The sequence below is a fragment of the Micromys minutus genome (genome assembly GCF_963924665.1).
Source record: "Micromys minutus genome assembly, chromosome: X".
Taxonomy (NCBI): Eukaryota; Metazoa; Chordata; class Mammalia; order Rodentia; family Muridae; genus Micromys; species Micromys minutus.
In genome coordinates this window covers 74,921,866-74,993,954 of record NC_137970.1, presented here as the reverse complement: position 1 = coordinate 74,993,954, position 72,089 = coordinate 74,921,866, and the positions used below count along the sequence as shown (strand labels likewise).

General features: G+C 40.2%; 3 protein-coding genes and 1 pseudogene across 4 annotated transcripts; all 4 read left to right on the top strand.

Moving 5' to 3' along the window:
* Positions 1 to 474: 474 nt before the first annotated feature.
* Positions 475 to 770, top strand: LOC308414706 (dynein light chain 2, cytoplasmic-like; the record flags this gene model as incomplete). Its single annotated transcript, XM_080909946.1, has 1 exon — positions 475 to 770. The coding sequence occupies one exon, from the start codon at positions 475 to 477 to the stop codon at positions 742 to 744; it is 270 nt and encodes an 89-aa protein (XP_080766072.1). The 3' UTR covers positions 745 to 770.
* A 12,542-nt stretch (positions 771 to 13,312) lies between these two features.
* Positions 13,313 to 13,904, top strand: LOC308415027 (large ribosomal subunit protein uL6-like; the record flags this gene model as incomplete). The annotated part of the gene is made up of 1 exon (XM_080910150.1): positions 13,313 to 13,904. Exon 1 carries the CDS (start codon positions 13,332 to 13,334, stop codon positions 13,902 to 13,904), a length of 573 nt encoding a protein of 190 aa, XP_080766276.1. The 5' UTR covers positions 13,313 to 13,331.
* A 351-nt stretch (positions 13,905 to 14,255) lies between these two features.
* LOC308414554 (small ribosomal subunit protein uS2-like) lies at positions 14,256 to 15,137 on the top strand (annotated as a pseudogene). The gene has a single exon. The product of its transcript is annotated as a small ribosomal subunit protein uS2-like (transcript).
* A 13,355-nt stretch (positions 15,138 to 28,492) lies between these two features.
* LOC308415026 (nuclear RNA export factor 3-like) lies at positions 28,493 to 71,454 on the top strand (the record flags this gene model as incomplete). The annotated part of the gene is made up of 20 exons (XM_080910149.1): positions 28,493 to 28,600; positions 29,012 to 29,183; positions 55,978 to 56,152; positions 56,339 to 56,492; positions 64,379 to 64,462; positions 64,569 to 64,679; positions 64,944 to 65,043; positions 65,140 to 65,228; positions 65,680 to 65,783; positions 68,042 to 68,078; positions 68,406 to 68,474; positions 68,545 to 68,600; positions 68,741 to 68,848; positions 68,976 to 69,034; positions 69,259 to 69,374; positions 69,481 to 69,523; positions 70,067 to 70,139; positions 70,681 to 70,854; positions 71,232 to 71,292; positions 71,401 to 71,454. 20 exons carry the CDS (start codon positions 28,493 to 28,495, stop codon positions 71,452 to 71,454), a joined length of 1,947 nt encoding a protein of 648 aa, XP_080766275.1.
* Positions 71,455 to 72,089: the final 635 nt, after the last annotated feature.

Genomic DNA, 72,089 nt, shown 5'->3' with positions numbered 1-72,089 from the left:
ACATGGTATGCACTCACTGATAATTGGATACTAGCCCCAGAAAGCTCTGAATACCCAAGAAACAACTCTCAGACCATATGAAGCTCAAAAAGAAGGAAGGCCTCGGTCCTTTTTAGAAAATGTAGAAGCCTCGGTCCTTTTTAGAAAGTGTGGAAGCCTCGGACCTTTTTAGAAAAAAAAGTCTATAGCACCCTCTCAGAGTGTGGTACACCTAGACCTTAAATCATTAATAATTCAAGAGGTAAGACTGCAGCCTTGTGTCAATCCTTGGTATTTAAAAATCATTATGCTTAATCTTTACACACCAAGAAAACTTTGACTATTTCCATATTATGTTTTGTTTTATATGTACTTTATGTTTATTGTAACTAGTAAGTTTTCAATGCATACTATCAAACCTTTAAAAAATCAAGTACTGAGGGCCGCGCATCGGCCGCGCTCAGCGGCGGGGTGGAGCGGACGGCGAGTGTCACGATGTCTGACCAGAAGGCAGTGATCAAGAACGCAGACATGTCTGAGGACATGCAACAGGATGCCATTGACTGCGCCACTCAGACCATGGAGAAGTACAACATAGAGAAGGACATCGCTGCCTATATCAAGAAGGAATTTGACAAGAAATATAACCCTACCTGGCATTGTATTGTGGGCCGAAATTTTGGCAGCTATGTCACACATGAGACAAAGCACTTCATTTATTTTTACTTGGGTCAAGTTGCAATCCTCCTCTTCAAGTCAGGCTAGGTGGCCGAGGCGAAGGTGTCAGTGGCGGCGGCAGCGATGGCAAGCAGGCGGCGTTGCTGGGACTGTTTTGCACTGGGACCAGCATCAGGAAGTCCTCTCCAATGGTTGTGCTACTGCATGGACTGTACTCGATTTCATGTGTGTCGCAGTAAAACAGAACCAAACTTCTTTCTGTTTAGTTGCCTGGGGAAGAAGGCTGCTTCGTGTTTATGTCTCAGATGTTAACGTTATTATTATTTTTTTTGGTTGTATTGCACTAGGAAATCTCTCTCCCACCCCCCTTTCTCTTTCCCTAGATGAAAATAAAAGGCCCTCAGAGAGAGAAGCCCTAAAGACTAGAAGGGGCAGGATAAGTGGCATCTCTGCATGTATGGGAGGTAGGGGGCAGTTAGTTCTAAGTGGGCTTTTATGTTACCTGTTGTGAGGGTGAGCACCAGTGGATATCAAACCATCCCCTTCCCCTCAATTCATCTTGATTAGACACTGCTTTGCCTGTGGCTGTTTGTTCCCTGGGAAAGTTTTTGGAAGGTCACCCAGAATAGGATGGCCATACTGCCATCTGTCCTGGAGTTGGATCTGGGGGGAGGGGGCACTCAGTGGCTGGTTTCTAGTGGGAAGTGAGAATGGAAGGAATGGGGGGAAGGGCTCCTTGGAACAGGTCTGAAGTACAGTATGACCTCTGGGAGTCCAGAGGTGGAGAAGGGCTGTGAATGGGAGGAGATTCCAGAAAGAAGTACAAGGGAAACCTTGTCGGTGACAGGATTGGGGTGGGTGGGGGTTATCATTGCCAATTGAGCTGCTGATTCTTAGGAATCACATTCAGAACTCCTGTAGGGTTGACACTGTAAGGGGTGGGGAAATCTAGCTATTATTTTCCCTAACCCATTCTTGGGGGTCAGGGGGAAGGCTGGAGAATGCTCCTTCCTCCTAAACCCTTAGTGTGTATTGAAGTTTTATTTTTCTTCAGTGCTGGCAGGGGAGGGTGGGAACTGGTGGTGACCAAGTTCAAACCTTTATTGGGCACAAGACTGAATGTCTGATTTTAGGTTTTGTTTTTCTTATGAATGTCCAGATCTGTGTTTCTCCCTGCCCTCCCAGACTCTGGCAAGTTGGAAGTGTCTTGTTTTTGTTCATCTCTCATTTCTGGTGCAGGGACTGAGACCCTGCCACTTCTATGCTCTGCATCTATGCCTCTTTTGGACATTAAAGGTTGATTGATGCAAAAAAAATCAAGTACTGACAAAAATATATTCATATAGTTTTATGCAAAAATGCTTTTAAAATCTATACATTTATCTGTTTTTGTTAAAATAAACTTGTTTAATTAACAAAAGACTAAGGGTATAATTCAGTGGCAAAGCACTTGCTTTTATCAGGAAAACCACATAGAGTTAACAAATGTTTAGACACAGAAGATATATATGTCTACATACATGTATGTATCACTATGATGTTGTATGTGTCGTGGTTTCTATATTTCAAATGTTATCAGTCCGTATACAAATACAGGCAAGGTTCAGTTCTTGTCTATATCTTAGAGATGAGTTGGGAATACTTTGGACTTAAGAGATTCTAAAAGTGATGGATACAGAGGGATTGCTGCTAGTGAGTAGAAAATTCCAGAAACCCCTATTGAAAACATTAGGCCACATTGTTATGGTCCTTTCACCATACATACTTGAATCCCCACTTGACACTTCTCCAGGCGTGATTGTAATTTTTGTTCCCATTTCTTAACAGTTAAGCTTCTAATTTGTTAATTAAGAAAGCGTGTATCATTCTGTGGAATAATTTACAAAATAGTATTAACAATAGAGCCAATCTTTTAAAATTTTTCTTTGAACATTAAAAAGGCAAACCTAAGATTCATTTGGTATTGACATCACATATTTTTGTTCACTGTTTTATCTGCTCTGTTCCCTTCTTCATACTGTTAGAGGATATGATTGCACTACAGAAATGTTCTCTCACAGAAAGCATTCCACAATGATGCCAAGATCTCCTGCCCCTGCCTGTCAAGGCTGTTTATACTTCTCTGTTCCTGCACCCCACCAATTTCCCCCACTGTATCTGCAGGGCATAGCTACACAGGCCATTTCCCCCAAATTGTGCTTTGAACTCAGAGGCAAGCTGTTGCATAGCAACCGAGGCTGAGAACCAAAAACTGTCTCTAGAAGGAAAAGTGGCCCCAGCTAATCTCACTGGTTTTGGCAAAGTGGATAAAAATTTTATCTCCAAAACACCCCAAGCATCTCATCTCCCTTTCTACTAATGTCCTCCCTCCCATCCACCTAAACCTATGTGCACAGCATTATCTGTTCTGAAAAAGCAACTTCACTTCTCACTGATTCCTCCATTTTGTGAGCAACCCAAGAGCTCATTCAATATAGGGGTTTCTTTTGCAAAGGTTTTGTGTTCCACACACAGAGTTCCATTCTTTAGGATTAACTTGTAAAAGAATGGAATCAATTTCACTTTCTTCACTGAACAAGAAAGTTTTCCCAAGATGGTGAGAAGGAAGTCTGCCTCTCTTTCAGGTGCATCTTGTCTTAATTCATGAGGAGGGCACACGAATGGGGTTCCACAAGCCTAGGTTCTAGTTTCAGCATCTCAAAACCTGGGAACAAAAGTATTCCCAGGCCAGAATCTCAGCCAGTGAACTGATGGTCCAGGTATTCATTTCCCAGTGTGTGGCTCTTGCTTTAAAAGCCATCTGCTGCCTGCCTTGTTGTATCTCCTGTCCTCCTCTCAGCTGTAGGAGACCGTCCTGTCAGTGAACTCTTAAAAATCAATCATATGTAGCCTTCAAAGGAGTCATCTTCCTCCCATTACCATCCTCAGCCTGCCTGTGTGAGGAAAGCTATTATCTCTCTATGTGCTGTCAGGAGCCAGGATGCTAAGCACACAGACATGATTACATCATTCTGATAGGGATTCCAGATAGCTCTGAGGGAAAATATGCCATCTTTATTGCTGGCCACCACTGTTATAATTGGCAGATTTGATTTTGGACCACAGGCAGGACATCACAAGACATGATGACACACACCTGTGATTCTATTCACTTGGGAGAATAAGGTAATATGACCACAAGTTTGAGGTCAACCTGGGAAAGCAATAAAATTCTGTCTCAATGTATACATGAAAAGGGGTTGAGGGAGTCATAGTTCCGTGTAGAAAAAAAGATACTCTCAACTGTTTCTGCCATTCATGAAAATTGGTGACAGAAACAAATACTAGGACCTTCATTTAAAAATGCATTTTGTATCTCTTTTGTTTACCTTTAGGTTAATCATCCTGTGGCAGGAAAACAGATTTGGAGGAAGCCACCTCAAGATTAGCACACAAAAGAAAGCCCTTCTGAGTTCCATTTAACAAACAGAGTATGTGCAAAAAGGTTAGCTTTCCATATAGATTGGGGAGTGCTGTGTAAATATCCCATAAAAGGACACATGGTCTCATAGTCCAGCGGATTACAAAGCTTATCCTCATTCTTGTGTTTTTCTTTCTTAATAAATAATCTCCATTTCTACTTCTAACTTTATGCCTCTGGTAGAATTCATTACCCTTGGAAACAGGAACGGATATTTCAGTAGGCACCCCAGATGCAGGTCCAGTACTATTATAACAGAAAAAAAAATGGTTTTCCTTCGAGTTCTTAAAATACAATAGAGGAACAAGACTGGTAAATCTTCAAGGTTAATGACCATCGGAGAATGCACTTTCAATTAGACAGCTAGGGGAAAATGTTATTGGATGAAATAATGTGTGTGTGTGTGTGTGTGTGTGTGTGTGTAGCGTGACCTTATTGTCTCCTGTTAGTAACTTTTAATAATGCGCTGTTGACTGGTCAAAGTAACTTAGGTGAGAAGACAATACTGTCAACTTCAGAAAATGTGATTTTTAATTTTAACTTTATGCTATGTTTCTCTTCTCATGCGTACACTACTGGTAGGTACTGCTAATTTGTTCAGACTTCGGAAAAGGAAGCCAGGGAATTTCAATCCCATTAATTCATTCGTGTATAAGATGCCATAGTCTGAACAAAGCTGAGTGGTGAAGATAGCTCAGTGAGGAAATTGCTCGCTGCCCAAGTGTGAGGACCTCAGTTCAAATCTCACCTAAAACCTAGAACCTGTAACACACAATCAGAACAAGGGTGAATGGAGATTCCAACTTTCTATAAGGGCCTTGTATGTCAGGCATGATGTGAGAGTTTGGCACTAAAGGCCAGATGCAGAACAGAAAGAGTTACAGATTTAAGATTAAGTTACAGAAATGGCACACTGAGGGTCAGGATTGGTTCAGCAGCTTAAATGAGCCAGGATAAACTATTCACATAATGAGTTCCCACTTCAGAATGATTGATAACCTTGTGAGTCAACCTCGAACAAAAGAAAAACGGGAAGGTCAGGCATTTTATGTGTTTTAGCATAAAAAAAGATGCCCAGCTTCAAGAATGAGTCGGCCTGCTCAACAACTCCCTGGATCAAACCGTGGTTTTGGCGCCGGCTGGGGAAACTGTGTTATGTTACTGTGTCCGGAGTGACCCCGGAAGGATGCTGCGAGATTCTCGGTGGCTGCGACCTTCGCAGAGGCCTCTGGGACTGAGCTGGTGCGACTACTGCCACCGCGCTGTTGCCTGCAACCGGAGGCTACCGGGCAGCGCCAGTCGGCTTGAGGGGAGAGGGTCAGCAGGGAAATCAGAAATCACAGCGCATTTTCCTGGCTAAAAGCCAGGGGAAAAGCGGAAGGGCAGGGATCCGGAAGGAGTAGGGACCACTGGTTGGGGGTCGGAGGTCGAGGGTCTGGGGGGACGACTTAAGAACAGGATCAAACTGCTGACGACCATTGATGACGTTCCAGGAAGGGGGCGGTTCTTGTTGATGCTTCCAGTGTGTTGAGAGCTGGATTGGTGGTCTTCTGGTCTTCAGGGGCAGGTGTGGGGCGGGCGCTAAGAGAGAAGGCCTGTAATTGGAGAGTAACATGCCAGAAAAAAAAAGTGTTGCCATGGCACTCATACATCACTGGCGCTGCGTCTTTTTTGGTGAATTTACTTGGGTCCCTAGTTTCAAATTCAAGTTCTGGTGGGATGACTGAATGGCATTGAAGATAACTGCCCCCTCCCCCGAGGATCGGGTGTAGAAAACGAATTAGACTTTATAATTTTATCCTTCACGCCCTGCCTGTTGCCATAGGTCCTGTAAACAGAGATGTTGACAGCTCTAGTTAGAGATACTACACTGAGAAAAGACTCAGCGACCAGCCCTTCCTGACGTGAGCCTTTCACGTCTTTTTTAGGAGGAAACAAAGGTGAAACTTTATTCTCTGTGCACCCCCCCTTCTTGTTCAGCAGCTATGTGGGAAGACGAATAGCACATAAGATCGAAAGTAGTGGTTTCTATAGAAAATCCAGAAACTATTCGGGAGAGACAGTATTACTCCTTGCCTGTGAAACTCTGTATATAACCTCCATTTTAAACAGCATGCATGGATTTCGCTGGTTTGAGTATTTGATAGGTACCTGTAACAATTCTTCACACCACCCCCCCAGCCAACATAATCCGCAGCAGATCAGACACTTATTAGAAAACATAAGTAAACATTAAAAAAAAACCCACTACTTTTTCTTCATTAGAAATTTTAAAGTGTGTAGGTATTTTGCCTGCAAGTACTTCTATCTGTATAATAAATCCAGACAGTGCACATAGTAGCCAAAAGAGGGCGTCGGATCTCCTGGGAATGAAGTTGCAGGTGGTTCTGAGGTGCAGTGTTGGTGTTGGGAATTAAATCTGAGTGTTCTGAGGCCATCTCTCCAGCCCCATTAAGCAAATGTAATACTTTGGAATCATTCAGCTTGTTGCTCTGATAATTCCAGAGACAGTGGTAGAGCAGGTAATTCAAGTCAGTAGTTTTCAGATTTCTGGGTTGAATCTATATAGTTTCAAGTTTTTTGTTTTTTTTTAAGTTATAGTGGGTTGAGTTTCAAATTTAGTGTCCTAACAAATGCCTGTGACATGTAAACAACCACTGGCCCTGGGAAGTGAGGGATTCTACACAGAGCAGACACAAACTGGATTTCTGTTTCCAATTACCAAGTGTAGCTTCTTCTGGATTGGCTCTGAAAACTTCCCCCTTTCCCCTCCCAGAATGTATTAACAAGAAAGAAAACATTTTACACGAATGTGAAACTGATTTGTTTTGATCAAAAGTAGAAAGAGAGAAACTCTCAAATCTATTTACACCTTGCTGGTAGCAATGTTACAATTTACAGAAAATATTAATATTTGGGAACATATCCCTGTAGGTAGAGCTATGGAGTCGTGTTAGCACAGTTGGGGAATAGGTCTCTCCAATGTCAGGTACCAGGGCTGTTGAGATGGTTCATTTTTATTCCTGACCTTTCCTGTAGGAATCCTAATTCCTAGGACTTCTTACTAAATTAGGAAAGTGGCAAGAAAATCTAGGCACATTCCCAAATGGATTCTGTTTACATATGGCACAGATAATATTTAGTTCAGTTTTATCAATAGTTTTTCTTGTGTATTGACAAATTTTCTGATTATAGGCTACAACAATGTTATATGTATGAATGTAGTACAGAATAACCAAGTAAAAATTAACATATATGTCACCCCAAATGGGTCACAGCATTGACCTGTTGTGTTTTGGTTTTGAGGCAAGGTTTCTCTATGAAGTCCTTGCTGTCATTTCCCTCTAAGCGAAGTCCTTTGTACATGGAGCAACTTGATTCTTGAGCTGGAAGCTGTTGGGCTTTCCCTTGCTACCCTGGCTGAGCTAAGAGACAATCAGTTGGTCAAACAGCCACCTTGTTTATTCTTATGCCAGCTGGCAGCAGTTTTAGAGTCAAAAGGGTAACTTGATGAGAAGATATGATTCAACCCGTTAACTCTGGCTCTCGAGGCACAGCCTCAGACAAAAGACTTGCTGAGCACTAAATGACTCTAAACCATTTCTACTCAGGCCAGAGTTAGAAATCCCTTAATGGCTGTGTAGAGACAGGGACAACTTGTGTTAAAAGGACAATGCTGGTGGGGTGGTGATGAAACACATCTTTGATCCCACACTTAGAAAGAGGCAAGTGGATCAGAGTTTGAAGTCAGCTTGTTCTACAGAATGAGTTCCAGGACAACCGAGGGATTACACAGCTCAGATGGGAGAAATCATCCCAATGGAAGGGCATCCTGACACTAGTGCCCAGAAATTGCACAGCTCGGAGGTGGTAAAATGTCTTAGATGTGAGAGCCCATGAGCCACACATCTCCAAGGAAGCCTCCCTAGAGGCTTTGCAAATCCAGCTGAGCTGAAGACCCCAGGACCATCAGCCCAGCTTCTTCAGTGTTACAGCCCGCACCCCAGCTGAGCTGAGGACCACCAGGAACATCAGCCCAGCTTCTTCAGTGTTACAGCTCGCACCCCAGCTGAGCTGAGGACCACCAGGAACATCGGCCCAGCTTCTTCAGTGTTACAGCTCGCACCCCAGCTGAGCCGAGGACCACCAGGAACATCGGCCCAGCTTCTTCAGTGTTACAGCTCGCACCCCAGCTGAGCTGAGGACCACCAGGAACATCGGCCCAGCTTCTTCAGTGTTACAGCTTCTGGAGTGGTGGTATCCTCCAGATGAGCAGAGACTGGCAGCTTCAACTCAGCAGCTCCCAGGGGAAGGGGTCCCCTACTGAGCTGAGAAACTCAGCAACCTCAGCCTAGCGCATTCCCTTCAGTGCTGCGGCTTCTGCAGGGGGTTATCCCCAGCTGAGCAAGCTCGGCATCCTCCGCTCAGCTTCTTCAGAGTTACAGCTTGCAGGGGTTGGGCAGTATGCCCCGGCTGGTTCCTTCTCTTCGCTTATCTTCATTTCTTCTCTTCACTGCTTCTTCTGATGGAATCATCCCGAAGTGGCTGCCGCTGCTCACGTAAGGAAGCCAACAGCGAGAAACCCACCAGCCACAGTCATTATATAGAGATTTGAGGGGGCAGGTCTTTCGAGGGCAGAGATTTCCAGGTTGAGGATTGGTAGGATTTCAAGTCCTGAGTTTGTGGAAGTTCGGGGATTGGTGGGCTTTCCTGCTCAGGGATTGGTGGTCTTTCCTGCTCAGGGATTGGTGGGTTTTCCTGCTCAGGGATTGGTGGGTTTTCCTGCTCAGGGATTGGTGGGTTTTCCTGCTCAGGGATTGGTGAGTTTTCCTGCTCAGGGATTGGTGGGTTTTCCTGCTCAGGGATTGGTGGGTTTTCCTGCTTAGGGATTGGTGGGTTTTCCTGCTCAGGGATTGGTGGGCTTTCCTGCTCAGGGATTGGTGGGTTTTCCTGCTCAGGGATTGGTGGGTTTTCCTGCTCAGGGATTGGTGGCTTTTGTTCAGACTTTTCATGTAAAAGTAGCATAACCTGGGTCAGGTTCTACTGAGAGCTGGAGATAAACGCTGTGAATGTTACAGGGGCTGGAAACAATTATGAGAGAGTTGGGGTGGTCTTGGGGAGGGGCCTGGTTGCTGGAGCTCCTCAGGTGCACCTGGCCACTTTCCTGCCTTGAAGGTTTACAAAGATTACAAAGAATATAAAGTTTACAAAGGGAGTTCATGGCTGCGAATGCTTTCTCCTCAATTTGAGTGGTGCGAATAGCCAAAAATATCCCTCATGAGATACCTTGGCCTTGAAGCATGAACCCACTCATTTGGCTCTTGGATCTTCAAATATCTTACTCCCAAGGGAGGTCAGTTTCCAGTGCTAGGCGGCCTCACCTTCAAATGAGCCCAAACACTTGCAGTCAGGACTTTTTCCTTTCCACCAGCTTACAACAGCTCCTTTCCTAAACTAGTCATGATAACCATTATGTGTAGGGAGCTGTGCTGTGCTGTGCTCCAAAGATGATGCCGACCTCTGCCCTCCACCTTCCCAATGGCGAGTGCTCCCTGTGATAAACAACTCCTTATTTGGACACACTTGCCTGGCTCCTTAACTTCCGCATGGTTACAACCTATCTGCATTGCCCACGTGGCAGCTTATGGTTTGACAGTCTAGAGTATTTAGCCTGCTCCCTTCCCTCCCCCGGGGGCAGAGACAGAGGCAGAAGCAGAAGCTTGTTCAAGGATCCTGAATAAACTGCTTGAAGAAGATCTTCCCTGGGTTGTGTGGTCGAGGTGGGGCGCGACAATTATGAAACCAGTTTCTAGGAGAATCAGGATGCACGCAGACTGTTCCCCAAACCTGAACTGCCTCCATACAACCATTTTTTCATTTCCCTTGTCTTTCACAGAAAGCAAACAACTTTAGCCTTCAAGCACCCCGAGAAAACATTAGAGATACCAGTCTGAGATGCAGGCAATTGGCAGACTTCGGCTCAGCCAGTTGGAAAAAAAGCACATTTGTGTTGTTAGCAATTTTGCTTTCAATAAATGTGACTTTTGGGAAATATTATTTACTGATACAAAAGAATGTCTCTTAAGACTCTTTGAACTAAACTAGCCCCTTTGAGGGGGAAACTACTGTACATGAGAGATGGCTCAGTAGTTAAGAGCACTGAGTGCTCTTCCAGAGGTCCTGAGTTCAAGTTCCAGCAACCACAAGGTGGCTTACAACCATCTGTAATGGGATCTTACCCTCTTCTGCTCTGTCTGTAGACAGTTATTTTTAAGTATTTGTGGAAGAAAGCAAACAGTCTGTCCTCAGTCACAAGCTGATAGACCAAAGGATTACAAAAAAGGAATCTAGCACTTATTTCATGGATAAAGGCCTAGAATAATAATATGGTCTCAGAGAAGGCAGAATCCTACTTGATTCAATCTTGATTTATCATCAAAAATGTATAAATAGAGATAGGTATATGTCTTAGTTAGGGTTTTACTACCGCGAGGCGACACCATGACCAATGCAAGTCTTATAAAGGACAACATTTAATTGGGGCTGGCTTACAAGTTTAGAGGTTCAGTCCATTATCATCAAGTCGGGAATGGCAGCATCCAGGCAGACATGGTGCAGGAGGAGCTGAGAGTTCTACATCTTCATCTGAAGGATGCTAGTGGAAGACTCCCTTCCAGGCAGCCAGGACAAGGATATTAAAGCCCACAACCATGGTGCCATGCCATGCCAATTTCAACAGGTTCATACCTTCTAAAAGTACCACTCCTTGGGCCAAGCATATACAAACCATCACAGTATACAATATAAAACCTCAGTCATGCTAGGTTTGCTTACACATTTTGGATGGAAAAAGAGAAGTGACCAAAGTTCAGACTCCTTTTCCCTTAAAAACTTGGTGACAACTAGCTGTTAGGTATACTTACTTTGCTTTACTCCACAGAACATGGTCTTAGCATGCTGCCCGCACCCCCGTGTGTGCTTATGTGTGTATGTACTTGGATGTGTAAGTACATTTTAAAAACCACCAATCTTTTCTGGTTTAACTTAGCTATGTTCCTTCTTTTCAAGGTACCCATTCTTGTTTCTAACTGAAATTGTATAGTAATTGAAACTTTGACTAAAGACTGAAAGCATTATGTTGACTTTATTCCCTATAGAGAGAACTGAAGATTGTAAATTAAATTTTCTGTCAAGTGGGATTCTTGTAAATAGTACCCAGAACTGGACAGTAGTGGATCAATGGGATGGTCACAAGACCTTAGACTTCATTGTCTAGCTATCTGGTGTCTATTGTCTGTATGTGCCCATGGTAAAGTGACTTTAAAAATATTTTTAAGCTTGGGCCAGGAAGCATAATTTCAAGGCGAGTTCTTTGGAAAATATTTGTCAAAGTGAATAAATAACACCTAGTTCTGATTGTACAATCACCAAACAACTTAGGAAAGACCTATCATCAGTTGCGAAAGCAGTTTTTGTTTTGTTTTGTTTTGTTTTAAGTCAAATGACTGCAGTAAAAATTTACCTTTAGAGGAGGTTGGAAATGTTTAAAATTTCAAGAGTTTGTGAATGACGACTTCTGAAGAAACTGTGTTTGCAGAGACCGATTGCCCAGGATTTCAGTACTGTGCAGACACTGGAATGTTGCAGGTTCAGAGGTTAATCGCCTTATCTTGGACTAGTTCTCATCCCCAGGAACACACATTCCTTGTCTACCTCTGTGTTGGAATTAATATCCCGTAACTAATAGAAATTGTTTGGAGTCTATTTATTAAGTAGACTGCTAGCTCTCACCAACCGGAAAGCCAAGAATGTCATCAGATAGCATCCTGGTCCTATAGGAAGGCATCCCTCATCTTGCCCTAACTGCCTCCCAAATGTACCCACAAACATGTTTTTAAACTTGTCTTGATTTATGACTTTCTGTGTTCTGTAAAACTATAGCTTCATGAAACCCTTTCCACATTGGAACATGGAATTTGGGGTACCCTAAATCTGTATTCTTTAGTCATGGTCACTCAAAATGACTACAGAATCATTTACTCACTTTCAGATGAGAGTAGGTTTTTGTATCAACAGTTAAAAAGCATGTATCATAAAATATTCCTTGGGAACTCGTCCAAGAAATTGAGTAGAGTTCAGAAACACATTCATATCTAAGCCAATAATAAACTACAGTTAACATTATGTGTAATCTATGGTGAGGCTTAGATAAAGGTTCGTCAAGGTCTTTGTGACCTGTACCCTGTTTAAGGGGCTGTGGTTAATGGGGCATAATGTTTAAGAGAAGTGCAGCTCCAGATTCATCAGTGTCTGGGTTTGACTTATCACAACCCTTCTAGGGGGCTACTGATGTCCTCTTGTCATAGATGTGTAAGGCTTCATAGATGCTACCTTCTCCTAAGCTCAGAGCTGGGTGGGGAGTATGGGTATTACTTGGATCCTGCCAGGGTTTTCCAGATTCCCCGAGAGCTTGAGTAGCTGGAATGTCTGGTGCAGACACTTCCTGCTGTCAGGGTTGATTTCTCGTTTCCTGTGTTTATTGCCTTACATTTCCAGCAGGGATGCAGGCTTGTGGTCACATTCACTTGTACCAGAGGGGGTTTCTGTCAGGGATGGCCAGAGGCAGAAATTTTCTGGAATCAGTGTTTCTTCTGTACTTTATGAAAAATTAAATTTGTGGAGGATGTTAGGCTGCTTGCACTTAGAAAAGAAGGCTCACAGCTGAGGGAAAAGAAGGGAAATATTTAGACAGAAATGAGGGAAGATGGGTGTCTACATATGGCTTTAGGAACAGAGACCTGAGCAGTGTTCCAATTTAATGCCATGGAGAGTCTCCACCATGATCAGCCAAGCCTGGGCTTCTAACCAAGAGGCAGACCTTCTGTGAATGAAAAGATGAAACCAAGTTTGGGGTCTTAAAGGCACAGGGTTTGCTATGGACAGCACCACTTCAACCTTAAACAATGAAGACATATAACAGATGATGGAAGAGTAGCCCTCAGAATATATCATATATTTCTACAGGGGACTACTTTAGCTAAGAAGACCTTTGAACATTTGTAACATTTCTTATCCAGTTACAATCTCTTTAGTTGTATGTATCTTAATTAACTAGAAGGAGAGGGCACCTGTGTTTTCAGATATGTACCGTGATTTATTTTCTTAATGTTATTAAAAAACATCGAAGAGCTCTTTGCCGCCATCTACTGCGAGAATGAAGATCATTCTCAGCAATCAGACGGTCATTCCAGATAATGTCGAAATCACTCTGAATGGGCACACAGTCATTGTGAAGGGCCCCAGGGGAACTCTGCGGAGGAACTTCAATCACATCAATGTAGAGCTGAGTCTTCTTGGGAAGAAAAAGAAGAGGCTCCGTGTTGACAAATCGTGGGGTAACAGAAAGGAGCTGGTCACTGTCAGAACCATCTGCAGTCCTGTTCAGAACATGATCAAGGGTGTTACACTGGGCTTCCGTTACAAGATGAGGTCTGTGGATGCTCGCTTCCCCATCAACGTTGTTATTCAGGAGAATGGGTCTCTGGTTGAAATCCGAAATTTCTTGGGTGAAAAATACATCCGCAGGGTTCGGATGAGGACAGGTGTTGCTTGTTTGGTCTCTCAAGCCCAGAAGGATGAATTAATCCTTGAAGGAAATGGTATTGAACTTGTTTCAAATTCAGCTGCTCTGATTCAGCAAGCCACAACAGTTAAAAAGAAGGCTATCAGAAAGTTTTTGGATGACATCTATGTGTCTGAGAAGGGAACCGTACAGCAGGCTGTCTAATGAGACCTCAGTTTCCCGGCTCCAGAAACAAGACCCTGATCACAAGTACAATTTGGGGGACAATAAAAAATTTAGATATTAAACAAAATCAAAGGATATTTTTTGCCTATCAGTTTAGTAATCGTAAATTAAATAAATTAAATAATAATTTCTATTATTTTTGGAGTGAATAACATAAGCTACTGTTTATACAATAATGTAAAAAAAATAAATTATTTTCAAGGTTATATTAATATAAAATATGCTGATATTCCCGTATTAAGAAATACAGAATCTTTCCGCACTACCCGGGGACCAGTCCATACGGGTTGTTTTTGGTTTCCATTGTAACTTAAAAGGGAAACTTACACAATGTCCGGAGCCCTTGACGTCCTGCAGATGAAGGAGGAGGATGTCCTCAAATTCCTTGCTGCAGGAACACACTTAGGTGGCACCAATCTTGACTCTCGGAGCAGTACATCTACAGAAGGAAAAGCGACGGTACCTACATCATAAATCTGAAGAGGACGCGGGAGAAGCTGTTGTTCGCAGCTCGCGCTACTGTTGCCATTGAGAACCCTGCTGACGTCAGCATCATTTCTTCCAGGAACACTGTCCAGCGAGCTGTGCTGACGTTTGTTGCTGCCACAGGAGCCACTCCAATTGCTGGCCGCTTCACACCTGGGACCGTCCCTAACCACATCCAAGCAGCCTTCAGGGAGCCACGGCTTCTAGTGGTGACTGATCCCAGGGCTGACCACTAGCCCCTCACCGAGCCTCTTATGTCAACCTGCCCACCATTGCTCTGTGTAACATAGACTCTCCCCTGCGCTATGTGGACATTGCCATCCCGTGCAACAACAAGGGAGCTCACTCAGTGGGTCTGATGTGGTGGATGCTGGCCCGGGAGGTATTCCGTATGCGAGGTACTATTTCCCGTGAGCACCCATGGGAGGTTATGCCTGATCTTAACTTCTACAGAGACCCAGAGGAGATTGAGAAGGAGGAACAGGCTGCTGCTGAGAAGGCTGTGACCAAGGAGGAATCCCAGGGTGAATGGACCGCACCAGCTCCTGAGTTCACTGCTGCTCAGCCTGAGGTGGCTGATTGGTCTGAGGGTGTGAGGTGTCCTCTGTGCCCATCCAGCAGTTACCCACAGAGGACTGGCGTGCGCAGCCAGCCACTGAGGACTGGTCAGCAGCTCCTACAGCGCAGGCCACTGAGTGGGTTGGAGCCACCACTGAGTGGTCCTGAGCTGCTCAGCAGACACCTGAGAAAAGGGGGGGAAAGGTGGAAGGAAAATAAAGTTTCTAAAAGAGGGAAAAAAAAGAAATACAGAATAAAGAAATATAATGTTTGCTTATATATAAGTAGGATTTACATAAGCTATTCTTTGTAATGTAAGCTATGGTAAGAGAATTAAATGCTTACCATTATAGTACTATTCATACAGTAAAACACTTTGACCATATACAAGTTAAAATTTGTTACAGGTTTGATGCGTCCGTTACATGAAAATATATTTACATGTATACCAGGTCACAAAGATGAAGGTTACATATTTGTTAATGTAAGTCTCCAGCCATTTATTCAGAACTCAAATAATGAAAAAACAGGCAGGAAGTTATTTAATAAACAAGTCTAAAAATGAAAAATAAAGTGTTGAAATGATTGTTCTTCTCACGTAAAAATTTTCAAGCAAAGAAACATGCTGAAAGTTATTTAATAACACCTACTATATACTCTGATATCCTGCATGTGCCCCGTTAACTACTCAGGATTCTAGAAAACTCTGTAAGATGGGATTGAACGACAGCACCTCTTTACTGCCCTGTGTTCAAGCTGCAGTTCAGGATTCTTCCATGAGGTGGCACAAATGTATCTCAATCACCAGCATAAGGTCTAACTGCATCTCCATAACCAAGCTGCAAGGTCTAGGAGGAGAAAGACAAATCCGTTGTGCATGGACATCTGAAAAAGTTGACTGGAAAACACTAGTACTCTGGAGCATATGAATGACAAATGGCAGGTAGCAGTGGCAGGGAAGTAGCAGGGGTATCTGTGGATAGAAGCTCTGCAGAAGAACATCACCAAACTGAAACTAAATATGTACAGCATCTATAGAGTGGAATACAAGCAGAAGAAAGACAAATGGGAAGGCAGCTTTACATGATCATAAAACACTGTTCAGTTATTCATCTACAACATGGAAATCAGCCTCAATATCTCCTTTATAAAGGTGTTGTAAGTAGAAATCAGTTAATAGATAGAAAATTACTTGATACAGAAGAAACTGTGATGAACTTTTGAGTGGTTCATGCCTCGAGTCCCAGCTGCTAAGGACATTAAATTAGGAGAATCACAACTTTGAGGTCAGCCTGGGAGACAGGCAAAACCTTGGCTTGGATTTTTTTTTTTTTTTTAAGAAGCCAGATACGTAGGCTCATGCTTACAATTCTAACACTCAGGGGTCTAGAATCTGATGATTGTTGTGAACTGAAGTGCAGCCTGCACAGTGAATGAAAGCCCAGCCTGAGCTATGTTAGGAGACCTGTCTTATTGGTGGGTCAGGGTCTAGAGATATAGATCACTGGTACAGTACCTTCACAGATTGAGCAAGTCCTAGGTTTGATCTCCAGACCTGTAAAGAAAGGTCTGGGGATGTAGTTCAATGGTAGAGAGAAAGAAAGAGGAGTTAAGATTTTGGGAGGGAAGCACAGGAGGTAAGGAGTAGGAAGAAAGAAACAGAGAGGGAAGCTCAAATATAGTGTACAATTGGGAGGAATCTAATTTAAGATAGTGACTGTCAATTACATACATTTTCCCATTTCATCTATGAAACTATCCTGGCTTGGATAGTGAAAAGAGTAGGAATTAAAAAAGAAAGAAAGCCCTCTAGTTACCATTCCCATTTGAAAATGGCTCAGTGACAGGAGAGTACTTTAAGAGCAATGCAACTTCATAAAAAGACAGGGTGGTTTGAATCCTGCTTTACTAATGTAGCCATAGGCCAGGCCTTCCTGGGTGCGCAGCTTAGGCAAAGCAGTAACCTAGCCAAAGGTCAGAAGCATCTCTAGGATGAACTATGTTTTATCAGTCAGAGCATGTAAAGGCCACTCTTCTGGCATTTCCTGCTTCTCCCTACAGTCCTAAATAAAGCCCATTGAGTGCACAACAGGCTTCTCTGATAACTTACACAGTTAACCCAGCAATTAATTCACACACACACACACAAAGAGGAAAGACTGTGTGGAAACACCCAGAGCCCAGTGCCATAGCTTCAAGATGGGAGACGTGCTTACACAGAAGGATTCAGGATAGAAGCTGAGTCATTCCAAGAGTCATTAAAACAGTAATTAAGGAATGTCTGTGGGACTTTCCTTGTGCATCTAAAACTAACAGGAGAAAGGAAAATGCACACATGTCAACACAGTAATGCAAAACCAGATTTCATTCTACACAGGCTTTATATCTCAAACAAGCAAGAGGCTTGCATGGCAGCTGGGACACAGTTGACAGGTAACTTCTGTCAACCACTTTTCTGTATACCAAGATAGTCAAGGTTCTAGACCCATAGAGCAGGCTTAGTTGAATATGATAAAAATAAAAGACAGATTTAGGTCTAGAGAAATGGAAAATGTTTCAGAAATGGAAAATTGTTTCATGTTCAATACACCAAGAGGTTATTTAAGACTATTTGAATTTGAACATATCACAGTGGATGGGGGGGTGATTTTTCAATTGTAAAAATATCAACCAAAAGGCTACATTACACAAGGATACATGTAATTTATCAGTAAAGTAAAAAAATGAAATTTAAAGTTAAATAACAGCTGGTTTGGGGATTAGATTCTATACATTCTATTAGTGGTCGAAACAGTGTGGAAAATCTGAAAGATATAAAAAGACAGGCAAGGAAATAAGTGGATAGAACCAACTGTGATGCTGTTGTGTACTGGCATGTCTATTAGAATAAAAAGAATGATCCAGATTGGAGGCAAAGGGTAGTGACTTAATATGTACCTAACAAGCTCGGTGTTAACTTTTATCACTGAAAAATTAAATCAAATTAATAAATAAGGAAACACCATTGTCATATGACTAGACAGGTAAATATAAAAAATATCATGTATAAAGAGAACAGTTCAAAAATACCAAAATCTAACTAAAAGAATTTTCATGAATCCAGTTAAAGAAATTTCTGGTATGTGAATGCTACAGCAACAGACGTGCTGTACTTACACAGGCACAGGAGTTAGGAAGGTCAGAGAGACTAAGTAGTACAGAACAGGAAACTTCATTTACTGGGAATGGTGATGATAGTGTGGAGATCTATGTAGTGTTAGAGAACATTATTTTAACAGACCAATATGTATGATTTTACTATTTTTGAAATGGATTAATTTGGGTATCTGACATTTTGACAACTTTAATGAATCCTTGATATACCCCTACCTTCATGAAAACCATTACCAAAAAACCACTGTTTTCAAAATGGGAGGCTGGTGAGGTGGCTCACCCAGTAAAGGCACTTGCTGTCAAGCCTGAATGCCTGAGATCAATTCCAGGTCCCTGCCTCACACAAATAAACGTAATAAAAAATATTGAAAGATGGTACAATAGAATAATACATATTAAAAATTTCAAAGATGCAAACAATAACATAGCTCAATAACTGTCTGAGATATACAAGAGAATCATTGACTGCTGATCGAGTAGGTGTCCTGTACCCTATGAATAAGAGTCTGATACCCAGTTTCTAGAATGGGGAAGCTGAGCTGAGAATAAAACTATTTTCTGCGTCATGTTCCAATGTACTATTTACCTGGAAATGGAAACTGGGCCCAGGACAACCTGGATATAGGACAACACATTATCTGGGGTGCAAGAGGTTACTTACTATCTCTCTCAGGACACAATTCATGGCTAAGTTCTAAAGGAGAAACCAGTTGACTTGGTTCTGAAAACCTTGAGTCTAACTATGTTCAGCCACCACCATGGGGCGTCCATACCTTTAGCTGAGACCAAACATCTGCTTTTCTCACCACATTACATAGGTCCCCATCAAAATAGCACATTGGTTACTATAACGGCATCAGGTTTCTGACAACTGTGACTCACAGGATGTTCTAGAAACTGTAAATGTCTTCTTGTAGCCCTCCCTTTCTGTGTCCCTGCATTTCTCAAAACAAAGTAAAACAACTAAACTGAAACACTGGATCCATTCAGCCCACATGAAAACACATATTCATTAGAGATATTGGGATGGGAAGCTGATAATTAGCTAAAGAAGTCCAACAGGATAACCAAACATTTTCCTGTAAATGGAACCTTGCTCTTCTCGCTTGATCACCTTGGTCTTCATAAAATGTTCTGGTTGTCATGGTTTCCTTGATGCAGTTGTTACTGTGGTAACCGTGATGCACAGGCTTATTCTCATACACCTCTTCCCTTCTCCCTTTCACATCTCTTTTCATGCTGTCTGCCCCACCCCCAACCCCTGTTTGAAAGCAAAATAAAATGTTGGCAGCAACATGAGAAACATAATCAGAAGGTCTGTCTAGGAGAAGCAGGCGACTGAGAGAATACTCTGTTCCTTTAATGAGGAATTTTGTTTACTATAAAAGTGACCTGAGCAAGGACTGTCTGTTCACATTCACTCAGAAATATCTCCTGGAACTCTTGGAGATGAGGTAACCCTTGAGTGGGTGGAACTATACATATAAGACGTACAGTCCACACTACATAGTTTGAAATTTATACTCATTTCATATGCTGAAATTTAATTATCCAACTGAACCATATTGAATGGTCCCAGGAGATTTCTCTATTGCTCACATTCTTAAATGGCCATCCAATCAGTCTATCATAGGTATTTTCAGAATACTTCACATAATCTGGAATTGTAAAAAACCGAATGTTACATCCATAGGAAGGAATTGTGGGAGGCAGTAAATACCATCATGAAAGATTAGAGCAGCAATCAATGGTTCACATTATTTATAGTGTGTCGAGAAATAGACACTTTCAAATAAAATTTTTAACAACATACACTAGTATTAATACTTTGGATGCATCGTGTTAATAATATAGTCATAGGTTTCATGGCTTTGAAAGAACATTTTGAAAAATGATTGTAAATAAATTATTGTAATTTGTTTGTATTCGTACATATATGGAGAATTTTACTAAACTTCAGTTCATATTTTTAAAGTGGAAATAATTATTTGAAAATTTATTTTTATGTATATTTGTGTTTTGGTTACATGTATGCATGTGCACCACATGTATACCTGGTATTCTTGGAAGCTAGAAGAGCATGAGGGAGCCCCTGGAACTGAAGTAATGGACAGTTGTGAACTGCTGTGTGGGTGCTACGAACCAAGCCTGGTGCTCTACAAGAACAGTAAGTACTTTTAACCACTGAGCCATCCCTTCATCCTTAGGAACTAAATATTTATTGTTACAAGGTAGGTAAAATGCACTTTGAAGCAACTATATGATGAAAGGACTACCTAATGTAAAATTTTAAATTGTAAAAAAATTAAAATGTATTTACATATAAATGTGGTCACAATAAAAGAAAAAGCATGCTATAAAGAACACATATGGATTGGATGCACAAATTAACAAAAGGTAATGTTGTTCCTGTCAAACAGTTTAGAATTTAGTCCAGTGTTATTTGGCAGTTTCTGTCCCTATCCCTCAGGGTCCAGTATACTGAAAATAATTGGATTATGTTTGCAGGCTTCAAGAAAGTTCTTTGAGGTGGTCACAATATTTTCCTTCTCTTTCTATTTCAGAAGTGTTCAAGTTTTGGTTCTGGGTTTTTGTCCTGAGGTAACACCAATGTATCACTAATATTTACAAAGAAAATTATACAAAGAGCAGAAAAATATGATACAGTCCAAAATATACTTATATGAGATGATTCTAATTTTTTGGAGAACCTGATAAGCATTCAGGAATGCTGAAAAGACATATACAATGCAAACCAAGCTCGTTGCTGCATGCTGTTGCAGTCACCAGCAGATACAGGGCAGCACAGAGATACAAGGAGTAAGTAACTCACCAAGGATGGGTGCAGTGGTCTCGAAAGTTGTTCCATAGTATTCTGGACATGGAAGAAGGTCTGGATAGCCTATTCAGGATGGGGATAGTGGAGGCTGAATATTCTGTTCTCTGTGAGGGATCTCATTCTATAATGAGGGAAGAGGTAGTTCAGTGAATTCTAGGTAGAAATAGGATCAATAGAGAGTGGGGCTACTTTAATATTTAAGGGGCATATCTAAACAACTGCAATGGTATTAAATAAATTGCTCCACCATGCTTATTACTCATTGAAAAATGCATTCCTTTGCATTAAAAAAGAGAAGGTGACAGATGTTGGGGGGGAAGGAAGGGGCCTTCGAAAATAGTTCATCAGTAAAGTGTTTGTTGGGCAAGCTTAGGACCTGAGTGCAGAGCTACAAAACTTGAGAAAAAGATTGGGCATGTCAACCATGTGCACCTATAGTTTTGGTGCAGGTGAGAAGACATGTTGATCCCTGATGGCCAGTCTAGCCAAATCAGTGAGCTTCAGGTTCAGTGAGAAACCTCATCTCAAAATACATAGTGGAGAGTAATAGGAGAATAAAATAAACATCAAACTTTTGATCTTCATACATACATACACACACACACACACACAGAGAGAGAGAGAGAGAGAGAGAGAGAGAGAGAGAGAGAGAGAGAGAGAGAGAGAGAGAGAGAGAGAGAGAGAGAATCAATGTAACACACATGAACATGCACACACATATACCACATACACAGTCAGAGACTGATATAAGAAAACACAAGTTGTCAAACTCTGGTCTCTCCATGCCACCCCCCAATCTAATAGCCACACATAAACAAAAGAGAAACAAGCTAGGAATTTTAGTAGCTGTTGCAATTCCAGCTTCTGGAGGTCGAGGCAGGAGAATATCAACTTCAAAGCCAATCTAGGAAATAGTGAGACCTTGTTTTAAACCCCAAACAAAACAAAATGAAAAGGAACTATAAAGAGCAATGGAGATTCGTATCATCTGGAGGGTCCAGAGAAAGGTTTGCAACTTTGAGTGTCTCAGGCCAGAGCATCAAGGAAAGGAAGTTGACATGGGCTTAGAGCTTATCTCCAAATTCTAGAGGTTTCTAGAACCGCTGTATGAATGGGAGGAATTCTATTGAAATTATTACAGGAACATCTGAAACAGAGATTGCTTCCTTCTTCCCACCTGAAATGAGTGGCCAACAAGGATCAAGGGATGGACTCGGTCCAACCCAGCAGAACACTTGGAGATAACCCTAAGCTTGCTCATCTGTGTAGAAAGGACAGGCTAGGCTTTTCTTACAGAGTTGCCCTGGGGATAACTAAGGAAATATATTCAGTGTGCATGTCACAGAGTGGGACATTAGGACATTTGTTCATAACTTTTAATTGTTGGGACAGAGCAGCAAGGAAGGTCCGGCTGAGTTTAGATCTGAGGCAGGCACCATGAAAATCATTCCTCTGTCCCCTGCCTAAGGAGAACACAGACATGCCCAGTAATGAAGCAATGTCTCTCTGGCACCCTTTGTGTTCACAACCTTAGAGTTGGGGTGTGCTTTCTGTTCTTGGGTCTTTCATAGCATGTTTAGAGATGTTGCACATCATGCCTCCATGCAAACCCAAATCAGGTCCCCATCGGGAAGGCAGACCCACCTGTGTATTGATGTGGGGAGCTCACCTTGATGTGGGGTGCTCACTTTGATGTGGGGGAGCTCACCAATGCTGTGTGTGCTTAGTGGCTGCCCCTGCATGGTTCAGTTCAGCAAGTTAGTTAATGTCTCTGTAGGAAAATGCTGGGCCTGTCCTACTATCTGGATCTATCCAGAGACATGACACCACAGGAGAACTTCACCTTTGTCTTGCCTGTGCAGGGACAAGCAGTAATCTGTTGGGATTTTTCTCATTTGTCAGCAATTCAATATTAATTAAGCACATGGCCTGCACTATTCTATTAGAGGTGGTCCGTTATTGTCCTAGCAAACACAAAGGAAGAAGGATAAATATGTGGCCTTTCAGTCTGAGAGGAGGTCCCCACCCTGACCCTTTAACCTTGAGAAGTGTCCTGTTTTCTCTGCACCATTCTCTTCTCACACACTCGCTAGCCCAAGCTTTTGTCTCAGGACTCTTGGCTGCAGCAGACATTCTCTCCAAGGTCACAAGTTTTCTTTTCGTCACGAGGCACAGCTAGTTGTCTATAGAAACGTTAGCACACTGAATATTAGTTTGATGGTGTCCTCTCGTATGCTCAATTGTACAGACTGTCTCTCTCCCTTGACAACAAGTCTTTGACAGTTCCTCAGAGTCTGGAGCACAATGTCCTGGGTGTAAATGCATGCTGCCCTCCCAATCTCTGCAGCCTTGAGCCCCATCCTTACCCTCACTGCCCTGGGTGTCTCATCTGGGGTGCACAGTGAAGGTTAGCAACACTGTCCATCTTCAACCGGTGCTCTGAGCACCGAGTGGCTCCACACTTTAAAAGGGTAAGGACTTGAGGGTATATACAGCTAAACCAAATCACGTGCTTATTGTGTGTGAAGTCCCAGGTCCAATCTCCAGGGCTAACAACAGAAATGATGTGGTGCAAAAAATTTATTTTATTTTTCACATTGGATGTGTGTGTGTGTGTGTGTGTGTGTGTGTGTGTGTGCGCGCGCGCGCGTGTGAATAGCTTTTCAGGGTCTGTTCTCTACTTCCATTATGTGTGCCCCAGGGTTTAAACTTAGGTTGTAACTGCCCTTACCCCTTGAGTCATCTCAGTAGCCATTTGCTAAGTTCTAAATTTGTGTTTTAATGTGCTTGATGTTACTTTCATCTGTGTCATAATAAAATTGGTTGTAGACCAACAGTCAATGACATTTGAGAAGACAGGTTGTTAGTAGGCTTATTTATTTCCTTTCTTCCCCTCCCCAATCCCCGCTTTTAGGCTTTGTGGCACTATAACCCCAATTTGCCTCCATATCCAATCTTCCTCCATTCAGTTTGTTATGAGAATAAGAATTGTTGGATTTAAAGCCCACCCTAAATCCATCATCTCATGTTAAGTCTTAAGTCACACACAGATTCCATTTTCAAAAAGTTCGCATTTATGGGCACCAGGGAATCAATTCCAGGACTCTCATATCCTAGGCTCTGCCACTGAACTATGCTCTCAGTCCGAGCTTTAACATTTTGTCATTATGCTACATGTGAAGTGATTCTTACTATTTTTGTGACAAGTTCATTATTAGGTGGACTTCATGTTTGGCATGGGTAAACATTCAACATACAGTTTTGTCACAGAATAAAGTTTGCAGGGCTGTAAATGAGCTATTAGCTCATCTGTACCCCTTTCTGTAGGTTTTCATTTTTCAGACAGGGTCTCATATAGCACAGACTTGCCTCAAACTCAGTATACAGCCAACGATGGCCTTGAAGTCCTGTTATTTCTGTATGCTAGAATTATAAGAACAAACCACCACACCTGACCAATTTCTATTCTTATATAATTACATTTACAAAGTAAAAATAATTCTGTCCCGATACCTGCAGGAAGAACCCTGCTCTGCTCATCTGGCCATGGAATTTGCCATTAAAAAGGTCATCAGTCATAATAATTATACAAGCTTAGAGCTGTGGTGTTCAGGCCGTTCTACAAACTGGAAATATGTCTGCACAACCTTCCTTTCTATGCCTTCAGTTGTCCCCAAATGAACAATTCACTCTTCAGGTAACTTTGGAAAGCATACTCATTAGGGAAGCCGGGAAGAGATGTAGGCGATTGGCAGAACTCTGCCCCCCCCCCCCCCCGATATCACAGTAAGCTCTCAACACCAAGAATCGTGTTGGACTTTAAAGTGAAGGAAAGGACTGGAGAGAGCCCATTATAAATTTTCCCATGGATATTTCACATCCCTGAAGTCTCCCTGGTTTTTGTACTACCTGGAGATTTTAGAATCTTATTTAGAAGCTTTTAGAATCGAATCATATTTTGTTAAAATTCATGAAATTTAACGACTCTGTTGATTAGGTGAAATTTCTATATTAAAGAAACATTCTTACATCAGATATTAGGTTATATAGACAATGATATGCACAGAGAAGCACATGGAGTTATTAACTAGTTTCAGTATTGCCAATTTTCAGAACGAAGAGCCCTCTTACTGAAAGACCTCCAGAAACTGAACAGTGACTTTCCCTTGGTGTTTTTTTTTTTTTGCATTTTTTAAAGAATTCATAGGTACTTATATAGATTGCATGTTTTAATTAACCACCAGAATTACGTTATTTGGTGCTCACATTATTTTATTTTGCCACTGGAAACTGCTTATACATTGTGCATGCTTTAAAAATTTAATTATTTTTATTTTTAAAATGTATGTTATGCCAAAACATAAGCATATGGTGTATACTAATGGAGTTGCATTATTTTTCCCTGCTTCCTTCTGTGACAGTTTAATTTAGACTCAGGCCATAGAGTCGTTCATTTGTCCAAGAAAGGTTTTTTCTGTTAATTGAAAAGGATTTTTGAGGAATCGATCTGTGTAATTAGGGTTTCTCACTGCTTTTGATTTGATAATTTTTTTCTTGCCCCTAGCGTGTACAGAATACTAACAAACAAGTATCTTACTTTTTATATAATATTTTTATTAATTCTTGGAGAATTTCATACAACACACTTTGTTTTTTTATTTTTTTCTTTTTGATTGGATATTTTCTTTACTTACATTGCAAATGTTATCCTCTTTCCTGGTTTCCCCTCCAGAAATCCCCCTAACCCATCCCCTCCCCCTTCCTCTATGAGAGTGTTCCCCCACCCACCACCCCGCCCTGGCATTCCCCTACACTGGGGCATTGAGCTTTTTCTGAACCAAGGGCCTCTCCTCCCATAGATGCCCAGCAAGGCCATCCTCTGCTACATATGTGGCTGGAGCCTTGGGTCTCTCCATGTGTACTCTTTGGTTAGTGATTTAGTCCCTGGGAACTCTGTGGGGTCTGGTTGGTTGATATTGTTGCTCTTCTTATGGGGTTGCAAACCCACACTTTTACCATATTTTTTCTACTCATTCCCCTAAGTCCTTCTAGATTTACCCAACTTCCCATCCCCAACTTCATAAACTTCTTGTTGTTTTCATACATCATAGAGTTTTCTATGTTTTTTTGGATGAGGGGTCATCCACTGGAGTGTGTTTGGATTACTTTTGGCCTCATCTTCAAAGAAAACTGACCCTACTTGCTCCAAACACCATTGACTGTCTTTTTCTCTCTCAGTTGGGGGTGGTTTGGAGTTCTTGGTTCCTTACCTCCTCTATGCTGGAATATTGACTGACTTGATCTTGTGCAGGTCTTGTTCAGGCAACACTAGCTGCGGTGAGATAATGAATACAGCAATTAGGCTATGTCCACAAGACCTGGTTCTCACAAATCTTTCAATCCCATCCTCCATGATAGACTCTGATTCTTGGTGGGGAGCAGTGATCTGGGAACTTCTACACTTAAGATGTGGATGGCTATAGAAGTTACCTTTAAATGTATCATACCTAGTAGCTCAGGTATATTTATAGAAAACCTCCTGACCCAAATTCAGTTTTACAGATGGCCTCATCCAGGTTCCACAGAACATAAGTTACCCATATAGGTAAGCGGCAGGATCTAAAGAGGATCTGATGCCTCACTATCACTAGGAAAAACTGAACAATCTCCATGTTAACAGATGGGTTTCTGGGGCCAAGGCACAGTCAGATTCTACTACTCTACTTATATGGCCGCAGAAGTCCTCATCTATAGACGCTTGTAATGATGAGCATGGTACAGGAAAGAAAATCCACCCTTTGTGTCAGGAGGTTGGAATATAGGGCCGGCCCCATGAGGCTGCCATCAACAAATAACCTTTCAACTTTTGCTTTTTTTGTTTAGCATTGTTATTTCATATTATGTTGCGAACAATTTAGGAGCCACAATTTTAATGAAATATATATTGGGGTTAAAAGAAAAAGTACTGGGGACTGGAGAGATGGCTCAGCAATTAAGAGCATTGGCTGTTCTGGCAAAGGACCTGGGTTCTATTCCCAGCGTGTACACAGTGGCTCAACACTATGATCCCTCTTCCAGAGTATCTGATTCCCTCTTCTGATTTCCCCAGGGACCAGAAGCACATGTAGCAAACATGAAGGTAATGCATTTATACAATGAGTGTAAAGATGTACAATTAAAAAAAAAACAAGAGTACTGAAATTGAGAACTGTGTAATAACTAGAGGAAGCAATTTTAAGCAGCATCCTATCATTGAGTTATTATTGATGCCTTGTTAAGCACATGCATAGAGATCGACAAGTAGTTTCTACAGAGAATTAAAATGAAAATATTAAAGGGAATGTTATGCTTGACTATGCTCAGGTCAAATTCCTTAATGAGATGCAAATACACAACCCTGGATGTACAGATTACAAAAAGAAGATGCACACTATAATTTCACCTTGAAAAAGACTGAATATATAGGTATCAACATGTATGCATACTTTACATAATCAGGTATGTGTAGAGAATATTCACAATTATATAGACAAGTGACTCCGAGTTATAGGGTAGAAGTTGGATCATCAAGAGATACAAAATAATTTCAATTTACCAATATTTTTCAAATATTATTTGAAAATTTGCACTTTGGAATGTATTTTTTTTAATGAGACATAACAGATTTTATTTCCCTGTAGTTGGAGATTAAGACTTCTGTAAAGATTTCAATTAACAAGAAGTGTCAATTTCACCTGAAGTTTTACAAACTGTAAAGTCTTGCTTATCCACCAGACACATCCATCAGGAACACACTCACTGTTCCCACGCCTTTCAGTACCAGCAAAGTGGTACCAGGCTTTGATTCAGAGACTGAGAATTTCACTGACTTTCCTTTGCCTATTTTGCACTAACACAGAATGAGTATGACTAGTTCTCCATTCATTTACTAACACAAAAGCATCCACTATAATGCCAATTTATTTAATATAATGTTTTTATAGGGAAGGTTCTTTTGGAGAAAAAGAAGAACACTCTCTCCTGGGGGAGGAGAAGGGTATAATTAAGACACTAACCTATTATGTTTCAAGAAATAGTTCAACTTTACTATTGTCAAAAATATTAAAGCTGTGTAGAAGAAACCAATTCCAAATGATATTTACAAATTTGTGGCGAGCACTCCATCAGAAAAGTAAACTGGGTTTTTTTAATAAAATGAAAAATTTTCCCTTGACAGTAGAAGAGAAAAATCTATTACAAACCATAGGTAAGAGCCCACTTGTTCCTACTCAGGGTTCTTCAATATAACCCAAATGGAATGAGCCAATTAACCCCCTCCCCTAAACTCTACCAACTGCACACAAGTACCTGAAAGAATCAAGCTGGCAGCTCTTATCTATCCTCCCCTGGAACACTGTTTTACAAACACAGGACTGCTACTGGGTAATGTTCTTGTCCCCGGTGTTCCATTTCTAACTCTGCTGCCCACTGAGCTAGTAGCAGTAGCTGGGGGGCGGGGGTAGCATTCTCTGAAGGTTGGCATCACGGTCCGATGGAGCCTGGGAGCACAAAGCCAGTGCTCACTTCACACTCAAGCAAAACTGAGAAGAAGAATATTTTCCCCTTGCCATGTCTAGTTTTATTATTGAAAAACGACCAGGTAAGTTTCCGAGTTTTGTGAAGAACTGAAGAGCACTGTTGGTGTAGGGAAACAGGTAATGCGGATTTACCACAGCTGAAAGGAGCCTTCAAACAGCAGTGCGCTCTCCCCGTGCACTCAAATATCCAACATGATGTTTACATGATGCAGGGTGGAGCTGTCCTTTTACTAAATGCACCCATTAAAATGAGATGGACCAAAAACTATCCCCCCAAAAGGGATCCAGGGAGCAGACCCCACTGTGGGGCAATCTCTACGGTATCATAGCCCCAAACAAGGGCTCCACCCCACTGAGGCTGAGATCCGGTGAGGGGATAGCAGAATGGAAACCACTCAGTAAGAGGTGGTCCCCAGGAGAGCTGGGGCAGCAGGGTGAATTCTCACCAGCCTCTAGTGCTTCCGTTTTCTCAGGTTCTGCTACAAACAGAAAACCATACCAGAGGCTTTGGTGGGCCAGATGGAGATATCGACGTCTCCAGGAAGCATCGTGAGATTGATGACAGGGCCACAAAGCTGCTAAGTGCACAAAGCTCAAGGCACACCGTTGAAAGAGCAGTTGATCGAGATAGTACTAGTGAATGCGGTCAGCATTTTCCTCCACAAGACTAATTGCTAAACATAGACCAATCTGAACTTAAAGCAGATGGTTTAGGGCATGGGTGATAACCCTGCATTGTAATATCTGCTTGGTTTTAAAGCAAAGATATCTTTTTAAATTAGATACTCTGTATTTACATTTGAGATGTTAACCGCACTCCGCCCTGCTCCCATTCCCCTTCCCCCTCCATTTGTCTTCACAAAGGTGCACTCTCTTCTGATCCCCCTCTCCACCCCATTGCCTTGGCATTCCCCTACACTGGGAAAACATGCCCTCCCTGGACCAAAAGCCTCTTCTAACATTGATGCCAGACACTGCTGTCTTCAGCTACATAAAAGCAAAGGTATCTTGAAATGAGACACCATGTTCCAAGTCCACAAAGGAACAAGACGAGTACTTTTTTAAAAAATAGATTCTTTCATTCTTGTATTTCTGGAGGAAGCTTATTCAAACGTTGAGCTTCAGTTGAGCAACATCCACTCTCAAGACACTTGCTCTGTAGATGAAAAGATTGTCCCATTTCAAAACCATCCCCCCACAGACTAGCAGCAATTGTTTTTGTTAGGTCTTGTTTTTAAAAACTGAAAATCTGGAATGTATTTCAAAACCAATGAAATTGTAATAATTTATGTTAATGAATTCAACATATGTGAAAGCACACATTTCTTCACATAAATCTCTGATAGTTGTTGATATGAGAAACAAACAATACTGTACCATTGTTATTATTAAAATTTATTTCTGGATCTAAGTATGTTGACAAACTATAGGACTGTAAGTACCCCCCTTACTGCAGCTACTCAGTGAGCTGCAGGCCAACACAGCTACACAGATGGACCCTACCTATTTCAAAAACAACAAACAAGAGAAAAGCCCAAACAAAATGAGACAAAACCCCAAAGTCAAGGAAATCTTTCTGTTGTCTTTTAGAATTCATCCTGTGGCTGTGACATGTCAACTTCACAATCTCTTTTACTTAGTGTTTGGATATTACTGTTGTCTGTCCTGTCTGCGGGACTTTTTCAGATTCTGTATACGGTTTCAAGGCACAGATCATCACAGATCTCATGTGACTGTATATACTCTTTGTATATAATAAAACTGGAAAAGTTCTAGTATAATGTTAAGGAAACACGATTTGTATAGGTGTGTGTGTGTGTGTGTGTGTGTGTGACTTCTTTGGCAACATGGTTTCATTTTTTATTTGGTCTCCTTCCTAGAGTCAAACAGTTGAGGGAAAGGAAGGAATTTAGGAAATGGAAATCTTTATAATCAGAGCCTTCAGTAAGTCCTGAAGATAACTTCCTTACAGCAAAGTGCTGGTATAATAAGGTGCACAAGGGTTAGATGCCCAAATGGAGTCTGGTGAGCTGGGATGGGGAGTGGTGAAGACAGGAAGAGTCCTTAAATCATATCGCACAAGGAAGACTCTGCACCCTGTGAGGACCCATGCTTGAGCCACTACCACAGTTAAAAATATAGAAATAAATAGAAATAGGGAGAATTTTGCACACAAGTGAGATATGAAGTCACATGTAGGATATGGAAGGAAGACAGTTGCTTAAGATGAACCCAGGACATAGACTTGGTAGAGATTGCATATGGCATGTTTATTTAAAACATGCACAAGATATATTTTAAATAAAGATTTATGGTATAACAAGAAAAAAAGAGAACCATATTTTACTTCCTTTTTTAAAAGAATTACTTATTCTATGTATATGAGTACACTCACTGTAGCTGTCTTCAGACACACCAGAAAAGGGCATAGGATCCCATTACAGATTGTTGTGAGCCACCATGTGGTTGCTGGGAATTGAACTCAGGGTCTCTGGAAGAGCAGTCAGTGCTTTTATCCACTGAGCCATCATATAAAGTGTACTCATATGCATAAAATCAAAATTACCTTTAATGAAGCCAAAGTGTGATAACTACATCTGGGAAATTTTGTGTTCATTGCAATATACAGTATATATTGAACTCCTCATGAAGCCCCAAGATCTTATGAACTCATGATCCTGCTGCTTCAAGCACCTGAGTGCTAGGGTTACAGGCATGCACCATCACACTCAGGAAGCACCATGTACTCAATATGACATCATTAATTGGAGGTGGCAACCACAGTGTGTATGTGGGGGGGGGGTCTTGAAGATGCCTCTGCTTTACTCTGCACATGGGTCTCTGCACTAAAAAGTTGGTCTATCTGTGGCTTGGGAGAAATATACTTTTTGAGACTTAGCTAGGGGGAGTCATGCGAGGAAACTGATAGCTTATTAGAAAATCCTGAAAAGAGGGAGCTTTGATGTAAAAAAAAAAAATGGAAAAGTGTGGTCCTGAGTCACATGAGACAGTTATGACCTATGATGGCCAATAATAATGATAGTATGTTTCAAGTTTTTGGAACTATCTGCACTTTCAGTTAGAAGGTGAAAGAGGCATGCCTATGATCCTAGGAAACTGGGTCATAACATTGTGAGGAGGGACAATATTGTTGTCCCCAGATGGGAATGTTGAGGGTGGTCATGAAAAAGATTGGATCCTTTGAAATATACAGAAACTCTGGGATTCTCCCAAGACTCCATTGAGAGGGTACAGAACCTCCTGCTCCAAGCTGGAAGAGGATAGGTGATGCAGCTAGGTGAGAAGCAGGTGGCTCTTAAATCAAGATCTCTCTCTCTAGTAAATAAGTACCTGGACCATCAATCATCTAGCTAAGATCTGGCTTAGGGTCTATGCTTCTACATGCTTCTGTAAAGCAGAATCAGAAGCCGTGGCTGCAGGGTCAAAGCACCATGCTAGCTTCTTTAATTACTCTTTGAAAAATCTAATCCTGGTTCTCACCAACTTGGAGATACAACTTTATGGTCCATAACAAAGATTTGGATTAAAACCAACATTTCCCTATAGGATGGCACTGAAAATGAAATACCACTGTGCATATGTTGAATACAATTTCTATTAAAATGTATCTCCTTTCTGTGAATGAGACTTTGAAGTGAATGGGAAAAAATGGAGGGATCAAAAATGGCATACTTCATCAAGAACAGAAATTGATGAACATACTAGGTTTGGAGCATAAAGAGGGATTTTGGTAGGAAGAGGTGGGTTGCTTTTGAGGCTGTTTGGGAGATATGCTTTGTCCTCTTTTCTAATAGCATTGGCATTACCTGGGGCTACTTTTCCCTCCAGGGTCTATATTTGACTCTGAGCCTCTGTTGCTATGCAACAGTCTGCCTCTGAGCTCAGAGAATGATGCAGGGAAACTGGTCTGGGTAGCTTTGTCTACAGCATCCTGGAGACCAGATATTAGAGAGTGGGTGGGGAGAATGAGTGGGTAGCATTGTTAAGAATATGAGCTTGTTGTATTAATGGATTATTTTAGAAGAGACCATTTTTTTGCAGTGTGGTCGTATTAGCCACCATTATGAGGAACAGAGCAGGAAAGCAGATGGTCAATGAATAAAATATATGATTTCAATTACAACTGAAGCTAATGTTTATGCTTTTAATAAACATAGGAACATTCAGAGCAGAATTGGCTTATGTACATCAATTATTTTCTGATTTAGTCTAAGGATTACTATGAGTTCTAATTTCAAAAACTAGAAATTTTAATCTTTATTAAAGGAGAAGAAAAGGAAAAAAATATAAATGACCTTTTATTGGTCACTTCCAGAGTGTCTTACTTGGACATTGTATGAGTGACAGGAAAGAAAGAAAGACTCTGGCATCAGTGATGGTTCTATGGAATTTTCCACCCAGGAGAAGCAATCCAATTCCCATCCTTTCTAAGAACATCTCTAAGCTGCAAACATGAATTCTGACCAAGAAAACTACCCCTGTGAATGTGTGTCTACAGATATAAACTTGAGATCCAGGAACAAAGAATACACAGTTTTGTTATGTTTCAGCCATAGAAGCACATGCATGTAAGTACATACAAGTACACACATGTACCTACCATGTCAAAGGTTATCCCCTTCTCCCACCCTGTTCCCAACCCCCTCCCCCTCCACTTGTCTCCATGAAGGTTCAAAAACCAGCATGTATATATTTTCGGCAAAAATTTTCTCCATGGCCAAATTTACACCAGTTCTTCAGAACCCATATATATATATATTATTTTTGTGTCCTATTTTTGTCCTCTCAGAGTAAATTTTAGCACAGAGCTTTCTTTAGTTCAACTTCTGATGTGTAATTTTGTTCTCCTACTATTGCCCTTAATTTCTGAACATATCTTATTTTTATCAGGAATCCTGCTAAGTCAGTTTAGCAAAACAAAATAAAACAAAAACAAACAAAAACTTCTACATTCTAACTCTGCTTTTTAAAAAATCCATACTTGTCCTTATATTTAAAATTAAGCCTGGTTATATATTAGAGTTTCCTTCTCCCATGACAACAATACAAGTAAAATGTTTTAACTATCTTAAACTAATGTCTATCTATACATGAACATTTGCTTGTGTCAACTCAGTAGTAAATTCATTCTGTTATTATCTTGATATTTTCTCAGACAAACTACATTGTAAAGAATAAGAGGGTACTTTTGTGTTAACTTGTCCTGGCAAAAAGCCTATGACTGTTTAGTCACTCCAAATGTAGATGACAGCCTTGTGGAAGCTGCATCATATTATCTGTCCTTTAGTTAATCTTCAACTTCCTATATACACTAGCATCTCTTCAGATCACTTGCAACAGGGGGGACAGTAGAAGTCAGTAATAACTGGAATCCTAGGTGACAGTCCCATGACCCTCCCCTCCTCCTTCTACTAGTACCAGTTACCATTATCACATGGTAATATCAAGATGATGATGGGGTGACTCTATTATGCACAGAGGACAAAAAAGGTTATACTATAACAAATGACAGGAATACAATGATAGGAGCTCTGTATATTCTATATTATAAGGACACATTTGTACTTTTTCTATGGGAAGGGACCCACATGCACACACTGAAAATGGTTTGTTTGCTTTGAGTTATCCTTCAGCCTGGATATCATCCAAACAGCTGCCCCAGGAGGAATGCTCAGTGACTTTGGTGTTTGTGAAACCCTCCACCCTTATCTCCTTCTCTCCTACCCCTGTCACCGAGTAGAGAGGATAAAAGAAACACAAACACTATAAATCTCAGAGATAAGGCTGACCTCCTGACCAGAGGGCCAAGCCTAAGCTTTGAAATAATTGACTAACACCATTTCTCCTCTCTGACTGAAGATTAGATGTAAAACAGATCTTTATGCTGCTTCTCAGATTTCTGGCTCTTTGAAAAAAACCCAAATTACGAATTTAATTCCCAGATTTTTTTCCCCATACAAATACATGTCTATAAAGTACAATTATTTTGTATCACTTTCCTTGTTGATCCTTGCCTGAAATGAGGTCTCTGTGAGTAGACTGATATATATTATTCAAATTGATTAGTCTTTGGATAGAAAATTAACTTGTATTTGTATATTTACAGATTTATATCAATATGCACATTCAAAATTATAGTCACATTATATATACTTATCTTTAGGTTGCCCAAATTATTATTTATACTTCATTATTTTTGTGAGCTTAATATGCTAAGATTTCTTTTGGTGGGTGTGTAGCTTCCAGTTGATTCTCTTTTGTTTATTTCTTTGTTAATCAAAGTGTTTCAGATTTGAAACACGTCATCTTCATACATTAGCTATCACTTCCAAACAACATAAGCAGAGTTTTCACATTGTTGTTGACTTTGCATTTGCTATGAACTGGAGGTGTTTTCCTTGTGTGTTCTCATAAATAGGGTCTTCATCACATACTCCATGCTAGACCTGCAGTCTTCCTCCCTTAGCCTCCTATGTGCAGGAACTTCAGACTGTAGCAGAACACCCAGCTGAGAATTTGTTTTTAAACTGCTATAATAGTTTTATTTAAATATATAGTTCATTATAATGGCAATTGGGCAATACTCGGGGGAAGTACCCAGGAGATTAGAGCAACAGGAAGTGGAAGCTTCAGGGCTCTGTGGGACAAGCTTTAGAATAATTCCAGATTTAATTACTTGGAAAAAGATTTGAGGGCATTCATTTGTAAGGCATAGCTACTGGGTTGAAGAGATAAAATTTAACCTAGATTTTATTTGTAGTAACTCTATAAAATTATTTATGAGTTTACCCTTATGAAAGCAATAACTGCATTTTCTGGGTCTTGCTCACAGCTTCAGAAATCAGTATATTTGTGTAGTACCTATGTGCTGGCCTTTCCTCCCCATAAATAGGGTTTTATCATGGTGCATGATGAAATTTCAAGTGTGTGTGTGTGTGTGTGTGTGTAGTTTCTAAAACTTACAAAGATTTCTTTAAAAATCATAAAGACACTATAAATATCACTTGTTGATGTTGCAAAAATTCAAAACTATAGCAAATAATGCAGTAGCTGTGAGCGTGGATTAATACAAATGATTTCAACTATCACAGAATCCTTCAGTCTGCTCTTTTCATTGCCCTTTCCCTCCTCTTCGAAGTAACCATTCTATTCAAATTCATAGTTATGATTTATACTGTGTGTATATGTATGCACATGTTCACATGCATGCATATGCCTGTGTGTGTGAGTGTGTGTGTGAAGGTGTATGTGTAGAGCTGCAGAAACCTTATAATTCTTCTGATGGGGTAAAAAAAATCTCAAGTCTACTTCAAGGAAGCTTCCTACGGGTTTATGGGAAATTATTCATACAGATACAAACACAATATTTAGCCCATCATCAAAATATTATTTGCTTTCTTCTTAGTTCCACAATTCTATATTCTTAGCTGTCCTGGAACTTGTTTTGCAGGCCTGGCTGGTCTTGTATTCACAGAGATCCACCTGCCTCTGGCTCCTGAATGCTGGGATTAAAAATAGGTGTCATCACCTGGTAGGATTGATACCTTGTACATTAATAGCACCATTGTACTTTGGGTGAGTATTTGAAAATGTAAGAGTGAATTGATAAACACACTCATCTCTATAAATAGAGCTAAGGAAGGTGCTTTTCCAGAGTCTCAGAGTCTGAACCACTACATTAAACTCCCTTGACACATAGGTGTTTACTTAACATTTTTCCATCTTTGCATCTCTGGTTGCCAATGGGGTGAAGAGTTGATAGTAGTCGTTGAACTTGGTCATTGGGGGAAATTGTGATAATCTTTGCAGAACTTCCTTAATATAGAATAGAAGGAAGGCGTCATTGGTGTTGTCACAGTTTCTTCAAAGAGGAGCTGAACCTGATAACAGGATCAGGACTAATGGGAGTAGTTGAGAAGTAGGGGTGGTGGTGTGGACAAGGAATCTAGCCTGACTGGACTGAAGGGTTGGGGTCCTGCAAGGAAGTAGTCCTGAGATAACCAGATGGTTTTTCTTAATTTGGACCAAAACTGTAAATAAATTTATTTTTATATAATAATGCCCTTTTGTCTTTTATTGTTTTTTCTTAATGTAGATGATGTTGGATCCACAACAAGGCTTTATATATTAGAGGTTGTAACATCAGAAGGATGGATCCATTCACCATGGCAACCCTTTGCTGTCCTTTGGCCTAATCATTCCTTTTACCTCACACTCCATATCATACCATAGATAATCTACCTGTAATCCCACGCAACTTTCTGGAACAGAATCTGTTGCTCATAGATTTGTGATAAGTACAGCAGAGTCCTGGTCCTGTGGAAACAAGAAGTGACATGACTTAGGAAACCCTGTCTAGCTACTCCAAGGTGGCCAACCAATTCAGAACAATGTCTGTAGACACATGGTTATCAGGAACACATCTGCAGTCAAGAAAGTTGAGACTTTACTTGTTGCAAGAAAAAAAAATGCATACCACAAAGAAGGACAAAATGTCTCAGTAAGATGGTATTTATGGTGACTGAGAGGACTTGTATTTGTATCAAGTGATTTTAGGGTGAGTTTGAAAAAAATGTTTAAAGATTGCTTCTGAAGGAGGCTGTCAGTAAGCACCATTTATCCTATTTTCTATCTTATTAATTTTGTCTAGAAAGAGAGAACACAGCAAATCCAAAGCTGCCATTGATAAAAATAATTTGTCATTTTCTTGTAACTTAAATTTGAGTGTGTAACCTATAGTGACCATAGAAACCTGAAAAGTGAACAGAATCATGGGGAGGTGGGTGAAGGAGCCCTAGAAAAGGGGAGAGTAGGGTATAGACACTATGAAGGAGTAAATAGGAAAATGTGGGTACCTTACCTGGGGAGAGGAGGGAAAGGTAATACAGAGACAGAGGAAGGAAGGAGAAATAAATTACAATAAAATCTTGAATATACACATCACATGTTTATTATATATGTATATACACACATTCATGTCAGCTTTGGAAATGTCACAAGCCTTGTAGATGAAGAGCTACAAGAAATTTAATGGCTGCTGAAGAGAGAATAAGTTCTCAAAAGGAGTAAGCCCTTTATAGATTATCTAATCCCAAATAGTCAACCAGAAGTATATATGCATTTGAGCAAAAATAAATGGATTCTATAAGTTGTGTATATATGTGTATGTGTGTGGGTGTGTGGTATACAACAGTACATTTAATAAGAGATCATGAATTTGAGAAGTGGTTAGAGGGGAAAGAGGGAGAGGTAGAAATGATGTGGATACAGCAGTTATATATAAAATTCTAAAAAAATTAAAACAGAAATGGAAAAAAAGGGTCATTCAGATTAGCCAGGATAGAAATGGTCATTTCTGATTTTCATTGTCTTGATTTTCTTTTTTTTTTTTTCATTTAATCATGGTTACAGAGTGACTGAAATTGATGATGTCTGGAAGTGGAAGTGCTTATTTTAGCAGAACACCACTAGCCAACTGTCAGTGCTAGTTATTAGCATAGAGTGTCATCAGCAAGCTAGTGAGAGAATCCTAAATTTGATGAAGCCAGGTAAAGGTGTAGTAATTAAGGATGACTAGATCCATAATACTGATAAAAGTCTTGAAGCATTTTTGCTTACCTGAGTGCAAGATGGGACAACGTTTTACTTACTGCTGTCATGGAGAGAGAAGCAAATCTTAATCTGCATTACTGAGCATGCTTCTAAACACGAGGATTTGATGACATCCTCCTTTATTGGTGTCCAGCACAAAAAGAGGTGTTCTACTCCAGTAGAGCACAGTTTATTTTAAAAAAGATTTATTTGTTGTATTTACATGAGAACACTGTAGCTGTCTTCAGACACACCAGAAGAGGACATCAGATCCCATTACAGATGGTTGTGAGCCACCATATGGTTTCTGGGAATTGAACTCAGGATCTTTGGAAGAGCAGTCAGTGCTTTCAACCTCTGAGCCGACTCTCCAGCCCCGTAGAACACAATTTTTAATGCAAGAAAATAGAAGAACAGTGAGTGGATTTTAGACTGTGGCAGTCAGAAAAAGCTGAGGACTTCAAAAGTGGAGTTAGGGAAGTGTGGCCACTTGTGAGGCACTACTGTGCTTACCTGGGATTGCTACAGGCAAAAGCTGTCATGAAAAAAAATGTCCAACCTCTGATTTCTCATCTTGCTCTAATACTCACTATTCTAAGCTCTGAATACTTTATACTTGTTCTAGTAAAAAGCTAATTTCTCTGCCATTATGACATTTATCTCTGAACGTTTAACTATGACGCTCAACTCACACCACTGAACAAATTGTTTATTTTCCCAACTCCTGAAATAAATTTCGTTCAACAAAAAGGCAAGGATTACTTTGCCTTTAGGTATATTTATTTAAAGAAAAAGTGAATAGTACTTAAATTGGATTTCTGTCCATTATTTAGATGTAAGGATTTTTTTTGAAGTTCCCATGATGCTGAATAAAAGTATCCCAATTTGATATTAATTTTTGTATTTATCTATGAAAATGTTTTATGTAAATTTTAATTGTGTATTAAAGTGAGTTTTTACATTTGATGAAGATACATTTTTAATAGACAATTATTTCTGCCAGGTGCTACCAATGATATTTTGCAATAGTGATTAAATGCTGCTTTGCGTCTCTGGTAAAAAATAGTAATTATACAAGTTGTCCAAAACTACGGAACTGAAAGTGAAGACTGTCCCAATTGTTACTATATATTGAAGCTGGGCTTTATTTTTTAATGTTGAAAGGAAAACCTAAAAGGTTAATTATATTTAGGACTAATGAGATGGCTCAGTGTTTTAAATCAAGTGTGGCTCTTGTAGAGGACCAACGTTTAATTCCCAGCACTCACATGGTGGCTCACAACCATCTGTAATGTGTTATGTTGCCCTCTCCTGACATCCTTTGGGACCAGGCATGCACCAGCACATACATGTGGGCAAGGCATTCATAAATACAAAAAGAATACATCTAGAACTTTTTAAAGGCTAACTATGTTTGTCAGTCGTTTCTAGTGTACCTGCCTATTAGAGTCCACTTCCCTCCTTCCCTGTACTTTCCACATTGTCTCAATTGTATGGCATTAAACGGAGTTTATAAAAGGCTTCTCTAATTAAAACAAGCCCAGTTGAAGTAGGAATAAAATAAAATAAAGGCTTTGATCTCCCAGTTTCAGGTTTCAGTCTTGGTTCTGTAAGATGTGTTGGAGACATGCTTAAGATGTCCAAACTCATGGCTCTCCTCTTATTCCTCCTCTTCTTTGGATTTGCCACATGATGTTAAAATAAAACAGGATATGATCAATGAAGAAGTTCAATCAAGATCACATAAGAAATATGACTGCATTCTGCCTAAGATGTCAGGCTCTAATGAAACATTTTATGCAAATTATGCCAAAATTACATGTTATGGGGCTGGAGAGATGCTTCAGCAGCTGGGAATGCATACTGTTCTTGTAGAGGACCTGAGTTCAGTTCCCAACATTCAAATCGTTCAGTTCACAACCATCTGTTAATCCAGCTCAATACTAATCTAGTACCTCTGGCTGCCACACTCCTCTGAACACACACACACACACACACACACACGCATGCATGATTAAAATAAAATAAAAATTAAATATATCTTATAATGTAGAATAAATTATAAACCATTGTGATATGTTCAAAGTTAGTCAGAATTTAGAGTAATGACTCCTTTTTGCTTCTTTAATTTGACCTACTTTTCAAAAATAAAATTAAGGGGCTAGACAGAGTGCTCAACAGTTAAGAACATATTTTGCTGTTCCAGAAGACCTGAATTTTGTTTTGAGATCTATGTAAGGTGTCTCATAACCATCTGTAAATTATATCCTCCTCTGGTCTCTGGGACCATCTGTACATATACTAACACATGCACATGCTCGGGAATACATACATACATATACACACAAATGAAAAAAAGTAAAACAAATCTTTAGAAAAACTTAGATATTTTGGAAATCTATTTTAGAAGATATTACATTCCATAAAGTAAGCTGTTTGAAACTTTCAAGTCTGTATTTCTACCTGTAGAGACTTTGTTAAACCAAACTGTGTTCACTTTCCATAAGAGATTTTTATTTTCATTTCGATCTCCAAGAATCCTTTAGAGAAGAAAACATCAAAGAGTTGTGTTAGTGTCATGAAACACCTTGAAAGTAAACATGAAGATTACAGAGTAATTTTAGCTCAGAAGTTTGAAGGTTAACTCTGTGACTAGACAGATTATTGTTTTGGACCTCTGGCACAAGTGCTGGGTGGCAATGGAGGGAAGCCCGTGTTGCATAAATGTGTTCATCCCATCAGCCAGCAAATTGAGAAGATCCTGGCATCCTAAAACCCCTTGAGGGGAGTATTCCTAAACATGCAAGAACCTCCCACTAAGCCTTATTTCTTAAAGGTTGTCCCACCTATTAAGAGTGTTTTCCTGATGACTAAGGCTTTTCCACATGAACCTTTGGGGAACATTCGTGTAGAATATACTGTAGTATATATACCACTGCAGACTGGTACTGATACGCACTGCTTTCTAGGTTGTGAACATTTTGAAGATTGAAGACATGGGCTCTCTAAGTGCACACTTTTAGTTGCCTGGTATTTTGCGATGAGGCAAATTTTGAAAGAACAACTTGAACCTAATAAATTGACAAAAACTTCACACATTTGATGTAAAAAAAAACTTTTAAAATGAGTATTGGTACCTACACTTATCTGTGGGTATAGAAGTAAGATTAAGTATGTACTTAGTAATTATGCTATTCTAGCAAAATGGTGGTAATAAAATCTCTTCTAAGATCCATGACCTGGAAAAAAAGGCTGAAAAACTGGTGAGTGGGAGACCTAGGCTGCTGGGGAGCGGAGGGATCTCTGCGGAGTGCAAACGGAAAGTGTACCCCCGGATTGACCTGCCCTGTCCTGCCCGATCCAGTGACCTGGAACAGAACTTAGGAATTTCTGTTTCCACCCGGAGGCGACTTCAGGACACAGAGCGGATCCTGGACCATCTGCCACCCAGGACAGCGGCTCATAGAGACTGAGAAAATGGTGGGTGGGAGACCTGGGCTGCCAGGGAGCAGAGAGATCTCTGCGGAGTGCACACGGAAAGTGCACACCCTGCCTTGCCCTGCCCCGCTCTGTCTGATCCAGCGACCAGGAATAGAACTTTGGAACTTCTGTTCCCACCCGGCGACTCTGAGGCATAAAACAGGGCTCGACCCATCTGCCACCTGGACCAGTGGAGATCCAGGGACACAGACCAGATACAAGGGAAAGGCAAGAACATATCACTGACAACAAAATGGCAAGAGGAAAGCGAAAGAGTATATCCCAAGGAAACCAAGACAACCTGGCAACACCAGAACCCAGCTCTCCCATAACAGAAAACATCGGAATTCCAAACACTCCAGAAAAGGAAGACACAGACCTGAAATAATACCTCAAGATGCTGATAAAGATACTTAAACAAGAACGGGAGGAAAAGCAAAAAGATTCAGAAGCTTTTAAAGAGGAAACAAGAAAAACACTCAAAGAACTCAAAGAACTAGAGGAAAACAGAATCAAAGAGATGAAAGAATGGAAGAGGGAATTTAAAACGGAAATTGACACAATAAAGAAAACACAAAAAGAGATAACCCTAGAGGTAGAACACCTAAAAAAGAAATCAGGAATCACAGAAGCAAGAATTTCCAATAGATTACAAGAGATCAAAGAGAGAATCTCGGGGGCAGAAGACAACACTGTAAACAGACAAAACAGCCAGAGAAGATGCAAAAAACAAAAAGCTCCTAACCCAAAATGTCCAGGAAATCCAGGACACAATGAGAAGACCGAACCTAAGGATAATAGGAATAGAAGAGGGAGAAGAGTATCAACTAAGAGGCACAGTAAATATCTTCAACAAAATCGTAGAAGAAAACATCTCTACCCTCAAGAATGAGATGACCACGAGCATAAAAGAAGCCTTCAGAACTCCAAATAGGTTGGACCAGAAAAGAAATACCTCCCGACACATAATAGTAAAAACATCAAGTGCCCAAAGCAAAGAAAGAATACTAAAAGCAGTAAGGGAAAAAGGTCAGGTAACATATAAAGGCAGACCAATCAGACTCACACCCGATTTCTCAACAGAGACTATGAAAGCAAGAAGAGCCTGGACAGACGTCATGCACTTCTTAAGAGAACACAAGTGCCAGCCCAAGCTGCTATACCCAGCAAAACTATCAATCACCATCGATGGAGAGACAAAGATATTTCAAGACAAATCAAAATTCACACAATATGTGACCACAAACCCAGCACTACAACGAATTATAGGTGGAAAACCCAATACAAGGAGGGAAAATACAGCCTAGTAAAAACAAGAAAACTCCTAAACAAGAAAACTAAAAGAAGAAAAAGACACAGACACAACTCAACCCACAAAAGCAATAATAGCAGGAAACAGAAAAAACTATTCCTTGATATCTATTAACATAAATGGACTCAACTCCCCAATTAAGAGACAAAGGCTATCAGAGTGGATACATAAACAAAATCCAGCATTTTGCTGCATACAGGAAACTCATCTCAGAGACAAAGACAGACAATATCTCAGAGTTAAAGGGTGGGAAAAAAACTTCCAAGCAAACAGCTCCAAGAAGCAAGCTGGAGTGGCTATTCTAATATCGAATAAAGTAAATTTCCAACCAAAAGTTATCAAAAAAGATAAGGAAGGACACTTTTTACTCATTACTGGGGAAACCGGTCAGGAGAAACTCTCAATCCTTAACATATATGCTCCAAATAAAAAAGCACCCACATTCACAAAAGAAATCCTACTAAAGCTCAAAAAATATATTTCACCCTACACAATAATAGTGGGAGACTTTAATACCCCACTCTCACCAATGGACAGATCAGAAAAACAGAAACTGAACAAGGACACTGCAAAACTAGCAGAGACTTTGAACCAACTAGAATTAATAGATATATACAGAACATATTATCCTAAAGTAAAAGAATACACCTTCTTCTCAGCACCCCATGGCACCTACTCGAAAATTGACCACATAATTGGACACAGAGCGAGCCTCCATTGATACAAGAAGATTGAAATACTCCCATACATCCTCTCAGATCACCATGGTCTACGGCTGGTCTTTAACAACAACAAAGACAACAAAAAGCCCACATACACATGGAAACTAAACAACGCTCTGTTAAACGATAGCAGGATCAAAGAAGAAATAAAAAAAGAAATTAAGGATTTTCTAGAATTCAACAAAAACGAAAACACAACATACCCAAACCTATGGGATGCAATGAAAGCAGTATTGAGAGGAAAACTCATAGCCCTAAGTGCTTCCAAAAAGAAACTGGAGAGAGCTTACATCAGCAACCAGACAGCACAGCTAAAAGCCCTAGAACAGAAGGAAGCAGATATACCCAAAAAGAGTAGACGGCAAGAAATAATCAAAATTAGGGCAGAAATAGACCAAATAGAAACAAAAAGAACCATTGAAAAAACCAAGAAAACCAAGAGTTGGTTCTTTGAGAAAATCAACAAGATTGATAAACCCCTAGCAAGACTAACTAGAGGGCAAAGAGAGAGTATACAAATTAACAACATCAGAAAGGAAAGTGGCAACAAAACAACTGAAACTGAGGTAAGTCAAGAAATCATCAGATTCTACTACAAAAACTTATACTCCACAAAATTGGAAATTCTGGAGGAAATGGATGAATTCCTAGACAGATATAAGATCCCAAAGTTAAACAAGGACCAAGTAAACCATCTAAATAACCCTATAACACCTAAAGAAATGGAAGTCATCAAAAGTCTCCCAACAAAAAAAAGCCCAGGTCCAGACGTGTTCAGTGCAGAAATTTATCAGACATTTATTGGGGATATAACACCAATACTCTCCAAACTATTCCAAAAGATAGAATCAGATGGAATACTACCTAACTCATTTTTTGAGGCTACAATAACCCTCGTACCTAAACCACACAAAGACCCTACAAGAAAAGAGAACTTCAGAACAATTTCACTTATGAACATTGATGAAAAAATACTCAACAAAATCCTGGCAAACCGAATCCAAGAACACATTAAAATGACCAAGTAGGCTTCATCCCTGGGATGCAGGGATGGTTTAATATAAGGAAATCCATCAATGTAATCCACCATATAAACAAACTCAAAGATCAAAATCACATGGTCATCTCACTAGATGCTGAGAAAGCATTTGACAAAATCCAACACCCCTTCATGTTAAAAGTCCTGGAAAGAACAGGAATCCAAGGTCTATACCTAAACATAATAAAAGCAATATACAGCAAACCAACAGCCAACATCAAACTTAATGCCGAGAAACTTGAAGCAATCCCACTAAAATCAGGGACTCGACAAGGCTGCCCACTCTCCCCCTACCTATTCAACGTAGTACTGGAAGTCCTGGCTGGAGCAATTAGACAGCAAAAGGAGATCAGGGGATACAAATAGGAAAGGAAGAGATAAAAATATCACTCTTGGCCGATGACATGATAGTGTACATGAGTGACCCCAAAAATTCCACCAGAGAACTTCTACTGTTGATAAACAAGTTCAGCAAAGTGGCTGGATACAAAATTACCTCGAAAAAAATCAGTAGCCTTCCTATACTCAAAGGACAAACATGTGGAGAAAGAAATTAGGGAAAAGGTACCCTTCACAATCGTCACAAAAACTATGAAATACCTTGGTGTGACTCTAACTAAGCAAGTGAAGGACCAGTACAACAAGAACTTCAAACCTCTAAAGAAAGAAGTTGAGGAGGATCTCAGAAAATGGAAAGATCTCCCATGCTCATGGATTGGAAAAATCAACATCTTAAAAATGGCCATCCTACCAAAAGCAATCTACAGATTCAATGCAATCCCCATCAAAATTCCAACCCAGTTCTTCATGGAACTGGAAAGATCAATGTGCAATTTCATATGGAATAACAAAAGACCTAGAATAGCTAAATCCATCCTCAACAACAAAAAAAACATCTGCGGGAATCACTATTCCTGACCTCAAGCTATATTACAATGCAATTGTGCTGAAAACTCATGGTACTGGTACAGAAATAGGCATGTGGATCAATGGAATAGAATAGAAGATTCAGAAATGAGCCCTCATGTATATGGTCACCTGATTTTTGACAAAGGAGTAGTAAACATTCAATGGAAAAAGAACAGCCTATTCAACAAATGGTGCTGGTCCAACTGGCACTCAGCATGCAAAAGAATGAAAATAGACCCTTTCTTATCTCCTTGTACAAAGCTCAAGTGTAAGTGGGTCAAAGATCTCCACATTAAACCAGATACACTGAAACTATTAGATGAGAAAGTAGGGAAAACCTTAGAACACATAGGCACAGGAGAAAATTTCCTGAACAAAACACCAATCCCTCAAGCTCTAAGGTCAAAGATTAACAAATGGGACTTAATGAGATTGCGAAGTTTCTGTAAGGCTAAGGACATGGTCAAGAAAACAAAAAGGCAACCAACAGAATGGGAAAAGATCTTTACCAACTCCACATCAGATAGAGACCTAATATCCAAGGTATACAAGGAACTCAAAAAGCTAGACACCAGAGAATCAAATAACTCTATTAAAAAATGGGAAACAGAGGTAAACAAAACTTTCTCAGTTGAGGAACACCAAATGGCCGTGAAACATCTGAGGAAGTGCTCCACATCCTTAGCCATCAGGGAAATGCAAATCAAAACAACCCTAAGATTCCACCTCACACCAGTCAGATTGGCCAAGATCCAAAACTCAGATGACAGCAGATGCTGGCGAGGCTGCAGAGAAATAGGAACACTTCTCCACTGTTGGTGGGGTTGCAAGCTAATACAACCACTCTGGAAATCTGTCTGGCGATACCTCAGAAAATTGGATATAGTACTACCTGAAGACCCAGCTATTCCACTTCTGGGCATATACCCCAGAGACACTTTAATACACAACAAAGATATATGCGCCATAATGTTCATAGTGGCTCTATTTATAATAGCCAGAAGCTGGAAAGAACCCAGATTTCCTTCAGAAGATGAATGGATACAAAAATTGTGGTACATTTACACAATGGAATACTACTCAGCCACCAGAAACAATGACTTAACCAAATTCTTAAGAAAATGGTTGCATCTAGAGAATATCATCCTGAGTGAGATAACCCAGTCACAAAAAAACAGACATAATATGCAGTCACTGATATTGGGATGCTAACCCCAGAGGCTTGCAGTCCCCCAGAAACACCTCACAGACTGTAGGAAGTCCAAGAAATAAAGAAAACAAAAGAAAAATATTTACAAAACAAGAAGACTTTGACTATTTCCATGTTGCGTTTTGTTTTGAATGTACTTTACGCTCATGGTAACTATTAGGTTTTCAAGCATACTGTCAAGCCCTTGAAAAAATCAAGTACTGACTAAAAAATATATTCACATAGTTTTATTAAAAATTATTTTAATGTCTGAAAAAACAGTACTGACAAAAAAGTATAATTTTAAGCAAAAAATGTTTAAAATCTGTACATTTATCTTTGTTTTGTAAAATAAAGTCGTTTAAAAAAACATATCACAAAAAAAGTATCTTCAATAAAGAAAAAAAAAAAGATCCATGACCTCACTAGCTGTGGGAAGTTGACTAGGTGTCCAGTACCAGGCATGGTTTTCCTCCTGTTGAGTGTGTTTGAAGTCCAATTAAACACCTGCTGGTTTACCACTAACATGTGAATACCGCTTACTGGACCTTTATGCATATTTTATCGTTCTGTGTATCATCGTGGTTCATAGGTCCCATGGCTGGCACACACACACACACACACACACACACACACACACACACACACATTTAGCATTCTAGGTGAACATAAAACATTTAGTTTCCTTGAGGCTTTATCAAACATTCTCGGTGTTATTTGTCTCTCCTCCATTCTTCTCCTGTCCTGACCTCCCATTCCTTCTTCATTTGGAACCACTTCCTGTTTTTTCATTTCTTGTTTCATATAACCTATCATGTCCATAGTCCCTTTATACTTTTTTTATTTTTTATTTCTGTGGCTACTCCATATTGTATATTCACATTTGAAGATACAGAGCTAGCAATCATAGATGAGAGTGGATATGAGGCATTTGTCTTTCTGGGTCTGGGTTACATTGCTCAGTATAATCTTCCCTAGGTCAATCCAGTTATGTGCAAATTTTACTATTTCATTTTCTTTGCAGCTGAACATTTCTTGTGTATATGTATCATATATTGTGGTGCTTTAAATAGGTTTGGCTCCCAAAGATTTTTGTGTTTCAATGCTTGTCCACAGAAGAGTGGCACTATTAGGAGGTGTGGCTTTATTGGAGTAGGTGTGGCCTATCTTGGAGGAAATGTGCCACTGTGTAGGCAGGCTTTGAGCTCTCCTATGTTCAAGCTCTGCATAGTGTGGCAGAGCCTCCTCTGGCTGCCTGTGGAATACAGTCCCCTTCTGCTGCCTTTGGATCAAGATCTAGTCTTCTCCAGCACCATGTTTGTCTGCATACTGCCAAGTTACTGCCATGATGCTAATGGATGGAACCTCTGAAACTGTAAGCTATCCTCAATTAAGTTTTTTCTTTTATAAGAGTTGCCTTGGTCATGCTGCTCCTTTACAGTAATGAAACCCTAACTAGTGTGTGTGTGTGTGTGTGTGTGTGTGTGTGTGTGTGTGTTTGAAATATGAGTCTTTCATTTAGCAAGTCTGAGTCCTTTATGCAAGCTAGTGACCAAGAGCAGGCTTTTGCCACAAAAAAAATCTCTCTGTTCAAAAGTAGGGTAAGGCTTTCGAAATGTACTTGTACATTTTCACTGTCCAGTCATCTGCTGAAGTGCATTTAGTTTAATTGTGTTTCTTAGCTACTGTGAATAGGGCATCAGTGAACATGGCTAAAAAATATCTATGAGGTGGAATGTTCAATACATTGCATAAATGTCAAGGGCTTAGCTGGATCATGAGGTAGAATTATTTTTACTTTTGGGGGATTCTTCATGTTGATATGTAGAGTGGCTGCACAAATTTACGTTTCCAGCAACAGTGAATGAAGGTTTCCCTTCCTCGCAGCCTCATATGTCATCAATTTTTGTGATGCTCTTAACTATTCTTAGCTATTTCTGTTAAAATGAAATATCAATTAAAATTTTTCCATTCCCCCTATTCCCAAGGATGATGAATATGAATGCTTTTTTAGGTATTGACAAACCATTTTATTTCTTCTAGTGAACTCTTCGTTTATATCCCTCATCCATTTTCAAATTGGCATTTGTCTTCTAGAATCTCCGATTTTGGGTTTCTTTATATATTCTGAATATTAATACTCTCTCTGATATATAGGTGGCAAAGATTCTTTCCCATTCTGTTGGTTTCTTCTCCACATAACCGATTGTTTCCTTAGTCCTGCAGAAGCTTTTTAGTTTTATAAGGTTCCATTTATCAATTGTTGTCCTTAATTCCATGGCTAAAGGAGTCCTGTTCTGAAAGGTCATTTCTACACCTATATCTTGTATGGTACTGCCTATGTGTTCTTCTAGCAGTGTTAGTATTTCAGATTTCAAAATAAGGTACTTGTTCCACTTCTATCTACTTCTCTATAAAGGGTGACAGACATGGGTCTAATTTCATTCTTTTGCAAGTAGAAATCCTGTTTTCCCTTCACTATTTGTTGACAACATCTTTTCTCCAAGTATATGTTTATTTCATCAGATGGCTGTAGTTACAACTACTCATGTTTGGGACTTATGGTTTGTTCCATTGTTCCACACACCTTTCTTGCACCATTACCATATTAATTTTATCACTGTAGCTATGCAGTATCTCTTGAATTCTGGGATGACAATCCCTCCCATAGTCTTTTTGTTCAGGAGAGCTTTGAATAGCCAGTTTTCTTTTCTGGTTTCATATAACTTTTAGGATAAGACAATCATAGAACAACTGGATACAGTGTAGAGACCAACACATCATGATGAGCCCAGCCCCAGGAGGTACATTTGCATCACAGCTCCTGCTCATGGCTCAGGGAGCATATGAAAAGGGGGCTGTATGTTTGTGTTACAGGCTATGAAGGCTACAGACTGCCATCAATGTAAGGCGATTTTTGAGTCCTTTATTTAAGTCAGTGACCAAAAGTAGGCTCATGTCACAAAGAACCCTCTGGCCAAAGAACGGCAGGCTTCAATTTTTAAAACCTCAAATCACACTTACATCATGCTAAAGGCAATAAAGGCGTCAAAAGCTTCAAAGGTTTCAACTAAGTTGGTTAAAATAATTATTTTTTAAAAAATCGTTTATTAATTTTATTTATATGAATACACTGTATCTGTCTTCAGACACACCAGAGAAGGATGTCGGATTCCATTGCAGATGGTTGTGAGCCACCATGTGGTTGCTGGGAATTGAACTCAAGACCCCTGGAAGAACAGCGAGTGCTCCTAACCACTGAGCCATTTTTCCAGCCCCTTAAACAATTATTTTATGATGAAAAACAACGGACTCCAGGCTGTAAGTGCTCAGTAAGATGTACTCAGCACAGGCTTAGGAGCAATTAGGTGAAGTTAGCTAAAACTAGGACAAAACAAAGTTCTTTGGGGCAGTTTACCTGTGAGAGTCAGAGTTGCTGGAAGTCTATTATGAGCCTGTCTCTCCTAGAAATCACGGTGTAAGCAAGATCTGAGGAATGACGTTATCAATAAACATGCTAGTTCAGAAGGGGAAAAGCTCCTGAAACCACATACCTGGACAAGGCTCTATAAACAACAGATAAGTTCTAAAAGGAATTAGCTTCTCTATAGTTGAGCCTACTAATTGCTTACCCAGTACAAAGTGGTAAGTAAGCTTTTATACCATATTCACAATAAAAATGGCTTTTGCAGGTCATAGTTATACACTTGTACACACACACACACACCTGTGTATACCAATAATAATCAGTGAAAAGGGTTATTAATTTGAGCGTATTAAAAATGAGAAGGAGCTTGGAAGGAGTTGGAGAGAGGTGACTTGGGAAGGGTCAGAAGAAAGAAAGGGAAAGGGGAAAGTGATGTAATTAGAGTTTAACTAGAAATGTGTGGAATGAAATAAAGTGCAAGAAAAAGTTCACATTTATTTACTATTCTAGCCTAATTGGGCTTTTTTGTAATTGGGCTTTGATAATGAAATTTCTTAAAGCTAATGATTCATAAACACAAACAGTGCTTACGGTTGTGGAGGACAGTGAGCTCAAACTTATGAGAGCAGCATGAGAATAGAATCTGGAAGTGGCCCTCTCTCTCTGCTTTCTAGAAAATCTATCCCATCATTATCACACTGAAATGCTGATAATATAGACATGCTCCTTCCAAAGGTATGTACAGAGGCTCTGTGGCTGTCTCACCTTTCAGTTGCCTCGCATCTTAAAATGATTGCATTGGCAGTTACCTTTTAGCATGGGGTTGGAGAGAACACAAACATTGAAACCATAGAATTTTACAGCTTATAAAAAATTTCTATGAAGCTTTCAGAGATATCTAACTAGAAAGAGCTGCCTGATACCAAGACTGTAGACCCGAGTTCGATTTCCCTGAGCTCGAATGGCAGAAGGAGAGAACCACCTCCTTTAAGTTGTTCTATGGCTGTCACACGCACATGTCCTTGATCTCTCTCTAGTGTCCACCCTCACACACACACACACACACACACACACACACACACAGAGAGAGAGAGAGAGAGAGAGAGAGAGAGAGAGAGAGAGAGAGAGAGAGAGAGAGAGAGAGAGAAAACTGGTCATATACTGTTGTACACATATTATATTGTCTTCACCCTAGATGTATATACACTCACATACTCACACTCATTCAGTGGCCAGATTTCATCTCACATGTCGTGCAGACATAGACAAAGGTTTGAGAAGAATTTTGAGAGAGTCTGTGAATACACTAGAATCTAGACCTCCTTCTTGGAAAGAGGCCTGACAGGTTTGGAACTTCATTCCTGTCTACAATCAGTGAGACACTTCTCCACAGTGACAACTTCTACCCTAGTCTCACTTAAACATCAGAAGTATTCAATAAACTTTGCGCCTCTCCTCTTCTCTCTCTCCACTTCCTTTTCTGGGCTCCCCTCTCTGCCTCAGGAATGAGTTGAGTGTAAGTTCCAACCATATGACACTTTTTAGAATATTTTGTTACTTTGTTCTAACTTAAGAAAACAAAGGGTGTTTAGTTGACTCTACTCAAACAGAACACTAGGGGCTCACCCTTTGCCATGGGGTTCTTAGTTCTACTGTTTCTCAAGGTAACAGGTGAATATCATCAGACAAAATTTGTACCCCATTAAGCCACCACAACCTTAGTCAGCTGGTGATTCTAAGATCAGATAATTTCTCGAGGAGTCGGGGAGGGGAGAGCAGATCTGATGCAAAAGTACAGTGCCTGGTTCATAGGTTCATAAGTTCATAGTGGGCACTCGGAGCTCACAAAGAATAAAGAACACAGTGTAATGTAGCCAATAAAGATCAGGGAATGCAAAGTTCCCGGCATTTGTAGCAACAAGTACCAGAGTCTCAAGGCTTTATACTCTTGCTGGCTTCTGGTATAGCAGTGGCTCAGTGTGTAAGAACTCCCTGGGTGCTTCACTGGTAGAAACTTGAGGAGGCAGTAAAAATAGGAAGAAAGTTGGTCTACCCTGCCCACCTCCAGAGCCCTCCTCCCTGTGCTCTACGGGATGAAACTTCTTGTAAGGGCTTCCATCTTGTAATTGATGTCTGAAGTTGGCTGTCACCATTCTCGAAAGCTCTTGCCAGTTCTTCAGCTCTAGACCACCTAGAAGAGCACAATAAGGACATTTGTAAGTAGGCACTTCAGGACCTACCATGGGTGAGTTGCTCTGCATGATGTCTTTGCCCAGAACTTAGGACAGAAGTGAGGCTGCCCTTTACTTATATGGCACTTAGGAGACCTCTTTAGGCAGAAACAGGGTGGGGTCAGGGTGGCAGGACCCCCCCTAAGCTGTTTACTTTCCCCTCTCCAGAAGACAAAGATCGAATGAGTATTGAGGTGCTTGTCCTGTTTCTTTCACGGAAAGCCTCCATTCTTGTGGCATTTAACAGAAGTGAGGTGTGCCCCCCCACCTCCTACCCACCTCCCACCCCTGGTTAAAAAGAAAGACTTGATTGAGCTTTGGATCATTTCAGGCCTAGGATCTGAGAAATAGGAAATATGACCTAGAGTATGGTTTGGTGGAAATTAATATTTTTTAGATTAATACTAGTATTAGAAGGGAATTATACAGGGAAGCAAACATTAACATTGAATCTACTTGAGTTATTCAGACCACTGCAATTATCCTTATAGAAGTGCTTGTTTTACGACCAGCCATGTGAACTGTTTGGAAATGTTTTACTTGTGTGTAGGTTTCCACCTCAATTAAGTAAATTTGTTATATATGTATGTACAATATATAAAATCATATTTTGTACATGTATGCATATGTGCATAAGTTACATCGCAGGATGTTCTTGAATTCCTGGGCTAAAGCGATCTTTTTGCTTTGCCCCTCCCTCACAAGTATCTAGGACTGCAGGCATGTGATACTGTGCCTGCTTCGTTTTGAATATTGGTTTAATAGTCCTCATGCAAATGAACTGTTGTCTGATAGGTTTATCTATTATTATATAATGTGATGAGGTGAAATTTCACTCAAACTGTTTATTTGCCCAGTTAATTTTTTTCCTCCAGAAAAACCTTTCTTTATATTAAGATTTGCATGCAAAGAAAGATTGGAAAGTTTTCTTCTTGATAATTGAAACTTTTATCACTAAGATGTCTTTTCCTCTACTATTTCATTCCTCCCCACTCTGTCTCCTGTTTGAGACAGTGATTATCGTAGCTTTGTCTGATCTTGAGCTTCTTATGTATGCAAGGATGACCTTGAACTTGTGACTCTTCTGCCTTTACCTCCTGAATGCTGGAATTACAAAAGAGTACCATCACCCCTAGTCTGTGCAGTGCTGGCCATGGAACCTAGAGACTTAGGCATGTGAGGGAGGTGATACACCCCAACCCCATGGAACTTCTTTCTTTAAAATGTGCTTTTCTTTCCAGTATAAACCTGTAGTTGCTTAGTACAAAAATGATATATATTTTGTTATTTTATAAATACTTTTAGATGTATATATAATTTTTTGTTGAATATGACTACTCTATGTGTAGTAAATTGTAGCAGAGCATTAGAAATTCGGACTAGAGAGATGGACCAGTGGTTGAGAACACTTGCAGAGCTATCATGGGAAATGGTGTTCCAGCCTTAACATTCATGTAGCAAGAAAGGCTTCCTTCAAGCAGTTGTAACTCTAATCCTGAGGGTCTTGATGCTCCTTTCAGGCCTCCTAACATGCATGGAAGTGCCTGCACACACGTGTGTGCAAATACTCACATAGACAGATACACATAAAAACATTATATGTGTACATAAACACACAAATCTTAAGAAAATATTAGAAAATCTTAATGGACAGCCTATCTTGTACACATGAATTATTTGTTATCCAATTTTCCTTCTCCAGCTTATAATCTCTGGTAATCACATTATACTTTCTATTTCTATGAGTTCAGTCTTTAAGTGTCCACATATAAGGGAGAATATTTTGCCTTTTGTATTTAAATTTTATTTATAAGAATTTTTATGTATTTAAAGGAACATTTGACAGAATCCTTTATTTGTTCTCAGATGGGATCTCACTATGTAGGCCAGGTTGGCTTGAACTCCCTAAGTAGCTAAAGCTGGGCTTGCTCTCCTGAATCTCCTGCCTCAGCCTCCCACGTGGTGAATTTCAGACATGTTCTACCATATCTAGCTGATGGAATGCTTTTTTATGTAATCAGGCCCTTTCTGACTTTGATTTGGAATATTTAGCCTACTTTTAATGAAATCATAGGTATAATTTGGTCCAAATACACTATTTTGCTACACATTTGTTTCTAAGCTGCCCTCAGACAATACATGAATATTGCAACATTATTGTTGCATTCACCCTCACCTGATTTGACATGCATTTTCATTATATGTGAGACATGCTTACCAAATCCCCTTTAATATTTTCCCTTCTCTTTTCTAGTCTTCATTATAATATACATCCAAGATATACATATATGTCCCAGAAAACTTATTGTATTATATACTAAGTACTTTGGTTTGCCTACAAATTCATCAGTGTCATTGACTTTCCTTAACTGCACAGATGATTGTATGCAGACCAGTTGACTTTGAACATGTGCCAGTATTTTTTATCTTCCTCCTAGAGGCTGATATTATGTATGTGCTATTTGACCCCAAAGGGATTTTTTTTTTTTTGAGCACTCATTCATTCATTCCCTTTCTGTATGCCTGTAGGTACATGTTTGGAGGTCAAGGGACAACTTGATGAGAACAGTTGGTCCCCCCCACAATGTGGGTCTAGAGAATTGAACTCCAGCTGCCAGAAAAGGTGGCTAGCCCTTTCCAGGATGAGTCATCTCCCCAGTCTGTTTTCTATTTTACTTTACATTTTTAAGATTTATTTTATTTTATGTTCTTGAATGTTTTGCTTTCGTGTATGAATGTGCACCATGTGTGTGCTTGGTGGCTAAGGTGGTCAGGAGAAGATATTCTATATCCTCTAGTAATGGAATTTCAGATGGTGGTGAACCACCATGTGTGTGCTGGGAACCGAACTACTGTTCACCATAAGAGTAGCAAGTCCTCTAAAGTACTGAGCTATCTCTTTATTCTCAATGCACCCTTTTCTTCTGTTAATGTTTTTATTTGTACTTGATGCTTTTTTTTTTTTAAAATTTGGAAACTTCTTAACCAAGATCTGTTAAATATGCTTACCACATTTCCTTTCATTTCTTTCCTTCTCTTTGTCTAGTCTTACAGGATATTATGTGAGCAAGACAAAACCTGTATGTTTTGTTCTGCTTTATGGTATCTCTTGTCTAGTTCTTCTTTCAAGCAGGGAGTTTGCCTTTGATCTTTGAACCATAAAAAAAACTTCCAATATAATTTTTTTACTATTATTCAAACAGAAGAGAGAATGAAGTTTGGGGAATGAAACATAATTTATCTCAGATCACTCAGCCTGAGAAGTACAAGTCGGTTAGTAACATCACAGACCTGTTACTCAACCCAAACTTTACCTCTGTTTTCTCCTTAGCTACGAGTGTCCCCTGCCTCTCATCTTCCAAGAGTGGAAGCACAGTGAAAGATTTAATGTTTCTTTCACTGCTCACAGATTTATTTTGGGGGTGGGTTATAACAAATAATGACCTTCGTTAACCATCATATTTTTCCTAAGATTATTTTTTTTAAATTGTTTCTTGTTGTATTGATTTTAATTTAAGGTCACAGTACTGAAACTAGCCTCTTTCAAAGAAGAATGAGATGCCGGCATATTTTCCGACAGAGATTTCTCAACTCGACTGAGCACATCAGTGGTACAATGCGTACTTCATTTTATCAGCAGCAATATGGAGAGCCAACAATGAGTAACTCTCCCATGTATAATCAAGGAAGATAGTAAGTGATCAGTCAAAATGGCTGAAATATACCAGTCAGTGAAATCCATAACATTGTGGTTAAGTATGTTGTTTATACCTCCAAGTTGTCGAGCATCCTTTGGGTAATGCAGGTATAAGTGGGGTAAATGGTCTATTGGAGAATTTCTAGGTATATATGGACTATTTTCCCTTCATTTTTCCACAGCACTCCATATGGCATTCTGTCTCATCATCAGAGAGTCAATTTACATAAAAGGAATCAGATGCGTGTTAACATGGAGGGGCTGCCAAAACCTCCAGACAGAACAACAGAGAGGGACAAACAAGAAGATACTTCAGAGAACTGGTTCAAGGTCACAGTAAGTGCCCCCAGCAAAATTTATCTAATACTTAAAAGAAGGCTCGAAAGGAATTGTGTTTCACTTGTGTTGAGTCATTAGGTGCTTTTCTGGGTGGTGAGGAGTTGATGAAGGTGCCCACATGCTACATCAATTAAGGAAAAAATTAGAGAAGGAATATAAAGAGAACAGGGTAAAAGAAGACAGGGGCTTATGTATAAGCAAAAGAAGAAATAAATGCTAAGAAGATATAACAACTCTCTATTAGAAGGCCTTTTTTTTTTTTTGCTAAAACTGTGTCTGTATTGGGGAAGGTTGTTGTTACAGTGTCTTTGGAGTCCTTGGTAAAGAAAAAAAAGCTAGGTCTGCCTTAGGTAAGGTCTTTTATTATGGCCTTTTAAATGAAACTATGGTTATAATATAAAAATCAGGGAAATAATACAAAATACAGTTATTAACATTTTAAAAGAATGTTGATTTAAATATCTGGATTATCAAAGGAAACCACCCGAATGAAAGGAAAGGCTATCTGGGAAAATTTACAGGTGATGTGAACGAAATAATGAAATTTGTTCAATCTTTAGATATTGCTTTAAAGCTTGGAAAAATATGCTTGGGTCTTCTTATTTTTATGGTTCTCTAAAAGGAAAATTTACACATGCACTTAAAGTATATAACTTGGGAGCTGGAGAGATGGCTCAGTGGTTAAGAGCACTGACCGTTCTTCCAGAGGTCCTGAGTTCAAATTCCAGAACCTACGTGGTGGCTCACAACCATCTGTAATGAGATATGATGCCCTCTTCTGGTGTGTCTGAAGAGAGGGACATGTACACACATGCACAAAATAAAGAAATACATGTAAAAATAGAGTCCTAAAAATAATGTATTGCTTGCACCACAATGTTCATAGCAGCTCTATTTATAATAGCAAGAAGCTGGAAAGAACCCAGATGTCCTTAAGAAGATGAATGGATACAAAAAGTGTGGTACATTTACACAATGGAGTACTACTCAGCTATCAGAAACAATGACTTTATGAAATTCTTAAGAAAATGGATGCATGGAGCCTGGCCCATCTTCCACCCGGAAGGGCAGCTCTTAAAGGCTGAACAACTGGTGAGTGGGAGACCTAGGCTGCCGGGGAGCGGAGGGATCTCTGCGGAGAGCACACAGCAAGTGCACCCCCTGCCTTGCCCTGCCCAGCCTTGCCTGATCCAGCGCCCAGGAAGAGAACTGTGGAACTTCTGTTCCCACCCGGCGACTCTGAGGCATAGAACAGGGCTCGGCCCATCTGCCACCTGGACCAGTGGAGATCCAGGGACACAGACCAGATACAAGGGAAAGGCAAGAACATATCACTGACAACAAAATGGCAAGAGGAAAGCAAAAGAGTATATTCCAAGGAAACCATGACAATCTAGCAACACCAGAACCCAGCTCTCTCATAACAGCAAACATCGGAATTCCAAACACTCCAGAAAAGGAAGACACAGACCTGAAATCATACCTCAAGATGCTGATAGAGATAATTAAACAAGAACGGGAGGAAAAGCAAAAAGCAAAAAGCAAAAAGATTCAGAAGCTTTTGAAGAGAAAACAAAAAAACTCAAAGAACTACAGGAAAACACAATTTAACAATTTAAAATGGGAATTGACACAATAAAGAAAACAATAAAAGAGATAATCCTAGAGGTAGAACACCTAAAAAAAAAATCAGGAGATACAGAAGCAAGCATTTCCAATAGATTACAAGAGATCGAAGAGAGAATGTCCGGGGCAGAAGACAACATTGTAAACATAGACAAAACAGCCAGAGAAGATGCAAAAAACAAAAAGCTCCTAACCCAAAATGTCCAAGAAATCCAAGACACAATGAGAAGACCGAACCTAAGGATAATAGGAATAGAAGAGGGAGAAGAGTATCAACTAAGAGGCACAGTAAATATCTTCAACAAAATCGTAGAAGAAAACTTCCCTACCCTCAAGAATAAGATGACCACGAACATAAAAGAAGCCTTCAGAACTCCAAATAGGTTGGACCAGAAAAGAAATACCTCCCGACACATAATAGTAAAAACATCAAGTGCCCAAAGCAAAGAAAGAATACTAAAAGCAGTAAGGGAAAAAGGTCAGGTAACATATAAAGGCAGACCAATCAGACTCACACTCGATTCCTCAACAGAGACTATGAAAGCTAGAAGAGCCTGGACAGACGTCATGCACTTCTTAAGAGAACACAAGTGCCAGCTCAAGCTGCTATACCCAGCAAAACTATCAATCACCATTGATGGAGAGACAAAGATATTTCAAGACAAATCAAAATTTACATAATATCTGACCACAAACCCAGCACTACAACAAATTATAGGTGGAAAACCCAATACAAGGAGGGAAAATACAGCCTAGTAAAAACAAGAAAACTCCTAAACAAGAAAACTAAAAGAAGAAAAAGACACAGACACAACTCAACCCACAAAAGCAATAATAGCAGGAAACAGAAAAAACTATTCCTTGATATCTATTAACATAAATGGACTCAACTCCCCAATAAAGAGACATAGGCTATCAGACTGGATACATAAACAAAATCCAGCCTTTTGCTGCATACAGGAAACTCATCTCAGAGACAAACACAGACACTATCTCAGAGTTAAAGGGTGGGAAAAAAACTTCCAAGCAAACAGCTCCAAGAAGCAAGCTGGAGTGGCTATTCTAATATCGAATAAAGTAAATTTCCAACCAAAAGTTGTCAAAAAAGATAAGGAAAAGCACTTCTTACTCATTACCAGGGAAATCTGTCAGGAGGAACTCTCAATCCTTAACATATATGCTCCAAATAAAAAAGCACCCACATTCACAAAAGAAATCCTACTAAAGCTCAAAAAATATATTTCACCCCACACAATAATAGTGGGAGACTTTAATACCCCACTCTCACCAATGGACAGATCAGGGAAACAGAAACTGAACAAGGACACTGCAAAACTAGCAAAGACTTTGAACCAACTAGAATTAATAGATATATACAGAACATATTATCCTAAAGTAAAAGAATACACCTTCTTCTCAGCACCCCATGGCACCTTCTCGAAAATAGACCACATAATTGGACATAGAGCGAGCCTCAATTGATATAAGAAGATTGAAATACTCCCATGCATCCTCTCAGATCACCATGGTCTACGGCTGGTCTCTAACAACAACAAAGACAACAAAAAGCCCACATACACATGGAAACTAAACAATGCTCTGTTAAACGATAGCAGGGTCAAAGAAGAAATAAAGAAAGAAATTAAAGATTTTCTAGAATTCAACGAAAATGAAAACACAACATACCCAAACCGATGGGATGCAATGAAAGCAGTACTGAGAGGAAAACTAATAGACCTAAGTGCTTCCAAAAAGAAACTGGAGAGAGCTTACATCAGCAACCTGACAGCACAGTTAAAAGCCCTAGAACAGAAAGAAGCAGATATACCCAAAAAGAGTAGACGGCAAGAAATAATCAAAATTAGGGCAGAAATAGAACAAATAGATTCAAAAAGAACCATTGAAAAAATCACCAAAACCAAGAGTTGGTTCTTTGAAAAAATCAACAAGATTGATAAACCCCTAGCAATACTAACTAGAGGGCAAAGAGAGAGTCTACAATTTAACAAAATCAGAAAGGAAAGTGGTGACATAACAACTGAAACTGAGGAAATTCAAGAAATCATCAGATCCTGCTACAAAAACTTATACTCCACAAAATTGGAAAATCTGGAGGAAATGGACGAATTCCTAGACAGATATAAGATCCCAAAGTTAAACAAGGACCAAGTAAACCATCTAAATAACCCTATAACACCTAAAGAAATAAAAGAAGTCATCAAAAGCCTCCCAACCAAAAAAAGCCCAGGTCCAGACGTGTTCAGTGCAGAAATTTATCAGACATTTATTGTGGATATAACACCAATACTCTCCAAACGATTCCAAAAGATAGAATCAGATGGAATACTACCTAACTCATTTTTTGAGGCTACAATAACCCTCGTACCTAAACCACACAAAGACCCTACAAGGAAAGAGAACTTCAGACCAATCTCACTTATGAACATTGATGCAAAAATACTCAACAAAATCCATGCAAACCGAATCCAAGAGCACATCAAAACGATCATTCATCATGACCAAGTAGGCTTCATTCCTGTGATGCAGGGATGGTTTAATATAAAAAATCCATCAACATAATCCACCATATAAACAAACTCAAAGATCAAAATCACATGGTCATCTCACTAGATGCTGAGAAAGCATTTGACAAAATCCAACACCCCTTCATGTTAAAAGTCCTGGAAAGAACAGGAATCCAAGGTCCATACTTAAACATAATGAAAGTAATATACAGCAAACCAACAGCCAACATCAAACTTAATGGCGAGAAACTTGAAGCAATCCCACTAAAATCAGGGACTCGACAAGGCTGCCCACTCTCCCCCTACCTATTCAACATAGTACTGGAAGTCCTGGCTGGAGCAATTAGACAGCAAAAGGAGATCAAGGGGATACAAATCGGAAAGGAAGAGATAAAAACATCACTCTTTGCCGATGACATGATAGTGTACTTGAGTGACCCCAAAAATTCCACCAGAGAACTCCTACAGCTGATAAACAAGTTCAGCAAATGGCTGGATACAAAATTAACTCAAACAAATCAGTAGCCTTCTTATATTCAAAGGACAAACATGTGAAGAAAGAAATTAGGGAAAAGGTACCCTTCACAACCGTCACAAAAACTATGAAATACCTTGGTGTGACTCTAACTAAGCAAGTGAAGGACCTGTATGACAAGAATTTCAAATCTCTAAAGAAAGAAATTGAGGAGGATCTCAGAAAATGAAAGATCTCCCATGCTCATGGATTTGAAAGATCATCATCTTAAAAATGGCCATCCTACCAAAAGCAATCTACAGATTCAATGCAATCCCCATCAAAATTCCAACCCAGTTCTTCAAGGAATTGGAAAGATCAATGTGCAATTTCATATAGAATAACAAAAGACCTAGAATAGCTAAATCCATCCTCAACAACAAAAAAACATCTTTGGGAATCACTATTCCTGACCTCAAGCTATATTACAATGCAATTGTGCTGAAAACTGCATGGTACTGGTACAGAAATAGGCATGTGGATCAATGGAATAGAATAGAAGATTCAGAAATGAGCCCTCATGTATATGGTCACCTGATCTTTGACAAAGGAGGCATAAACATTCAATGGAAAAAGGACAGCCTATTCAACAAATGGTGCTGGTCCAACTGGCACTCAGCATGCAAAAGAATGAAAATAGACCCGTTCTTATCTTCTTGTACAAAGCTCATGTGTAAGTGGATCAAAGATCTCCACATTAAACCAGATACACAAAAACTATTAAATGAGAAAGTAGGGAAAACCTTAGAACACATAGGCACAGAAGAAAATTTCCTGAACAAAACACCCATGGCTCAAGCTCTAAGGTCAAAGATTAACAAATGGGACTTAATGAGATTGCAAAGTTTCTGTAAGGCTAAGGACATGGTCAAGAAAACAAAACGGCAACCAACAGAATGGGAAAAGATCTTTACCAACACCACATCAGATAGAGGCCTAATATCCAAGGTGTACAAGGAACTCAAAAAGCTAGACACCTGAGAATCAAATAACCCTATTAAAAAATGGGGTACAGAGCTAAACAAAACGTTTTCAGTTGAGGAACACCGAATGGCCGTGAAACATCTGAGTAAGTGCTCGACATCCTTAGCTATCAGGGAAATGCAAATCAAAACAAACCTGAGATTCCACCTCACACCAGTCAGATTGGCCAAGATACAAAACTCAGATGACAGCAGATGCTGGCGAGGCTCTGGAGAAAGAGGAACACTTCTCCACTGTTGGTGGGGTTGCAAGCTAATACAACCACTTTGGAAATCAGTCTGGCGATACCTCAGAAAATTGGATATAGTACTATGAAGACCCAGCTATTCCACTTCTGGGCATATACCCCAGAGACACTTTAATACACAACAAAGATATATGCGCCATAATGTTCATAGTGGCTCTATTTATAATAGCCAGAAGCTGGAAAGAACCCAGATGTCCTTCAGAAGATGAATGGATACAAAAATTGTGGTACATATACACAATGGAATACTACTCAGCCACCAGAAACAATGACTTAACCAAATTCTTAAGAAAATGGCTGCATCTAGAGAAGATCATCCTGAGTGAGATAACCCAGTCACAAAAGAACAGATATAATATGCAGTCACTGATAGTGGGATGCTAACCCCAGAGGCTTGCACTCCCCCAGAAACAACTCACAGACTGTATGAAGTCCAAGAAATAAAGAAAACAAAAAAATATACATATATTCACAAAACAAGAAGACTTTGACTATTTCCATGTTGCGTTTTGTTTTGCATGTACTTTACGCTCATGGTAACTATTAGGTTTTCAATGCATACTGTCAAGCCTTTGAAAAAATCAAGTACGAACTAAAAAATATATTCATATAGTTTTATGTAAAAATTATTTTAAAATCTGAAAAAAAAGTACTGACAAAAATGTATAATTTTAAGCAAAAAATGTTTAAAATCTGTAAAAAAAAAAAAGTGGGGGTTAGACGGAGATATCATTTACTGAATCTATGCCAGAATTTGGGTCTACTTGATTGCCTATTTCTTGCAACTTAATCAAGTTATTATTTTTTTAATTTTCTACAAATTGACATTTCAGATAGATTTTTCTAAAAATAAAATAGAATTGGGATTTTGACAGAAAAAAACATGTTTACATTCTCCAAATAATATCTGCCAATGAACAATTTCTAACTAATTTCTCATCTAAGGATCATTAGTTGCTGTTTTGGATGTACTTATTGGATGTAAAACTTAAGCCTAGATACTATGAACATACATTTAATATTTTCATTCATGTTTCTGTGTTTTTTTTAAATTAGTGAAATTACTTTTTTGTTGGTAGAAATGAGGTATGGTGACATCAATGTGTTCATTGTATCTAAATAAATTATCTCATTTCATCTTCTGATAGTAATCTTCATAGTTCCATGTGTCTGAACCATGAGTCACATAAGAACTCTGGCAACTAATTTTCAAATATTAATAAAAATTATTTCTCACTTTGAAAAAAAGAAAATGGATGCATCTAGAGAATATCATCCTAAGTGAGATAACCCAGTCACAAAAGAACAGACATAATATGCAGTCACTGATAGTGGGATGCTCACTCCAGAAAGCTCTGAACACCCCAGAAACAACTCACAGACTATATGAAATTCAAGAAAAAACAAAGTCCAAAAAAAAGAAGAAAATGAAAAACCATTATGCTTAATCCTTACACACCAAGAAAACTTTGAGTAATTCCAGGTTACATCCTGTTTTACATGTACTTTATGCTCATTGTAACTAGTAAGACCTTAATGCACACTACCAAACCTTTAAAAAAAATCAAGTACTGACAAAAATATATTCATATAATTTTATGCAAAATGCTTAAAATCTGTACATTTATCTTTGTTTTTTTTTATAATAAAGTTGTTCAATTTATTTAAAAAATAGTGTATAGCTTAACAATAGTTGGTGACACATCTTTGAAACCTTTATCCCAGTCAGCATGACTGTCAAACACATCAAGCTTTCGTGTTTCCCTTTATAATTGATCTCTTTTATTCTCCCCTCTCTGTGTCATGGAATTTTTAAAGCAACTCTTGGTTAGTTTCCTACCACAATAGATTTGTTGACATTTTTCTAGATTTTTTTTAATGTAAACAGAGTATGTTATAAGCTGGACACTATTGTCTGATTAAGTCAAAATTTTCAGTTCCAATTGGCTAATGTCGTCTTCTGTTCTTTTCTCGTGTTTGATCCTAGATTCCCTTTGGCAGAAAATATGATAAGGAGTGGCTGCTGAATTTGATTCAGAGCCAGTGCAGCAGCCCTTTCACTCCAGTGCAGGTAAGAGAGGACACCATAGAGGATGAGAGGAAGCAGGACCGATAGGGACACTGTTAGCCATAACAATTGCCTGCACATTCTGCCTAGCTCACCCTTATCCTTGCAGTTTCACCACGAAAAAATGCAGGCCCATTTTTTTGTTGATAATCCCAACATTGCCTTTATGCTGAAGGCTCTCAGTGACAAGATTCGAGATGAGACTGATAATAAGGTATGTGTCAAGAGTGTCACTGAAATGTTGTGAGCCAGGGGGCAGTATCTTTTATAATCCCGTGCCTTCTCAGTTCTGGTGCCAACACAGACTCTCACGTGTTCACTGCAGATAGCAATCTGCATTAGCCCCTGTGAGGGACTCCACTCGGTGACAGAGCTGAAGTCAGAGAAGATGGATCAAGGAAAGGTAATGTAAACTTAATACCATTTGTATAGCCACAGCTGAACCTATCTCTTCTTCCCTATCTTTTTATCACTTCCACCTCAGAGTCACAGAATTCCATTTGTAATTTTGCAGCTGACTATGAACCAACAGGGTGCTACTTCTCAGCGAGTTCTTAATAGGCAGAGACTCCCCTTTGACCAAGGTATGAATGACCCTAGTCAGTCTAGAGGAAATGAGGAAAGAAGGGTCTAGGTAGCACTGTCTCAGTCTTCTGATTACCTATTCTTGCCTCCTGAAGCTTTGATGACCCATCCTGCTGACTTGGCACTGATTCCTAGAAGGTATATGGATTCTTCCCATAATATCCACGAAGAAAACATGACACAGGTAATAGCTTATACTTGTCACTGTTTTTGAGAGTAAGACAGAAGAGATTATCTAGTGGTTAGATTGGTCTCAAGTATTCCCTGTAGTATCATTAACTTGATTTTCCCCCTTAAGGCTTTTGTCTTAGAACCAGAGTTAACAACAAATCCTGTCAGATGTCTGGCTTGCTAAATACTATAGCAATGGCCCCTACTACTGGAAAACTGAATTTCTACAAAAAATAAGATGAGGGATAATACTGAGGTTTTTTTTTTATTTTAACTTATCTTATTTATATTTCAGTTATTGCTCCTCCCCACTCTGTTCCTCTAAGAGAGAGCAGAAGCCATCATCAGAGTGTTGACAATAGGCAGGGAAGTGGAGTTACTGGTAATGGAGCAAGGGAAAGAGCTGAGGGCTTAGACATCTGCTTCACTTCTCTTAATCCATGAATTTATTCTTATAACTACAGGTGAACCCTGAAGGGGAGATGGCCATGGAGCAAGCCTCGGGAGAGATATGTGCAGACAAAAGCTCTCTGAGTAGTACCATGCCGGATAAGTCTAGTAACATAAAGTCAGTTTATCTACAAGAGGAGTAGTTCTGGTTCTCTTGGAGGATCCAACTTCATCCTCTCCTCTGTCTGTATCTTCACCTGTTCCCACGGTTCTTCATTCCATCTGACCCTCCCATTTTTTCCTTTGTCAGGGGTGTGATTCCTATGTCTGAACACTTAGTCTATCCAAGAAAGATGCCATTCCTCCTCTAGCCTAACTGGAGCTCCCATTTTCTTACTCCCATGAAGTCCCTTCATCTGTCCCAGGCTTCTCTGAAAGCTCTCTTATGCTAGGATGAGGCTAGGAGTTCTGGATGATGCTAATATTACTTACTCTGGATTACTGTTGGGGGCTCATTTCTCCTTGGAGGGAAAACATGGGTTCTCTGAATCAAAGATCTAGGTGTGGGCCTATGGCAGGGAGCAGAGAGCCTCCTGGAGCAAGAGTGTCATGTAGAGAAAGAATCCTCCATCCTTTCTTTCTTTTCTTATCTACCCACCTTGCTCATAATCCTACCAAATGTAAAAGATGATCTCTGCATAGCCTGAGAGACATAAATTGATTCCTTGGATTAGACTCCAACTCAAACAGGCACAAGTAGAAAGATACCTCCAAGAGAGAACATAGTGACCATATGAGATGCCTGCTTCTGGGAATGTCTTTGTCTCTCAAACTCCTTCATTGTTCCCAGAGTAAGTCTAGCATAGGAAAAAAAATGAGCCTGAATTCAGTGGTACCCAATACTGTGAAGTCTTGCCTTCTCTCTTGCTTTGGGTCTTTGGAGCAGCCTAGGGAAAGTGAAGGAGAGGACCACTGCAAAGGAGCTCTTTTAACTGCAGTCTGAGTCTGATTGGTGAACTGTCTGCTGGTCTAAGGGGCAAGTGGAAGGAAGCTTCGTACTTTATTTCCCTGAATCAGATGTTAGATTCAGATTTGCAGGAGTGGCCTCAAAGCTGGAGGCCTTACCTGATAGAAAGCTTTTACCTGAGCCTCACCATGTAGGTCATATCCCACTGCCGACACCTCTCAGTGCTGAGAAAGGTAGAGAGTACCATTATCTCTCATTCTTGTTGTGTGGCTTCATCTTTGTCCTTTGCTTCCACTCTCTTATGTTTCCCTGATATCTCCCTCATCTACTTTCATTTCCTTTCCATCACCATCTCCCTGACTTCAATTACTGAGTCAGTCCTGAGTCATGCTATATCCCTTCCTGGCTCAGTTCTCTATAATGGTGGGCACCACAGGGTCCTGGGTTCCCATCTCACATCTTGCTCACTGTAAAACTTCCTCTTGTGGGGACTCTAAGGAGGGGGCAAGAGTCCTTTGACCCTGGCTCCTCCAATGTGGCTACTTGTGATGTTAGCCTGGAGAAAGCAACCAGAGCAGCATGTGTAGGAGCTACCCAACAACATAAAAGAGAGGGGAGTACAGGGGGAAAGACAAGCCTCTTTCTTGTTCCACAAGGAGGGAACTTTTACTTTCAATTATATTTGTATGATCTTAACAGTGTTTGTTAAGAAAAAAGATGAAAGGGGGGGAGGATATGGCCCATGGAGGTGTGGTGAGGCATGGGGGCAAGGGGAATGTGTCTGGGGGACCCATGTTGGGAATCCCTTCCTCCTGAAGGACCAGCCACATGATGGTATAGTACAGAATAGAGTTTGTTCAGGGAATGGGGAGGGGAGTTAAGAGGGTAGGAGAGAGAGAGAGAGAGAGAGAGAGGGAGAGAGAGAGAGAGAGAGAGAGAGAGAGAGAGAGAGAGAGAGAGAGAGAGAGAAGGAGGAGGAGGAGGAGGAGGAGGAGGAGGAGGAGGAGGAGGAGGAGGAGAGGAGAGGAGAGGAGAGGAGAGGAGAGGAGAGGAGAGGAGAGGAGAGGAGAGAAGAGAAGAGAAGAGAAGAGAAGAGAAGAGAAGAGAAGAGTAGAGTAGAGAAGTAGAAGCACATGGAAAGAGAGGGGAAATAGAATGGGGAGATGAGGGGCAAAGGGGGAAGAGCAAAAGGCCAAGAGGCCAAGAGATTCCAAGAGAGCAAAAGAGAGAGGGGGGATGGGGCAAGCAGCCCCCTTTATAGTGCCAGGTAACTGGGCCAGAGTATACCTGGCTGTGACCAGGTAACTGTGGGGTGGGGTTTACAGAATCCCAACAGTGTTCCTATATTTATATGTCAATAGATGAATAACCAAAAATGCCATCTAACTTATATATTAATGGAATGCTGTGTCATGTTTATATGCACATATATACTGCACAATTCTTAATAAGGCTACTTTTTTTGATAGTTCAATTCTGGAATTGTTCCCCAAGTTACTAAGCCTGGTAAGTCTGTTTTATTATTATTATTATTATTATTATTATTATTATTATTATTATTATTATTGATTTCTGTAGCTGAGACTGACTGTAACCAACTTTCTCTGAAAGCTAATGTGGTCTTGCTCAAGTTAACCTTTCTGTAGCTGTCTATTAAGCCTCAAAAGAGATAGGGAGAAGTGATTCAGATTCATAGAGGAACTTGCCAAAGGCAAGCCATGATCCCAACTGTACTACTTCCAATGACATTTCTAAGGCTCCTGTAAACCCACCCCTTTCTTTATCGTCCAGCATCACATTCTAGCTCTGCATTGATTCTCTTGCCTCCCACAGGGTGGACAGAAATTACATAAACCAACTCTCTCTGGCCCTGAAGATCATAAGACCTTACCAATTTGCAAGGTGAGGAGAGAGGTTTTAATTTGTGTATAAGAATGGGTCAACACCTACATCCTGTTCACTTTTATTTCAGGGAAGTTTTTTTGGATCTGAGTACATAAAAACACTGGTCCTACAGTTCCTGCATCAGTAAGTACCTCTGGAAATCTGACAAAAGGGAGGGATGGTAGGGGGAGGGGAGGCTATAAAATTATAAACATATAAAGCTATGAAATCTTATTCAAGGTTCAAACCAATGAGATTATCCCACGCTGTCACCTCCCCCAAAGGTATTACTTCATCTATGACAGTGGAGATCGGCAGGGACTCCTCAATGCTTACCATGCTGAGGCTTGCTTCTCGTTGACCGTTCCTTTGAGCTTCATGGACTTATCCTCGTGAGTGGCACACTCAGCTCAAACTCTGACCCAGATCACTGCCCTCTGTTCTCCAGCAGATACAGGCAGTCCCTTGGAACCATCACACTGGCTGGACCACCACAACTGTTTCCTCCTTTTCTTCTAGGAGCAGCTTGTGTGAGTACTTCATGTATAGCAGAAATATGAAGATTCTCAAGGATCCTTGTAAGTGTGTGGTGGGCAAGACTGGGCAAGATAGAGGGGGATAGAAGGCACAATCGCAGATGCCAGAGGTTAAGGTTCCTGGTTTTGCCCTCCCCATTCCTGCAACATTGTCTTCAGCTGTCTGTTCCCGGACCCTTTAGCTTAGGTCTCTGACTGGGGAATGCTGTGAGTGCAAATCACATGCAACTCCAAGGACACAAATCTTTCTGTTTCTTTCTTTACAGATATTCGGAGGCAGCTGCTGAAGCACAAGAAATGTGACATTATTCACTTCCTTCGTGCGCTGCCCAAAACTCAACATGACCTCACCTCCTTCGTTGTGGACATATGTTTCCAAACAGTAAGTACCTGCTCCTTCCATGGGGCACATCACACACTCCGAAAGCTGGTGGTGAGTAGAAAGTTAGGCAGGACCCTGAGCCCCTGTGTGCCTTCTTCCTTTTCAGGAAACAATGCTCTGCTTCTCTGTTAGTGGGCTGTTTAAGGAAGGTGAGTGCTTGTAGAATCCCCTTTCCAGGTCACCCCTTGCTTCCTGATCTCTGAGCATCCCCAGCTCCCCCATTGTGTGCCTTCCCTTCTGCTCCCCTGCCCTCAGACCTTCCTACTCTGACGAGGTCTGTGCCTGTCTGCTGCACAGCTCCTGGGTGAGGGAGAGCACGTGAGCTGCAGGGTTGTTGGCTCTCATTCCAGATCCTTACTCTGTGCTTTTGGGCCAGTCGCTTAGCCTTTGCTTTTCTCCTGTTTGCAAACAGTGCCAACTGCCCCACCCCCACCCCAGACAGATGTGGATCAAAGCCCAAGTGAACACTGGAAGTTACTTTTCACAGGGTCCAGAATGTGGCAGGAGACCCATCAATATGAGTGGATTATTACCTTTGTTGCTCCCACCCCATTTTCATCAAAGACCCCTGACTCCATTAACTGAGTGGTCCCGGGCTTTTTCGGCATAGGGCCCTGACTGAGGAATGTTTTGTGAGGGTGAAAAGCATGTGTAACTATATAAGGATGCTTTCTTTTGTTTTGTTCTCAAAGTGACAGGCAACTCTCAAGGGTGTGTTCATGCCTTCACTCGGATCTTCGTTGCTACCTGTGACAACAATTCAGAGTACGTGCTGGTTGAGAATGGGCGCTCTCACCCCAGCATGGGCCAGTATGGCAGTTAACAGGGCAGACTTTGGAGTCAGACTGGTACTCACTTGTTTTGCGAATTTGTTCCAGTCACATTCCCCATTTATAGCTGTTTTCTAAAGATGTTGCTTATACTGTCCACCCTTTTACCTGATAAAAGGCAAGATGAAAACATAAAATCACTCTTTCTCCCCTGCCCCACCTTTGGTTTTCTGAGACAGGGTTTCTCTGTAAAGCCCTGGCTGTTTTGAGACTCCTCTGTAGACCAGGCAGGCCTTGAACTCAGAGATCTGCCTGCCTGTGCCTCCCGAGTGCTGTGATTAAAGGCATGTGCCACCACCGCTAGGGTTAAACCATTTCTTAAGAAAAGCTTAACCTGCCATTCTAGTAATATAGACAGTGGACTCACTCCCTGGGGATGTCATAGACAACCAGGGATACTGGAAACATCCGGTTTCTGGAGAGTGACAGCATGACAGTTGTTCTTCCATCAATCTCAAGGAATATTTTCCCTCCAGCCTTTGCATCATCAACGACAAGTTGTCTGTGAGGAATGTCTATGGGCTTCCCAGTGCCTCCAACGCTGTGGCCACATCCTCCTCCAGCTATTTTCCTTCCCTCTTTCAAGATCAACAGGAGATGGTGCCTACATTCTGTGCCCAGTCTGGGGTGAATACTGAGAGGTCTCAAAAGTGAGTGTTGTGAGCACATGGTTAACGTAGCATGAGGTTGTGGTAGGAGACTGAGTTATGGGAACATACAGGCTTCTCTTCTTTATTTCTTTTCATTTACTATCTTACTGAACAGTTTCTTCTCAGTAGACAGTAAGCTAACTAACCATTGAAAATGGCTATTTGACCATTCTGAAATCTAAAGACCCTGTTCATTTAATGGGAGAAATTTGGATTTTCAGGAACTTGCTCATATTATGGCAGAAGGGTCATTTTGGTGAATACCTTGAAATACATGTAGAGCCAGGTTTCTGTCACATAGATCAGGAAATGCCTTTGTGTTTGTTGTCAGTGTTATCTTTTCTTGTTGGATGATCCCTGTTCATCTTCTGTCACAGATGCCTTCATGATGACCAGTGGAATTACAACAAAGCTATACAAGGCTTTGCTTTGCTCAAGGTGACATTTGCAAATTCAAGTCAAGTGAGAATAGGCTAGGTAGCCTGGGAATAGTGCTAGTATTCTTGTATCTGCTGATCTCCCAATTGTCTTTTTTACCTTCTCCAGGTACAGGACACGATCCCAGAGGATACGTTCACCCAGACAAGTCCAAGATCCTAAGAATAGCACACCAAGAAGAAATTCCTGGGTGTCGCTATCTTATTTCTTCAGACCTCTGCTGAGATTTTGTTCTAGTACAACAATTTCCTTGTAAACAAACTAGGATATTTAGTTTCATCCTGGAAGCCAAAGCCTATCTTGTGGAGCAGACTCTCACTGTTTTTTATGTTTGCCACATAGTTGAGGATCCATGTTTCTTATGTTTTCTTTTACTACAAGTTTTATTAATGTCGTTGAGCATTTCATATTTTTATAATATACTCTGGTTACTCTCAGCCTGTCACATCTCCTTCCTACTCCTGCTCACACTCCCTCCTACATATGAGCCCTTGTCTCGTATTTATATATTTTGTTTTGCACTGTGACCCACCCAGCATAAACAGGGACATCTATGTGACCATGTGTTTAGAACTATCCATTGAGGTAGCTGTGGGGTACATAGTTAAAGACCGTGACTGACTATCCCCTAGAGGAGTCCTTCAGTAGCCAATAGTTTATCAGAGAAGCATAGACCCCTCACTGTGGTTGACTAATGAGAGGCTTAGTCTTGTGCAGGCCCAGTGGAAGCAATCTCAGTTGCTGTAAGATTACTATAATTGCATCATGCTTGGAAGATACTATTGATGTTTCTGATT